Raw genomic sequence first — 70,459 nt, forward strand, 5'->3', positions numbered from 1 at the left:
CCCCCACCCCCCAATCCATCAACCCTGCTTTGGGAAGGCTTCCCTACCTAGTTCAGATGCTCCCATCCACTGCCTTTTCCCACACTTCCAGGCCCACTAGAGGCTTTGTTGTAGAACCTAAGTTTTAGCTGCTTTATGTGTCCCCCTCAGTGAGAGACCAGCCTCCTCCCCTTCCTGTGTGGTGTCCCTCAGCAGATTAGGAACTCCTTGAAGACAGGGAAAGGTCTCTCTTCAAGATTAAGCTACTTGGGGATTGTACATCTTTCTTGTGGCTTCCTTCTGCACAGTGGAGGTATCCCAAACATTGCACCAGAGGGGTAATTAACCCCCACCTCCACACAGGTAGATTCTCAGTTGGAGGTTTGGTCCTGATCTCCCCCCGGGTCCTCCTAGTCCTTTCCTGGTCAGTGACACCAGGTTTTCTTGAGTGAGGTGGCTGGGGGCGAGGGAACTAGGAATGAAGGAGGGAGATTGGAATAGCAGGAGCAGTGTGATACCCCACCAGGACTCCAAGCAGGGTCTTGAAGGCCAGCTCCCCACTCCCCACATTCTACAGCCTTCTTGGGCCTCCTCTTGGGTATGGGGCGGTTCCATGTGAGCTGAGACTAGACGCTGTAGTGAGGCTGGTCACTCAGGCAGGGTGTGTGACATTTGGTCCTGCCTGGGGGAGGGGGGGAATGTAAGGAATATCCTGACTCAGCAGTTGTCCCCTCCTAACTCAGATGGGACGTGTGGGGGAGGCTGACGGCTGAGAAGATGCAGATGGTGATACCACGCCCCCCTCCCCCTCCCCCTCCCCCACCCCATCCATGCCCCTGAGTTGTTTGGAGAGGAGGGCTGGGGCACAGACAGCATTTGAAAACACCGAGGTCTCCCCAAAGATACTGGGGAGGCAGAGAAATGATTGGTAGAGAGAGACACGAGGGAGTCGTTTGTCACGGTCAAACTGAACATCAGTAATACGCAAAGAAGCGTCCAGCAAAGAAAGAAGAGGCTTGCTCCTTTGTGAGAGAGTTGGGGACAGTGAGAGGATCTTCCATTCTGCGGGGGGGAGGGGAGGGGGAGGATGGCAGCATTTTGGGAAGAAGGGTTTTAGAGGGAGATGTGGTACATGCAAAGGTACACGGCAGCCTGCTTGGGCAGAGTCCCGGCACCTTTCCAGAACTCGGTTTCAGGCTTCATTAAGGCAGGGACAGCTCATAACATCTCTTAATTGCCTGACAGCCCCTCCACAGGGCTGGGTACACACAGGCATTCTGCCCGAGCTTAAGTTTGAGTACGGATAAATTATTTTTAAGAGCAGTCTTGTCATGTCGGGTACCCCCAACTTAAGCTCACAGTCATAATCGTAGCTATTTATTGGACAGCATACTTTCCAAGACCTGATAGGTATAGGCTTACGTAAGACTGACTTATGTAAACTCAGCCCTGACTCAGGCTTGCCAGGAGCCTTGGTGACTAGTGAGCGGGCACGCACATGTGTCAGACTTCTATGTTCTAGAGTAACCCTTGTCCACAGGCAGGCAGAGCTGATGACACCCTCGTTAGACAAGCCTTCAAACTTTCCCCCCTTTGACATGGCTGCCAAGCAGATACCTGCTTCTTATCTTCTGATGCAAAAATGAGTCTGATTTATGTAAAAATAGACTTCTGTAAGACTTGCCAGGACTGAATACTCACGAGATTTGGGGACTGTGAGTGTGTATATGCAAGTGTGTGCATGGTCAGATATGCAGCCATTAGTTATGTTCACGGTGAAATCCCCCCCTCTTCTTTTGTGTACAAGTTTGTACACACCCATGAGTGTGGAGGTCTGAGGACTGTGTTTGTTGCTCTTCACTTTAGTTTGAGATAGGATCATTCACTGGATCTGGAGTTCACTGTCTTGGATAGACTGACCTGGCCAGCTAGCTCTCGGACACTTCCTGTCTCTGCATCCTCAGTGCTGGGATTACAGTCACGTGACAGAACAGCCAGCTCTTACATGGGTTCTAGGAATGGGACACAGGTCCTTATGTTTTCGTGGCAAGCACTTTACTGATTAAGCAATCTCCCTGACCCTCTTCTCTTTTGGAGACACTTAGCCAAGGCTAACCAGCCTTGAACCCCTGATCACCTTCCACCTGTAGAGTGCCAGGGTTATAGGCATAGACCACAACACCAGTTTCAAGATTCACGATTGTTTGAAGCTAGAAAGCCCCATTTTAACAGTAAACACCTTCAGAAAAGTCTAAAGAACAGTGGTTACATGACGGGTAATCCATCACTGGGGAAAATATCTGTGATGACAATGTCTGCTGAAGTCAGGCATAATTTGAAATGAAATTGCACATTATTAATCTCCATGGTACCTGCCCAACTTTGCACAAACAACACCAGAAGCACGAAGGCTCGTTGTTCACTCAACTGTGTGAGCCGAGAGTTTATTCCAGCACCATAATTTAGAGGGTTCACTGAGGGGCTCGTCCGTTTTCTAGGTGACATGATTTAACAGGAAGCATGGTGTGTTGGGAGGGCTGTGGAGGGGCCGCGGTAGAACACGGTCGTTTATTGGGAAAACTTGGGGAAAGTGGGGGATACGACAGAGCTATCCTAGTCATTTCCGATGCGTAGGTGCTGCGGGTCCATTTAAACAAAGAGTTAGCGTCTGCCCTAGAGTTCTATCTAAGAGGGGTGAGGAGGCTGGAGAAAGAAGGCAGGGGACGCGTTGATACTGCACTGATCCAAAGCAAGGAGCTATGATTCTTAGAGCAGGGAACCGCAGGGCTGTTGGGAGACTCTTCTCCGGGCTGAAATCTCGTTTGCTTTGATTACTGGCCTATCTCCTAGACGCTTTTCTCTAGTTGCTTGCTGAGCCCAGAGCAGTTGCAGATCAAAGATCTGCAGTCCCAGGAATCTTTCCCCCAAATCCAAAATCCAATGAGCCCCAGAAGAACTGTGGGGCATTACGAGGCAAGATATAGAAAGTCAGGGCCTAGTGGTAGCAGAAGTGGGTGTCTGGGGCCCGTTCCCACTCCCTGACTTCATCTTGGGGTGGGTGGGTGGCGCTGGCTGTATCCATGAGTCTCTGCAGCAGCCTCCGTGGGGCTTCTCTGAGGGAGCATTTGTGAAGCAGTGGGGGCAGGAGCAGGGGGCAGGGGGCAGGGGGCAGGGGGGCAGGATGCTTTTTAATTTCTTGTCAGTGATAACAGCTGGAGGGCTGCAGCAATTAAGGAGGAAGACTCCCCCAGGATGCCAGAGAGCCCCACACCCCCGCCAGAGCTGTATACAGCTTCCTCCCTTCCTCCCTTCCTCTCATCGGCCTCCCCTCCTGGGCCCCAGGAAGCTGCTGTGGAGAGGAAGAAAGGGACGTGAGCAGGTTCTCTCCTGGGACTTTAGTGGGGACCACAGTACAAACCAAGTAGGGGAAACTGGATATGGAGGCAACCTTCCACTTCTCTACCACCCTTCGGGGGGTGCTTCTGGACTTCTCTTTGGCACTGGTATTGAGGATTTATGCTATAAAATTGACAAAAAGCAGCAGGTTATAGAAACTCACACCTGTAATCCCAGCACTAGAGACACTAAAAAACAAGACCATTGTGAGATCTAGGCCAATTAAGACCGCACAGTGAATTCCAGGCTAGTATGGGCTACAGTGTGAGGATCTGTCTCAAAAAACAATGACTACGGGGTTGGGGACACAGTGGCTGAATGAACTTAGTGCTTTGGTGTGTGCATGAGGACCCGAGTTCAGATGCTCGGCATCAGTGGGCAGCAGAGTGTAGAAGCATGCGTTTGTAAATTCAGTCCTGGGCAGTGCGTGCGCATGCGCGGTTGTGGCGCACATGCGCTGTTGTGTTTGCGATGGCGGCTCGCGTATATACATTTGCAAGTGTACCCTGGAAGCCTCCTGACCATTCAGCTGAGCAGGAATAGTAAGCTTCAGGCTGCGGGGAAGTGGCAGAGGAAGACACCCGGCATCAATCTCTTCCCTCTGCATGTTCATGCATGGGGTGCACCACAGATGGGATCTGCTGGCTGATCCCGTGATTTCACCATATGCACTCCTTCATGACCTTCACGCTAGGCAATTTTTTTTCCAAGCAACTTGCTTATCGTCAAAAATGTTTACCTCTTTGTGGGCTACTTGCTGGATGTCTGTCCACGACGGTGGCTCTTACAGACATGTAGATCATTCTGGAAGCTTTTTAGTTATGGGTGAGGATGTTAAAATAAAACTCATTTTTCAAACCTTGTAAATGGGGTTGAAGAGATGGGTCCGGGACTGGAGGAGTGTTAGCTCATTTTCACAGGCTCGGCGTTCAGTTCCTGGCACCCACAGCATGTGACTCACAACAGCCTGTGACTCCAGCTCCAGGAGCCTCCTCCGGGACCTGTATACATGTGATAGTCACACACTACAGACACATAAGTCAAACTAAAAATCCTTTTAAAATTACAGGTGTCTGTGGCTTCTCACATAGGGTCTTTTGGTTTCTGTTTTGAAACAGATGAGTCTAATCTCAGCCATGCAATCGGTCTGTGGGCCAGAAGTCTGGCACCCTGTGACTGGGCTTTCTGATCAGGGATGGTCTCACAAGGTTACATTGAGGTGTGGCCTGGACAGACTTTTTGTCTGGAGATTCTGTGGGAACACCCATTTTTGAGCTTCCCTTCCTGCCTCCTGGTCTGGGGACTGAACCCAGGCCTGGCCAATGGTAGGTGTGTTCCTTACTGCAGGGTGTGCTCCCTACTGCTGGACTACATCTCCAGGTCTTATGCTCTCTCTTCTTGGTGGATGGAGTCCTTTGTGATTGCAGCTGGAACTATTTTCTCTATGGCTCCCACCCAGGGCTGTCTGCTGCTCCTAAAGGCAATCTATACCTTCACCGTGTGCCCTCTCTATCTAGAAGCCAACAGGGCGGTGTCACCCTGTCAGACTCCCTGCTTCTAACATCGTCTTCTTTAAACAGCCAAGACAAAGACTTACCAGGACATCCTTAGAGACAGTCCCTCCCAGGTCTCGCTCACCATGTAGCCCTAGCCAGCTTAGAAAGCCAGTAGTCCTTGAACTCACAGATCTGCCTGCCTCTGCTTCTGGAGTGCTGGGGTTAAAGGCAAGTACTACCATTCCTGGCTCACAGTGGTACTCAATTGTACCATATAAAACAACCTAATCTCAGGAGTGAATCTAACCAAAGTATAGCCCTGAGGTAATAAAAACGGGTGGCGGTAGGGGTATATCGTGGAGGTCTGTCTTAGAGTCTCCCTGCCACACTTAGAACCAAATGTCAAGTTCCACAGTGAGCCCACAAGACTTGTCTGGTTTCAATCCCTCTCTGCTCTCCTTAGTCAGTTAGACATTCTTTGTTTGTTTGTTTGTTTGTTTGTTTGTTTTTATAGAGGCTGGAGAGGTGATTCAGCAGTTAAGAGCACTGACTGCTCTTCCAAAGGTCTCGAGTTCAATTCCCAGTACCCACATGGTAACTTAACAATCATTTGCAATGGGATCCGATGTCCTCTTCTGGCGGGTCTGAAGACAGTGACAGTGTACTTACATAAAACAAACACATATATATTTTTAAAAAAGTTTTTTATTTTTGATTATGTGTTTGTGTATGTGTCTGTGTATGTGCACACACATGACTGCAGTCTTCTGAGGCCAGAGGACTGCTTGAGTTATAGGCATTTTCAAGCTGTCTAATGTAGATGCTGGGAACTGAACTCAGGTCCTCCACAGGAGCAGCACGGGCTCTTAATCCCAGAGCCATCTCTCCAACCATGAAGAAGAAGGAGAAGAGAAGGGAGGAGGGAAGAACGAGGAGGGAGAAGAGGAAGGAGGAAGGAGAAGGAGGAGAAGGAGGAGGAGAAAACATCCTTATGTTTCCTCAAAACACACAGCAAGAAGCTAGGCATGATAGTGTCTTTAATCTCAGCACTCCAGAGGCAGAGACTGATAGATCTTTATGAGTTTGAGGCTAACCTGGTCATGGTTGTGACTTCCCTACCACCAGCTCCATGTACCAAGCATGCCCCTCCCATTCTACAGACAAACCAAAGCCAAACGAAAGAGAAGCTGAGAATGCCTCCAGCTTTGCACTCTCGGGGTTTCAGGATGAAACGGAAGCTGACGCAGGTGTTCAAACTGCCATGTTTTCCTGGAAGTCTTTACTCTATTATTAGAGAATTTGACTATTACCAGTTCAACATAATTGTACTGAAAACCAAACCAGATATGCGGTGAGCTCGCATCAGTGTGCTTTATGGGGATAGCGCCATCTCCAGCACCGGAGCTGGTAAGGACCAGCACACACTCGCTGTGTTTAGGACTTGGCAAAGAGCAAATAGGCAGCCTTCAGAATTTTACTGCACTAGAAAATGGCCTGAGAAGCCGGGTGTGGTGGTGTATGCCTTTACTGCCAGCAGGAGGGAGGCAGAGGCAGGGGGATCTCTGTGAGTTGGAGGCTAATGTAGCCTATATATCGAGCTCCAGGCCAGCAAGGGCTACATAATGAGATCTTGTCTCAGACAAACCACATCTCTAAAATAGTCCTAGGCTGGTGAGATGGCTCAGCAGGCAAGCACACCTGCTGCCAGTTCCTAACAATCCAAGTTCCAGTCCTGGGTCCACATGTAGGAGAGAACTGACTCCCAAAAGTTGTCCTGTGACCTCCATAAGTGTGTAATGGCAGGCACACGCACACGCACACGCACACGCACACACACACCATATTTTCAGGCCAGCCTTGGCTACATGAAACCCTTCTCAAAAAACTCTTAAGGGAACCAGCAACAACAACAAAAAAAATCACTTACTAGTTCTCCATGACGCCAAGGCTTATCAGCCCTGGGAACTAAACAGTATGTGGAAATAACCAAAAGTTATTTAATGCCAAGCCATGTGACGGGAGAGACTGAGCAAACGGGGTAGGTAATAGTAGAACTTTTTTTTTTTTTTTTTTTTTTTTTTTTTTGGTCTTAAACAAGGTGTGGCACCAAATTGTGAGATTGATTTCCTTGTTTGGTGTACACTAAGTCTGAGGTCAAATCACAACCAAAAGTAAAGATGAAAAAAAATGTTTCCAGCCAAGTTGATTCCTCCGGCTTAGGCATATAAGACTCACTGTTGGGAATTTGCCTGTGAGACTGATTGGCTTTGTCGGTGGTTCGAAGTCAGCCACTCAAGTCACAGAGGACGCTGTCTTCACTCTCAGAAAGATGAGGCTGAAGTTGAGTATGGTATACACCCGTGGTCCCAGCACTGGGGTGGGGGTGGGGATGGGGGAACTGAGGTAGGAAGACAGTGAGTTCCATGCCTTGGTCCCAGGAGCAGCAAGGAAAAGGACAGCGTGTGGCATTGCTTACAATCCCTTACTGACGTGACACTGTCCACAGCTCAAGCGTTTATGCTGTCCACACTACGCAGCATGCGCTGTCTGTATATTTATTATTTTTCCGTTACATTTTTTATTTGTGTTAGCATATGTGCGCCCATGTGTGGGAGCATGCTCGCCACAGTGCGTCCATACAGAGGTCATCAGGCAACCTCGAAGTTGACCCTCTCCTTTTAGCACGTGGCTCTCAGGGATTTAGCTCCTGTCCGCACAACCCTGTGCTTTAAACACATCATCTCGTGGAGTATGGATTGTGCTGTGTGGAGCCCTCAGTCTTTTTGAAACGGTCTTGTGTAGCTAGCTAGACTCAATGTAACCAAAGCTGTTCTTGAACTCCTGATCTTCCTGCCTCAGCCTCCCAAGCGCTGATAGTAGTCTTGAGCCACTGAACTCATCACTTTATGAGTTCCACTAACAGCGTTGAGCCACAGAAAGAGGAGCACAGTAAGATTAATTCCCAATTAACTTTGACCTGCAGAGACAAGAAAGAGACAAAGGTGAATGGAGGAGATGGAGAGGAACACAGCTGAATATCAGCCAGCGCGGGGGTGTGGGGGTCAACCTTGGGAAGGGAGAAGTGGGATGGAGAGCAAGGCGCACAGGCTCCTGTGACTCCCGGAGTCCTGGTCTGCCGCACACAGAATTGGATCTAAGATGGCTCCCGGAACACCGGTGAGACAGCAAGAGGGAACCGAGCCCAGGAACATGGCTGCTTCACTGCCTTCACAGAAGTCCTAACAGGTGACAACGCCTTTCCCCTCCTACCCATCCACCTCTTCTGAGTAACCTCATCAGGCAGAATTTTCATTGAAACATGGTGATGATGTGGCGAGATACGATTGGCTGAGGGTTTAGGGGCTTGGGATTGGCTGGAAGTCGGTATCTAAGCTTATGCACTGACCAATGGTCTCCGGAGTCTGATTTCCCAGGATTCATCTTGTACTCCAGTCCCTATTTATCCTCTGTTTAGTATAAGGCCAGTAGCAGCCTAATATGATGTCAGAGTATCGACATCATTCCAGTGTGCTCTTTCTTATCACCTAGGCACCGTGTCTTCACCTCACAACGCCACCGTACAGTTGGAAGGATGAGCACCACACAAGGAGGATGGGGCGGGAGGACATGGTTTTCATCACAGCGTGCTGGCATACAATTGTTCAGTTTATTACCAGCTATTGGTAATTTCTTACTATGATTTCTTTGTGCACGTGCATATGCATATTTTTGTATGTGCAGATGCATCTATGCATGAGTTTGCATGCACACACACACACATGTGTAGAGGTCAGAGGTCAGCTTTGAGTGTTGTCTTTCAGAAGCTGATGACCACTTTGTTTCTTTTTGTGTGTGGTGTGTGTGATGTCTTGTGTGTGTGTGTGCACAATGTGTGTGTGGTGTGTGTAATGTGTATGTGTGGTGTGTGTGATGTGTATGTGTGTTGTGTGTGATGTGTTGTGTATGTGTAATGAGTGTGTGTTGTGTGTGTGTGTTGTGTATGGTGTGTGAAGTGTTGTGTGTGGGTTGTGTATGTGATGTGTTGTATGTGTAATGTGTGTGTTGTATGTGTAATGTGTGTGTGTTGTGTGTGTGGTGTGTTTAGTGTGTGTGTAATGTGTATGTGTTGTGTGTGTTGTGTATATATGTTGTATGTGTAATGTGTGTGTGTGGTGTGTTTAGTGTGTGTGTGGTGTGTATGTGATATGTTGTATGTATATGTGTGTGATATGTATGGTGTGTGAAGTGTTGTGTGTGGGTTGTGTATGTGATGTGTTATATGTGTAATGTGTGTGTTGTATGTGTAATGTATGGGTTGTGTGTGTAATGTGTGGGTTGTGTGTGTAATGTGTGGGTTGTGTGTGTAATGTGTATGTGTTGTGTATGTGATATATTGTACGTGTAATGCATGTGTGTTGTGTGTTTAGTGTGTGTGTGTGTTGTGTATGTGGTGTGTTGTATGTATATGTGTGTGGTCTGTATGGTATGTGAAGTGTTGTGTGTGTGTATGTGTGATGTATTGTGTGCACGTGGTGTACGTGAAGTGTGATATGTGTGTTGTATGTTCAGGTGTGCATGTGTGCGTGTGAAGGTCAGAAGCAGGCGTCAGTAGTCTTCCTTGACTACTTTCCTGTTCTACTTCTGAGCAGAATCTCTCACTGAACCTGTAGCTCATTAGTTCAACTAGGATTTCAGGGGTCTGTTGTTGTCTGCCCCCCCCAATCCTGGGGTTATAAATATCTACCATTGTGCTTGTATTTTTACATGGGTTCTGGGGATCTGAACTCTGAGCCATCTCCCCAGTTCCAACCTAGTTTTTTGAGACAGGGTTTCCTACTGGCCATCCAGCCTCAGGGGTCCTCCTTACCATCGTTGGGATTACAAGCACACGTGATGATGGTCAGCTTTTTATATGTCTTTTGGGGGTTCTAACTCTAGTCTAACTCAGTAACCACTTTGCCAACTGAGCTGTCTCCCCAGCAAACTTAGCCTAGTATCTAAACTAAGCTCTATTATAGGCACGTACAAGTAGCAAGTACCTTGCATCTGTTGGATTTCAGGCACCCAGTAGAGTCTTAGAATTTACCCTTAGGAGCAAGAGTTACTGCTTAAATATTGCTAGCTGACAATGTCCCTTTAGTGACTCTAAAGTTACTAACTTGTCAATCAACCAAGGGACAATTAAGCTATCGATGGTACCAATAGGAACATAATTGATTTTCCTGATCATCAGAAAATGAAATGATGTTTTAAAAGATTTATTTCTATTTTTATGTGTATAGGTGTTCTGCCTACCTGTCTGTCTGTAAAACACATATATGACTAATGCCCAAGGAAGCATGAAAGGGGTGTTAGGTCCCCCGGAACTGGAGTTACAGATGGTTGTGAGTCATCAAGTGGGTAACAGGAACTGAACAAGGGTCCTCTGGTAGAGAAGTTGGTGCTCCTAACCACTGAGCTATCTCTCTAGCCCTTGGAGTCCCCCCTCCCCGCAACCATTTGTTAGAAGAGGATATGAACCCTGGTAAGGGACGACCACTTGAGAGACATTTTCTGGTTCTGGGATGACTGAGGCTTTGGGCACACTGAATAGTGTGTGATGGTGTTTACGAACTCTAACTGAAAACATTCGACTGAAGTTCTGATGTCTGCCTGTTCCTTCCAGCACAGGAAGGATTGACTTTTTCGTTGGTGGCTCAGTTGCTTGAGGTATTGTGGACTGAACCTAGGAGCCCACACCCAACAGATATGTACTGAACTGCAGCCCAGTGGCTTTTTTTTTTTAATCCAAGCTGTAGTGGCTTAAGAATGTCACTTTTGGAGTCAGAAGGATCTGTGTCTGTCTTACCTCTGGTCTTTATTTGACCGGTGTGTGACCTTAGGCAAGTTACTTTCTCTGTTTTGGTTTGGCTTACAACTGTCTCCTGCCTCCCAGAGTTATTATAATGTTATTAAGTAGCTACTTCCTCTTAATTTGATACACCGCCCTGGAGGACAGTTCCCTAGCTAAGCCTCAGGGTGTTCTATAAAGAGGTGAGACTTTCTATCCTGCAGGGCAACTTGTTAAAATTCAGGAAACAAACAACTCAAGAGTCTCCAGAAGTCCCTGAAACTGACCAGTTTCCTCCCTCTGTACATTAGCAGCAGGGACTGCTAAGAAACATAGACAGACAAGCAAATCTGCCTAGAAGAGTCTCTCTGACCAGACCAGCTACCTGAATGACGGGCCAGTTGAGTTGCCTGGAAACAGGCTAGACCAAGCGAGCAACTTGGAAGAGACACTGCCCGGACCTGTTGAGCTGCCTGAAGACTGCATAGTGAGTTCCAGAGTTCCAGCTTTCATGAGCCTCCTTTGCTGGGGTGGGCTTTGGCAATCGCCACAGTCTTCGAATCATTTCTGCTCCTCTAGCCCCTTACCCATAATCCTTCGAGTAACCCCAGTCAATCTCATTGGTTTGCCTAGTTAGGCTTTGCTGGTATCCTTAAATGTTGCTGTTTCCCTACCTGGGGTGAGTAGGCATTTGTTCATGTCTCCCTGTTGGCGTAGCACTCGCTGACTCAAGAGAGACTGCTTCTGCCCGCTAGGGACGCAATTAAAGGCAGTAGTTGTCATGACTATCATGATCATTCATAGAGTGCAAGGCTGGAGTGTGGCTGAGCAGTAGGCCTTAGATTCTCCCCAACCACGAAAACAAGCATAGTAAAAAGCTCCCCTAGAACACTGTGTGGCACATTCCTAGAATTCCAGCCCAGGGGAGGATCATGAGTGAGCCTGGGCTACATGAGACCTTGTTTGTTGCAAGACAAACCAAAAAAAAAAATTGAACAGACAAGACATGATTCTCATTCACTCACTTGCCTTTCCTTGTTCTGCTCTGGGTGACTCTCCATGGGGTTGGAGGTGCCTCTAAGTTATCTTCCAAGATCAGGCAGCAAATCCAACTAATGCTCTCCTTTCTAGGATCAAAGATCCCACAGAGATGGTGCTACACTCACATAATCTTTCCCTAGCAAAAGCCCATCCCTTTTTAGAGTCCCCTACAGTCCAGCCTCTCTCTCATCCATGGATCCTCTAGGCATCTCCTGTCTTAGCCCTGACCCATTCTTCATACTTTTCTGTCCTGAGAGGGCCAGTCTGGACGAACAGCTTCCTGTGTGGTGTGTCTTCCCAGGGGCCAGGGGCCTGTGTATAAAACCATCAGCATATGCCCAGGGGGCAATAAGTCTAGCACTGCTCTCCAGCACCCTCTAGAGGCTTCGGGTGACAGTGGGTGAAACACACAGGATGGGGTTTGCAAAGCCTGCCCCAGAAGGCTCCATGGTTAGGTGCTTGCCACCCTGAAGCACCCAAAAAGACTGTCCTGTGGGCTCAGGTGTAAGGTGATGACTCCACCTCTGTCAGGGTGAGTCAGGCCAGCATAACCCTGCATCATAGTCTTCCTGTTCCTTTCTCCCCTTTGTAGACACCCCACCCAGCCTTTCCAGCCCCATACTGGGGCTCAGGCTGGCTGGATATCATCTATGTCTCTAGGCCTCTGGCTCACACTGGTGTTACTACTGTTGGCTCTGCCCTAAGGAAGCCCTGTGGTATTGAGAGTGCCCAAGATGGGGGGAGGGATGTCATCTTTCCTACCAGGACAGGTCCTCTGCATTTCCCACAAACCCTTGCTAAAACTCTTACTGATGTTTGCATTCTACCCCAAGCCTCCCCTCAAATTGCTACCAGCTTTCTGCTTGCCTGGCCTGAAGCATTCTCCACTCCTTGTGCCCTGTCAGGGAGGCAGGGCCCCTGCCTAACATTTCTCCCAAAGCTGTGCTGGGGAGCTAATGTCTTACTGCGTCTCCTCCTGTGAGTCCCCACTTTCTGTACGCCTTGACATTTCATCTTGGCTCCAAATGGGCCTAGACGTGTCTAGATAAACATCCTCCTGCTCTCGTCCCACAAATCCTTCGGAGAAGATGAATTTGGGAGGTCCCTGCTTATCTAACTACAGTGCTTGCTGCATTTCCTGCTGTTGGTTGGTGGCAACAGACAAACTTAGGCTGCTGTCCAGACAGTTGGCAGAAGGGGCTGTTTTTCTGTCTCCCTGCCCACCTGGATCTGAGTGATCTTTATAGCACCTTTAAAGGGTTGTCCTGGGGTATCATTCCTAGGGGCAGACCCCGTGTACTACAGCCATCCAACCCCGAGTCCCTTAGTGTCTATAGAGTCTCTCCCTGTTTCCTCAGCATTCCCTATAGTCATGGACTGGAACCCTGCTGGAACTAGGGCTGTCAATTAATCTAGTCCCTTCTGCCTAGAGAGAGCATTGAGGGACAGTGGGGTGCCAGACATCCCAGCCCAGGGTGGAAATGGGGCCTGAACTTTGTTTTTGAGTCTCATGTAGCCCAGATGGGCCTCAAACTCACTATGTAGCCAAAGATGATGCTAGACCCCCAATCCTCCTGCCTCTACCTTCCAAGTGAGAGCATTAAATCTACCCCACAAGTGCCGGGATTGCAGGTATCCACCACCATACTTGGTTTTTTTGCTGTGCTGGGAATTGAACCCAGGGCCTCATATTTGCTGAGCAAGCTAACTAACTGAGCTCTGTGCTTAGTCCCAGAGCTTGGTTTTGAGTGCAAGTGACTTCAGGGCAAGACCCAGACTTTGGCTTCCTGGGCAGCAGCACTGTAACACTAGGGCTTTAGAAACCCACTAGTCCACAGAGTTCTTAAGGTTATGCCCAGGGTAGTACCAAGAGGTGATACTGCCCTTTCTCTTAGCAGCCCTACTGCAAGACACAGTGACCCAGGTCATTTTGCCTGGACCAGCTGGGTTTCTAAGAACCCTCCTGTCTTTTCCATTGGGCCATGTTGTGGGTGGTGGCGGTGGTGGTGTGTGTGTGGTTTATTAGTTCTGTGGCCTTTAGTGTGGTCAGCTGAGGGACATGAAGGGACAGATTGATAAGTGGGGGTAAGCTGGGGTGGAGTGGTTCCTTGGGCTTCCATCAGCAGTGGGTGGAAGGAAACATGCTTACCGCTGTCCTCTTAGAGTCTCAGGTTGCACCAGGGCCTTGGTGGAGCAGTTTTGACACCTCACTCTCTACAGGTGCAATGCTGGGTCCCCCAGAGAAGCAGGAGTATGGCCTGTTCCCTAAGAAGCTTCCCACAAGTCTCCTCAGGTTCCAAGGGATTATGAGAATTGGGAGTATGAAGACCATATCTTCTAGATTTCCCCCTACTTCCCAGGGTGTGCCCCCCCAAAATGTGAAACAGAGAGAAGTCAGAGCATCTTAGAGGCTGAAGCTTGTGACAGTCTCAGAAAGGCAGTTAGCCAACAGAATTGTCCCAGGAGGATTCCTGAGACAAATGACCAGGCCAAGAAGAGGGATGGAGATGCTCCAGGAAAGAGAGAGGAAAAAGAGAAAGAAAACTGTCCTGGTTACTATAACTGCCCATAGCACACGCCTGTTGCCACTTGAGCTGGAATTTCCATCCTGACCCAGCTGGTCATGTTTTCAACCTGACCTGGAATCTGACAGTTCACAGCCCCAATCCTCTAGAGGGTGCTGGAGATCAAAGATGGAGTTCCTGCCCCAGGGGCATATGCAAAGTGGTTGTGTGCACACCCCTGGGAAGGCACAGGGTTTGGATGGTAATCTGATGCTTTGCATGTTGGTTACACTTGCTCTGGAAGTTAGGTGGGAGTCCTAGCTTGGTCCTTCTAAGAGCGGATGAGACAAGGAACCATGTAGACCTGAACCCAAGATAGGCCTCAGACAGGTTCTGGGCAGAGACTGCCTATGCATTCTACCTCTGAGCAGAGAGCAATCTGAGGCAGGATGAGCATCCAGCTGACATGCCCCAGCACAGCTACCTGATTGGCAAAAAGCTGCCCGTGAGTCCCCACCCTAGCCACAAGGCTTTCTGGCTACCTTTTTCCTCTTCTAGTTCCCCTGGGCTCTCCTGCAATCTAGATACCAAAGAGTTGTGCTTGGCACAGCCGATGTCCCCAGTGCTCTGTGTACCTTGCCTGAGATGCAGCAGGTGTTAAATGCTTTAGTTCTCTTTTTCAGATGGTGAGGAAGGCGTCCCCGCCCCACTAGGGACTAAGTGTGCCCTGCCTTGCCTCTTCTGATGTTTCTAGCTGTGTTCCGGGAGGGCGTGGGTCCTGGTTGATGTGAAAGGAGCTGTAGATAGGACTGACTGACTAGGGGACCTAAATGGGGTTGGGTGTACATCACCCTCGCTGTGGGGAGGGATGCCTCTGGGAAGAGGAGAGGAGCCCGGCTGCTTAACTGCTCCAGTGCACACCAGCACCCCTGTGCTGGCACTGCCTGGATTCCCAGCTAATCAGAAGTCCCATGTATCCCAAAGTCACCTGGCTTGGTGCTGGGTGCAATGATCTGGTGGCTTTTTCAGAGGCAGGAAGAAAGATCAGAGTTCAGGTTTGCCTTCTGTTTGGCTTCAGCCAGCTCTGGGCCCTACTTGGCCAGAATCGGAATTTTTTTTTTTCAAACTTCTTTAGTAATGAGCCATTTCTTCATGTGACATTCCAAAGAAAGCATCAATAAAGACAAAGAGATAAAACAGGGAGCTGTGTCTGCCCACGGTAATGCCTACCACTACCTCCGAGGACCCCCCCCCCCCAACCAAGGGTCTCAGAGCAAGTCTGATGTTCTCCTGGCTCAGATAGCCTTTGGTTAATTGCTTCACCGGTTATCTAGTAGGAACTAGGCCAGGAAGGTTCTGGAAGCTAAGGGAGGTCTCCCTGTTCCCCCACACCCTATGCTCCTTGTACTTCTGAGTGTGGGAAAGTGGGCAGGATAGTGGGATAGCCCCCTCTGGGAGCACTCATTAACTGGCGCTATCTTTGTTAAGTGTCTCTCGGGGGTAGGCCATGGGCCAGGCTTTCGTCTACATCCTGGTGAGTCCTGGGGAAGGGTGCTTGCTGGCAGGGCCTGACTCTTTTCCTAACTTCCCCGAAGGAAAACATAGCAGCCAGCTCTGTGACCATTGGTAATATAGTTGCTTCATGGAAAGGGTAAAGCAGAAACCAAGCTAACATACCCGCCAGCTCTGCCGTCTACAGTATACATTATGTGATTGAATTCCTCCTGCATTTCTTCCTTCTCTCCCTCTCTGAGCCTTCCTTCCTTCCTTCCTTTCTTCCTTCCTTCCTTCTTCCTTCCCTCCCTCCTTCCCTCCCTCCCTTCCTTCCTTCCTTTTTGTTTTTCTGTGACAGGGCCTTGTGTAACTCACACTGGCCTTGAAAACAAAGCACTATATTGATAGGGTGACCTTGACCTCTATCTAGTTCTTTCTTCCTCTACCTTCCAAACTCTGGGGTTACAGGCATGTGGCCCCTTCCCTTCCCCCTCCCCTCTCCCACCCTTCCCTTCTTTCACCTGGATGTGGAGTGACATCTCTTTCCCCAGCCCTCCGGGACTCTAGCCGGATCATAGTGGCTTGGGCAATGAAACAGCTCTGCACGAGTGTCCGAGAAGGACAGTAAAAAGTGTGTGGGCCCCACGCCAGGCTCAACGCTCGGCACACATCAACTCTCACGTCTCTTTACAACCCTGGCAGGTGGGCAACAACACTTCCATTTCACAGATAAGAAAACTGAGGCTCACAGCTCTGGAAGTAGTGAAATCAGATTTGTGCTCAGCCCACCATGTTTTTCCCAGTCCTCGGTATGGGTGGGTGTGGGGTGCAGCAGGGGTCAAGACTCCTCACGGTGAGGGGTTACCAACCAGTGTCTTCAAGGAAGACAAGGGTCAGTTGGTTGTGTGTATGACTAATTCTAGTAATCTCGCTACTTGAAAAACCGAGGCAGGAGGATTATGAATCCCAAGACAGCCTGGGCTACATAGTGAGACCAAAAGACGAAGATAAAACAGAAACAAGGTGAAACCAAAATGACAGAGGAGGAAACAGAAGAAGGAGTTTCCTGACTTCTGAGGGCTGAAGGTGTGTCTCCCCTCCGTTGACCAGTGCTAGGCCCCAGATGTCACCATGACATTCCTGCTAGATTTCTTTTTGAGCTAAACATTGCTCTCTTCAAGAGCCATGAGGACACAAGCCACCAGAAGACGTGACATTGGTATCAAGGAACAGTCTCAGCTGTCACTGTCTCCAGTGACTCAGAGCTAGGGAATCTTGCCTAGAAGCTGAGGGCCAGCAGCAGGTCTGATGAACTGCTGCTGACCAAGGTCACATAACATGCAGCCTTCTCAGCTCCCGGAGGCAGGGGCAGGACTAGAGAAAGTGTCACCCTGCTCTGTGCTCTGGCCTAGCCAAGAGGCCCTGGGCTTGTCCTAGATTGCTGTTCTTGGGGTAAACCATAACTCCAACACTTGATATATGACTGGGCCTACTTCTACTGTCTGGATTTTTTTTTTAATTCTCTGGGGACATATTGCCTCCTTCCTGGTGGGGGGCTGCCAAGAAAGCAATGTGGAACTCACCCCCGAGAGAACAGTATTGTCCCCTGGGCTCTGTCTGGGGTGTTCCTTAATACAACCCCTTAGCTGGACCTATCCTCTAAGTCCTTATCATCAGACCCAGAGAAGGACCTGGGAGGCAGGCAGCCTTACAGAAATCTCTAGAAATCCCTTGTCTTTTTTTAAATCCCCAGTTAACCATAATGGCTAAACTCCTGAAACTCCTGCTTTTTCATCAAAACCCAACTGAACGTGTCACCTCGTCCAGGATGGCTTCACCTGATCCTAGCAATTATGTACCCCCATTAGTTTAGTGTTCTGCTCACCTATAGACTGGAAGCCTCTTCCACACTGTGGAAAACCAGGGTCCTGCCCAAATCAGAGCTTCCCAGATGAATGGAGCAACTGCTTGAGAGTCTGTGTCCCATGCCACTTCATGCAGGAAGCACTTTGGGTCAGCCAACATGGCTGTTTTGCTGGCTAATACTGAAAGACCTTTCCCTATCTTGCCTTTGGTATATTATTAGTCTGTCCACAGAAATTCTTTAAGGCAGAAACTCCATCTCAGAAAAAAAAAAGATAAGAAATAAAAGAAATGAAGACGAGGAAAAAGAACAGGAGGAAGGAAAGATTGATTTTTTAGCCTTTACTTTTGGAAGGGCTGACACAAGCTGCCCCATGTCATTGGTTTGAGAAAGGGACTCACCATGAAGCCTAGGCTGTCCTTACTTTATGAACCTCCTGACTGTTGGGATTACAGGTGAGCACCCCCATGCCCAACCTGACTTTATTTTAGTTCTGACAATTTCCTCCCTGTCTCTGGACAATATTCTCTGAAGATGTCACTGATTAATCATCTAGTGGATGGTCCCCCATTGTCCCACGATGCTAGGAAAAGGTTCATCTTGGTCAGTCTGATTTGCATTGGCCAGCATGAGGTCAACAGGGGAAATCCCTGTTTAAATAGACCGACAGTTTGAGAGACACAGGTGTCTCCTTAGAATATTTTCATTTCTGCCAGGCCAATTACACTCTGATGTCCCCTGTCCTGCAGTGACCTGGGGGAGAGAAGATGAATGGAGTCTATTCTGGGATGAAGTGCATTATGGGAAATGAGCCCCCAGGAAGGGCAGGAATAGTAGGACACTTGAGTTGTCTCTTCCCCTCTTCCTCCTAGATTCCCCAAGGCTTCATTAGGTGACAGTATGACACTTAGTATGACACTTAGTAGGTCTGTATCAGTGTATGGAAGACATCATTGTGGAATGTGTTAGAGGCAATGTGCAGCTCGTATGGAATCCAGAAGTGACCCTTCCTCTGACTCAGCTTCAGATTGTGTCTCTAAAATGCAGGACGGAGGTAGGAGGCCCATCCCTACCCTGATACGGGTTACTCAAAACCCTTCAGGCCAAGTCGCAATCTTAGCATGGCTTTAGTGCTTTGGAAAGGGAAATCTGCAGCATCATTGCTCTGGGTCCCTGTGTCCAGGCTCCTCAGGGAACCTTATATGGTGGCATCACATCTTATGCATACATAATACATACATAATACATACATACATACACACACATATACGTATATTATACATATACTATATGTATATATACATATACTATACACATATATACCATGGCTGTCCCGGGATAGGAGGGGGAGGAGGAGAAGGGGGCTAAAGCCATGAAGTTATAGGTAGTTAACCCTCCTCAAAGCCTCTTCATTTTCCTCCAAACCTTGGGATCCTTTACTGAGTCCTTCTTCACAAGGCCCATGGTCTTTCCCAAGACCATAGAACAGTGGTTCTCAACCTCCCTAATGAGACCTTTTAATGACCCTCATGTTGTGGTGACCCCCCCAACATAAAAATATATTATTGTTGCTACTTCATAACTATAGTTTTGTTACTGTTTTGGATCCTAATGCAAATATCTGATATGCAGCTCTCAGATCTGTGACCCCTGTGAAAGGGCTGTTTGACTACGCCTCCAAAGGGTTGGGGGTTGAGACCCACTGCTGTAGAAGGAGATTAGAGAGCCGGGAACGCTGAGCATTGGGAGCCTTCAGTGTCCACAGCCTTTGTTATACCATGATGAGGGACAGGGGCTCCCTGACAAGGTGCTACATCTGGTGTTCTTGGGATGTTAGAGGCAGACACGTGAGACATTTGGTGACTTTCCTTTCCAATGCCTCTTAGCTACATAGAGCGGGGATCAGGATCAGGTGAAGAAACCCACAGGAGGGCTCTGGGTCAGCCAACATTTGCTAACTATTATTCTCCCTGCTACAAGAGAGCCATCCAGGGGACAGGTATGATAGGCAGGAGAGGGTGGGGTGAGTAGCAGCTTCTTCCCTCATAAGAGACTCATAATATTGCTCCTTGGAATTGGGGTGCCCGAGAAGTACCAGCATCCCACTGAGCCTCAGTACTGTGTGCAGAGGGATGGAGATGGTGGAGTAACCTTTGTGGGGAGGACCAATAGGAAGATTGTTGACCTTCTTTTCTCAGAAGCCCAGCAGATCTGGGTGAGGGCTGGGACTGGTTGGTCCCTCTCTTCTCACAGGTATCAGAGCCCCCTCTTGTTCCCAGGGGAGCCTAGGAGCAGCTGGGCCAAAGCCCAACCAGGAATTTTTCCAGGCTGGTTCCTATATCCAAGGGTGGGTTGGAGGTGGGGGTTTTGGGGAGCTCTTAAGGAAGACACTAGGAGGTGGAAAATGGGACTCTGTGGAAAGGAAGGAGACAGAGCCACACAGGCTAAGTGTGACAGCATAGAGAAATAGCCAAGGGTCCTAGAGAGAAGGGGGGGTGAGTACATCCCTGCACTCTGTTTAGAAGACTGAGCCTAGGCTAGAACTGAGGGAGCCTCCACTCCCACCCTTCCCAGGGTTGGTGGCAGCACTGGGCAGCTGGCCTACCAGAATGCTAGGGTTGGTTTGAATCACCATGTAGGCCTGGCCTGTTTCTACCCCCATTGGCACCCTGGCCTCAGTTCCCTGGCAACATCTAGGGGTGTGTGTGGGGTGTGATCAGGAGGAACAAGGACCTCTGTCTGCCCAGCTGTCTCTCCCTCAGGGTTCTGCCAGACTCCACAGTGCATACGTGGGCTTCCACAGGTCGTCTCCTTCCTGGCCACTGACTAATTCCAGAACTGCTCGGCTTCCCGTTCTCAGTGCCACAAATTTGGTGCCAAATTCTCTCCAGAGAAGCGTCTCTGGAAATTTCCCAGAAGATTTCATTTACCCCAGGGCCGTAGCTCCTGATGTCTGCCTTTCTGACAAGGGCTCATATAAGCATCCCCCCCCCAACCCCTTTCATACATGAACCTAGAGTTTCTGCTTCTGAGGTCCAACACGCAACTGTTTGGGGTTGTGTGTGTGTGTCAGAAACACGCAACTATTTGGGAGGTCAAACTCTCAAGAGTCAACTCTCACCCCCTTTCCAAGACCCGTGCCATTTGAGCCAGAGTTGGGGTGTGCACAATGTAGTCACTAGGGGGCGCTCGGCCATCACGGGGAGATCGTGAACTTGGGCGAGCCGAGTCAGCGTGAGGGAGGACGCGTGTGTCAATGTGAGTGCGTGCGTGCATGTGTGTATGTGTGTAGTGTGTATGTGAGGTCGGGGAGAAGGCCAGGGGTCACTCCGGGTGTCCCTCTCCCCATACGATCCTGCCAGCTCTCCGCCCCCACCCCCACCCCACTTTCTCTTATATTCCTTGGAAAGGGAATTGTTCTTAGACCCTGTCCGCATATAACCTCACTCTCCTGTCTCCCCTGATTCCCAGCACTCTGGGATCCCCAACGTATTCCTGAGCTCAGTTTGAAGGGGTGCACAGATAATTTTCAGGTTGTGGACCCTGGAAAGGGGTTTAGCTTTCCATTTCGCAGTAGTGGCCTAGGGGCTCCTGAAAGGCGGTGCCTGGCTCGGCCTGGCCTCGCCCCCCGGGGCGGGTCTGGGGCGGGGCTTTTGGGGGCGGGGCCAGATTTCCTTTTTTTTCCACCGCTGTTACCGGTGAGAAGCGCAGAGGCTTGGGGCAGCCGAGCTGCAGCGAGGCCGCGGCGCTGGGGGCGAGCTGAGCGGCGGCAGCGGAGCTCTGTCGCGAGACGCAGCGACAAGGCAGACTATTCAGCGGACTCACCAGCCAGGGAGTCTGTGCTCCGGGATTTGATATTCAAACCTCTTTTTTTTTCTTCAACTGTATTGTTTTACGCTTTAATTTATTTTTGCTTCCTATTCTCCTCTTAAATCGTGCCAACGGTTTGGGGAGGTTGCTCCTTCACTCCCTCAGATCACTTAGGATTTTGGAAATCGGCAGAGGAAAGAGGTAGCAAGAGCTCCATAGAGAAGTCAAGGAAGAGAGAGACCGGTCAGAGAGCGCGCTGGCGAGCGAACAGAGAGAGGGACAGGGGCAAAGTGACTGACCTGCTTTTGGGGGTGACCGCCAGAGCGCGGCGTGAGCCCTCCCCCTTGGGATCTTGCATCGGACCAGTCGCGCTGACGGACAGACAGACAGACACCGCCCCCAGCCCCAGCGCCCACCTCCTCGCCGGCGGGCTGCCGACGGTGGACGCGGCGGCGAGCCGCGAGCAGGAGCCGAAGCCCGCGCCCGGAGGCGGGGTGGAGGGGGTCGGGGCTCGCGGGATTGCACGGAAACTTTTCGTCCAACTTCTGGGCTCTTCTCGCTCCGGAGTAGCCGTGGTCTGCGCCGCAGGAGGCAAAGCGATCGGAGCTGGGAGAAGTGCTAGCTCGGGCCTGGAGAAGCCGGGGCCCGAGAAGAGAGGGGAGGAAGAGAAGGAAAAGGAGAGGGGGCCGCAGTGGGCGCTCGGCTCTCAGGAGCCGGGCTCATGGACGGGTGAGGCGGCCGTGTGCGCAGACAGTGCTCCAGCCGCGCGCGCGCCCCAGGCCCCGGCCCGGGCCTCGGTTCCAGAAGGGAGAGGAGCCCGCCAAGGCGCGCAAGAGAGCGGGCTGCCTCGCAGTCCGAGCCGGAGAGGGAGCGCGAGCCGCGCCGGCCCCGGACGGGCCTCCGAAACCATGAACTTTCTGCTCTCTTGGGTGCACTGGACCCTGGCTTTACTGCTGTACCTCCACCATGCCAAGGTAAGCAGTCGTGCCCGCCTGGTGTCGCCGGGCCGTGGCGAGCGCCTTCTCCCGCTTGGGGACGTGCGTGCGTGCGAGCGCGCGCGTGGGGGGCTTCGTGCCCCACGCGGGTCCTTGGGCACCGGGCGCGAGGCGTCCCCCTCTGTCGTCGTACATGGAGGGGGAGGGGGTGCGCGCTAGGTGGGAGGGCGCCAGGAGAGTCTCGCCGCCCACGCGGGCCCTGCCCACCCACCAGAGTCACCGCACGTACGATCTGGGCCGAGCAGCGGAGGGCGGGAGCCAGAGGAGGAGGCTGAGGGGGCTGGGCTTGCGCCTCGGCTGGCGGCAGAAGTTTGCTCCGGGTCGCGGGTCCCGGGAGAACTGGAAGTCCGGGCAAAGGGGGCGGGAATCCGGAGCCCAGCGGGCATGCCTGGGGGGTGCTCGGACCTTGGACCGGGGGAGGGCAGAGATCGTGGAGGGGGCAGGGCGCGGGCGACCGAGGGGGCTTTGCTGTCACTGCCGTTCGGGTCTCTTCGGCCCTTGCAGTGAGTTTGAGGAAAGTTTTAGGATGGATTGCTGCGGAGACCCTCTCCCACCCCTCTAGCTTGTTGGGCCACCTGCGCCGCGCCACCCCCTCCCGTCCCCGCTCGCGTCCCGCGCGGTGCCCGCCCTCCCCCGCCTGGCCGGGCGCGCGCGGCGCAGAGCCGATTACATCAGCCCGGGCCTGGCCGGCCTCGTGTTCCCGGAGCCGCGGCTGCCGGAGCCCGGAGACCCGGGCGACGAGCGGCGCCCCTCCCCCCCACCGGCCCTCCGCGAGGAAGGTGACCTCTGGAGGTATCCCCAGCTCCGGGACCCGGAGAAACTCCCATACCCCTTTCCTCCGTTCCCAACTTCTACCCGTGCTAGGAAGAATTTCCCGACGCCCCTTTCCCCTTTTCCCCATTTCCTGCCTGGTGTGCAGAGAAGCCCTTCCCACCCTTTTATATTTTCCTTTTCTTTGCGAAGACTCATCGGACCCTTCCTGGCCCCAGGGTTCAGGAAAAGGACGGTGGCTGTCAGACGTGGGGGTGCTGGGGCCCACCCTCGGGTTCTTTGTGGGAACGCTGACCTAAGTTTTGAGTTGGTGAAGGTGTGCTTTCCTCCTCTCCCAGTAGCTCCAGTTAGCTGTGGTTCGGTATTTTTTTTTGCGGGGTGGGGGGGAGCAACGAAGGGTAGACTGACATCACCCCATTTCCCCCTTTTTGGAAACATGACTTGATATTTGCTCTGACAGGGGCAGCCTGGAACCAGCCCTTTCCCACCCCTTTGGCAGGGTCCCTTGTCAGTATCTCACACACACTTTGCCCTGGCAAAGCCCGATGCCCAGAGAGCAGGTGGCTTAACTCTGAACTTGCCCACCCAACTTGCCTACCAAGGGGTCCTTTTATGCTCATTCCACTAACCCTCAGCTATAGAGCCTTCCTGGAAAGGAGGCAGAAGGAAGGAAAAGGGCAGGTGTCCCTGCCACCATCCAGAGTTCCCCAGACCCTGGCACAAAGGCCTTGGTTCTGGGCCTCCATGTGGGGAGGAGGGCAGAAGTGTTCAGCCACAGTGTGACCTTCAGAGGCCCCCAGAGAAGGACACCTGGCCAGTCCCTGCCTAGAACCTCCCCATCTGGGAAGGGGTTCAAAGTTTCTGTTCCCTTTCCCCACTGGGGTCTAGACAGAGGAGTAAGGAGAGTGTCATGGTGCCATTGAGGGGGTAGCTGAGGGCCTGAGGTTCAGAACCCAGGGCTGACCTGTGGCAGCTGCAATGGGAAGTTCTCTCTTGAGAAGGGCTACCTCTGACTTTGGCCCTGGTGGAAAGGCTGAGGTCCCTGGATGGACTGCTCTTAGGAGAAAGAGACAGACCAAAGGTGGGAGTTGGTCCTTCTGGGGCAGTTGGAGGTCCAGGGTGGTGTGAAGCAGGTGATTGGGGAGTCCTGGCATCAGGAGACCCTCAGAAAGGCCTGGAAGCCTCCGCTTACTCGCCACTGTCAGGCCCACAGGGCCTTCTTGGTGACCTTCAGAGCTTCTGGGGAGGGGAGAAAGGAACTGGTGGGGATGAGGAGGGTTGGAGGACCCGGGCTCAGGGTGGAGCAAGGGACCCCCTGGGAGCTGGGCAGTACTGAGGAGAAAGCTTCCTAGGTTACATTGGAGCAAAGTGCCCTGCCCAGGTGAGAGGCTTGGGATGTGGGAGTGGGAGGCTAGCCAGGCTTTGGAGCTGCAGTCAGGCCCTGGGCAGACTGGGCTGGGAGGGAAATGGAACTCTCCCTTCCTTAGGAGGTTCCTCCCGGCTCTTCACCCCTTGAGCAACCTGTGGGTATGCCGAATATTCCGGAGGCCTGGGAAGAGTTTGGGTGGGGGAGGGTAGTTGGTGCCCTTCGGTCCTCTACACCCCTCCCTCTTCAACACGAGCTCACCCTGGTATTTGTCATGTCAGCAGGAGAAGGTCACCACGTTGTTTTTCTCGCCCCCAGTCCTTCCTTCCTGCCCCAGTCCAAATTTGTCCTCCTGTTTGACCTTAATACTTACCCATGGCTTTGGACCAGGGAATTGAGGGCAGTGGGAAAAGGGACAGGGCAAGACCGGAGTGGGCTGGGGCCCTGGAGGCCTGGGTAAAGCAGAATTCTGGTATTTTCCTCCTACATTGGGAGCTCCCCAGCACCTGGTTAGTCTTTAACTTCCTTAGGTTCAGAATTGAAGCCATCCAGAGTGGTGGGTATACTCTGGACCTGCAGGGACCTCTTACTGTCCCCCCATCCCCCGTGTGACTCAGAAGCTGTGGGGAGGCTGGGAGCTGGGGGTTGGAAGACAGGCAAGAAGAGATCAAGGGATTCAGTGGTCAGGCCTTGGACTCCTGTGGCTGCCTCTGTCCCTGCCCCTGTCAACGCTCTTTACTCTTTGTTTTGTCCTTAGTGGTCCCAGGCTGCACCCACCACAGAAGGAGAGCAGAAGGCCCATGAAGGTGAGTCTCAGGCTCTTTAATGGATCCCCGTTGTCTCAGTGGGTTGTATGGATAAGCCCCATTCCTCATTTTTTTCAGACCTGGGGGGTGGGGCGCAGGAATATGAGGCTCAAGATTACACGGGTGCTGTTGAGCTTAACCCTTGTGTCTCCCAAGGTGTCTCCTGTTCAGCTTCCTGCTAGAAACAGGACTTGTTGCTTTTTCTAATAGCTTTTCCAGTGAAATTTTATCTGGAAAGCTTGCCTTGAGCACAGACGGGGAAGATAGTGTGTTCAGAGTTTCCAGATGTTCTGGGAGGTGTCTCTTGTACCCCCTTCTCCCAGGGAATCAGTGCCACTTCCTACCCACCCATGGCCCACCCATGGGGGCTGCGACCCTTCCTGTGTGAGGTGGAAGTATGAGGCCGGGGCAGGAGAGAAGGACATCCTAATAGGACTCACAAGTCCTGGCTTTGCATTTCTCTGAGTGTGGCAGCTTCCATAGACTGCGTTTGGGTGCTGTGAACTTCCCTGCAGGACCAGCAGAGGGCCGGCTATAGCTCTTAGCCGCCCCGCCCCCCTGCCCAACCCTGAGTCCGCCTGCCTTTTGTTCCAGTGTGGTTTGGAGTACCGGGATCCTCCCATTTCTCTGGGGACGCCCTGGCTCTCCCCAGCACTGAGTGTGGCCTCTGCTCCAGCCGGATGCCACTCCCCCAGTGTCCTTCCTCAGAGTAGGGAAGGCCCTGGGGTCTTCCTCCAGGCTACTTTCCCTGACCCAAATCCACTGTGGCTGCAGGAGCCAGCAGCCAAGGAAGGCTGGTGATGTCCAGCCGGTTTTGCCTCCTCCCCCAGGAGCCCTTTCTCTGGCCCTGGGCCTGGCTTTCTGCCACTCCCTGGCCCCAGCCACTGACAGGCCCCTACTTCCAAAGTGCTACCCACTCCCTTCTGCTTCCTAGTGGGCTCTGTGGTCTGGGAGAAGCAAGACAAATGGTCTTTGTTTGATGGAGAAGAACTCGTCTGCCATAAATAAGGAAAACCACGAAAGCCCGATGCTGAAGTGTATGTGTGCACACGCCCGAGCAGCGGGACAGCCTTCCTTGGGGGCAGGGGCCAGGCTCCCATGGGTACTGGCCAAGTCACTTCCTCCTCCTGTGGACCTTGGGGACTCTAAGAAGGTTTTGGAATGGATTCTCATCTTAGGTCTTTTTGCACAGAGCTCCCACTTCCATTCATTGCTCTGTCTTACCTGCTGCCTGCTCCTGTGTGGAACCTCTAACTAGTCTGGACTACCTCAGTCCCAGCCAAGATGAAGGGTTAGTTAAAAAAAAAAAATCTGGGTTAGTCATCTTCAGTGTAGACTTTCCTTGAAAAGAATTTTTCAGATCTGATCTCATGGACTTTTTTTTTTTGGGTAGGGGCTGTATTTTATGTTAACTCTTTGGGGGTAGACAAGAATCCTTTGCTTGTTTGTCCAGATAGAAAAGTGAGCCCTTGAGCAAAGCACAGGAGTGGCAGCTTAGGTTACCCGCACCCCTTTCCCTGTTTGACATCTGTGGCCATCGCTCCACTGTTTCCTCCATGCCCCTGTTTCTTGCCAGCCAACCTGGCATACACCTGGGTTCCATCTTCTTTACCTTTCTGGGGGAAAAAAAAACTTTGAAGAGTAAAGGGAGGTTTGGCTGTGGCCCCAGGTTGGGAGGGTGGGGGTGTGTAGTCTCTGGAGCGTGCACTTAAAATGCCTTTGGTGACATTCCAAATGTTGCCACCCGGAATGAGAAAAGAAGAGTTGTTTTCAGGGCTAGCAAAGAGTCAGAGCACCTCCACCTTACCGCTCCAAACTGCTTAAGTGTCTTTAGAGGTCAGGCCAACCTGCTTCCACAGATAGAGGCTCAGAGACTGGAGGGACAGGCCCAAGGTCATACTAACTGCTAGCAGAACTTGGGCCCCTGTGTGGGCTTCTATTCCTTTTCTCACTTCACGGACAGGCTTCTGTGGGGTAGCCTTAGGGGTGTGACCAGAAGTGGCAGGCTGAGCCACCATTTGGTGTCCCAGTGAAGTCCTGGACTCTCTAGTGCCTGCCCCTTGGCCCTCAAGTACCCCTTCCTGCTTTCCTGTACCTCAGACACTGCCTGAGAAATGGCCTCTCCCCTGTCTTCTTCCAGGTCAGCTTTTGGAAATGCGTCCTATGGAGGCGGCTTCTGTTCTTTCCATGATGCAAACAGTTTGCCCTCTTGGGCGGGGTTCTTAGTGCTGGCAGGACCTGCATGGTGTGCCTGCCCTCTGCCACCTGCTGATTTGTGTTAGGTAGAAGTCTGGGGAGGGGGGAACTCTTGAAACTCTTGAAGTTTCTGTGTCTGCGGATGATGTAGGTGCTGTGATAGCTTTGCCATGACAGTTTGGCCACGCTAGCTCAATCTAACTCCTTACCAGCAGCATGGCCTTTGAGACAAATTGTGGTGTTTCTCTGAGCCTCTCGATCCCCATTGATAAAATGCGGTCCTGGTAGAGCTTAGTGGCAACATGGGGAAGAGTATGTATGTGCATAACTGTGTCTGCCGTCCAGTATGTGTTTGGTGAGTGGCTGTCGGCCTGCTGGGTGGTATGGCCATAGCTCTGAGAGGAAAGCAGAAAGCAGCCATATCCATACTCAGGTTGTCTTTCTGGTGCCATAGTTGGTAGGAACTTGCCGTTACAATGAGGAATGGAATCAGATGCAGCAGGGCCACCTCCCCTGGACCTGGACCTGGAAATGGGGGAGGGGCTTCGGTTTAGAAGCATTTGCTTGTTGCGGAGGCTGTGAGGAGTGGGTCTCACAAAGCCGGGTGGAGAGAGAGGCTGATCATCCTGGGTCGCTAACTGGCTCACTTGTCCCTCCCACACAGTGGTGAAGTTCATGGACGTCTTCCAGCGAAGCTACTGTCGTCCAATTGAGACCCTGGTGGACATCTTCCAGGAGTACCCCGATGAGATAGAGTATATCTTCAAGCCGTCCTGCGTGCCCCTGATGCGGTGTGCGGGCTGTTGCAATGACGAGGCCCTGGAGTGTGTGCCCACGTCCGAGAGCAACATCACCATGCAGGTGGGCGCCTGTGGCACAGGGGACGGGGTCCAGGAGGACAGGGGGTGCAAGGAGGGGCGTTAGAAGGTTGTCTGGGCCTCTGCCTGCGAAACTTTTGGTAGGAGGAGTTAAATTGGGGTTGTGGGTGAGGAGATGAGGTCGGGGGTTCTTTCCTACCTTGGGGAAGAAGATGTCTGCCTGCACTTCTATACTTCCCTGCCGAAGCGCTCCATGATTTGACCATCTGCTTCCATGACCATTGCTCCTTGGGCTCAACAGGGGACTGCTGCCTGCAACAAGTGCTCTTCTCTTTCTCTGGGAGAGCCCAAAGGCTCCCTCCGACCCCCCCACTTGAGGGTTCTATTTGGGAAGCTGGACGGGACTGGGCTATGCAGTGTTAAAAGCCAGTCTTGAGGTGCTACCTAGTGGGTGGATCTGGGCCCAGACGGGGTGGAGAGTGGGAGGGGTTCAGCAACAGGGGGTAGGTAGCTCTTAGGTAGCTTTTAGGGGTCAGGGTAAAACTTGGGAGGGGGTGTAGGAGGGGAAGGGATGGGATGGTGAGAATCCAGGACCTGAATTCCCAGCCTGGCCAACCCTTGCAGCTGTCTGCTCTCAAGAAGAGCAAGTGCTCCTTAAGGCCAGCAGGGCTGGGGGAGTTGGAGTGACCTGAGGTTCTTTTCGGTTAGAGCCCTGGTCCCCCTACCTCCACCACCCAGCCCTGCTCAATAGAACCCCTGGGTGCTAAATGGCAGGAGCCCCGGGGTATCCCATAGGGGTCTGGCTGGCTGGGTCACTAACCTCTGTGATCTGTTCCTTCCCTCTACAGATCATGAGGATCAAACCTCACCAAAGCCAGCACATAGGGGAGATGAGCTTCCTACAGCACAGCAGGTGTGAATGCAGGTGAGAGCAGAGCTTCACACTCAGTGGGATTCACACTAAAGCGGGACGCAGCTGATGCCCAATCCAGAGCGGAGCGTGTGTTACACACGTCAGCGCAGGTCCACCTTCTAGCTAGCTGTGTGAGCTCGGGTGTTTGACCCCAGCATGCTGCTGTTCCCCACCTCTGGAAAACAGGCATGACAATTCAGTGTGCCCCTTCGCAGCATTATAGGGCCCCATGTTGTTATTCTGCAAAAAGATTAAGATAGCTAAATCAGAAACATCGTGCAAAATTATTACCGAATTGTTATCGTCATTTTAACATCTCTGTGTCTTGTTTTCTCCCCCTTTCTCTACCCACTGCAGACCAAAGAAAGATAGAACAAAGCCAGAAAAGTAAGTGGCCACGTGTTAGCATTTCTTTCCAATTGTCTTGATTCGGGGCTTTCGGCTTCCTCTCTTGGGTGCTCTGATGGCCTCAGTGGCATTGGATGGGTGGGTAGTACAGTGACCGAAGTGGGCTGGAGTCAGCTTTAGGCTTATGGCTCTAGAGTGATGAAGAAACCTCGCCTGGAGAAGATGCTGCCCTCCAGAGCTCAGGTCCCTCCTGGCCAGCACACAGTGTTTCAGTGTGGGTGGCAGAGGGTGCTGTGGACACTTGCACCCACAGCAGAGTGAGGGAGAGTGAGTGGGCGCCACAAGGTAGTTTCTGTGTATCAGGGGATGTGGCCTGGGCCTTGTTCGGCGCTGTCTGTGGCCATCCAGGTTTCTTAGGTCCCAGGAGATTTCTTGGTGTATGTGTATGCCTTCCCATAAGAGTGTGGCACGCAGCAGACATAGCTCTCTTGGTGGGGGAGGAAAAGTGGTGTGGTGGCCATTTCTGAGGCTTTCCGTTGATGGCTGGGAAGGTTAGCTCAGGATGGGAGGGTGGCTGGCATTGCTGGGGTATGAACTTACTTACAGTGAAGGAGCGACTGAGAGAGAGTACCCCACCCTCCTCCCCACCCCCCCGCCTCATATCCCTTTCTGTCTGCCCTACCACTTGGTGGGTGTGAAGTTCTCATGCACCTCCCTAAGTCCCCAGGTTTCACGACTACTGTATCCACCAGAGCAATGGGCCGGGAATCTATCAGTGAGAGAGAGCAGGGCATAGCTCCAGGCGAGTAGCCCTGTGTGAGCTTTCTCCTTCTATGCTTCCAGTGCTTTCTCCCAAGCAGGACAGATCTGCCTTCTCCCCTGGTCCCTTCTTCCTGTCTCTCTTTCCCTGTGATAGACAGGCTGCCATATCTTTTCTGGAATTTGGCAGGCCTAGAGAGTGCTGGTTCCCTGGAGGGTGACAGGCTGTAGCTTGTCCCTCTCAGCTGTTCCCTAGATGTCTGCTTTGCCAATAGGGAGAGTGGTAGGGCTCGCCTGAGCTCGGAAGAGAGTCTGGTAGGCTTTGACCTCTGGAGAGAAGAGCCTCTGACAAGTCCCGTAATCACATACCCACACTACACAGTTCCTCTTCCCCTGGCCCCACCATCAGTGCTGGGCTCTGACAACAGCCAGCCCCACCACCCATCCCAGGTGACTGCTGGGTAGCTGCTGCCCCATCTCCTGCCCTGGCTTATATGCCATCTCTCAAGTAACTGCCTCCTCTCACCAAGGCTGCTGTGAGGCAGGGCCCCCAGAGGGACTTCTGTCACACTTGGAAGTCAAGGCAGACATTCTGAAGTGCAGCCTACTTCTAATCCCTTCTCATTAAAGTCTGGCTTAGACCGGTCTCTTGCCTCCTGACCTTCAGGGTCTAACTGTTGTGGCTGGCTTGGCTAGGATTGCCGCCCTACTGTGGGCAAAACGAGGAGGAAGGTGTGTGCTGTCCCTGCCACCGTGACTAAGGGCTGACCTGGAGGCCGCTCCAGGGAGTGACTAGGGTGGCCCTGGGTCTCCTGCTCTCTGTCTTCTTCATTGCTCCCCTCTTCTCTTCCCTCTCGTTCTCTTCCTGTCTGTTTCTGTTTTTGTATTTTCCAGAAAATCAGTTCGAGGAAAGGGAAAGGGTCAAAAACGAAAGCGCAAGAAATCCCGGTTTAAATCCTGGAGCGTGTACGTTGGTGCCGCTGCTGTCTAATTCCCTGGAGCCTTCCTGGCCTCCAGACAATCGCCTGCAGCTCCTCTAATCCTGCCCTCCCCCTCCCCCATCCCACCCCGCCCCCAGCTCCTCTCTGGCTCTTGCCCTGCCTCAGTCTCTCTCTCTCTCACTCACCCCACTAATGGCACCGATGGGTAGACTTGGTGGTGGCGTTGCTGGACCAGGGTTGGGTTGGGGTGGGTGGAAGGTGAGTAGATCTGGAGTACTCAACTCAGGGGGACTCTGGCTTGGCTGGGCACCGACTTTCTCTCACCCACTGGGCATTGGTGGCGGGGCCATTGTTGGCATGGGCGCTGGGCATCGGGGCCCTCTCATCCCAACTGGTTTCCACTGCTCCAGGCTCCTGCACGTGTCTGGGGGGGGAGGGGTGGTGTGGAGGGCAGAATGGAATGAGTTAAGGGGTATGTTGGTGGGAAGTGGAGTGTGGTGGGCTGAAGACAGAGCCTGAGTGGGGTCTGTGGCGGCCCGTCCTTGTCTGTTGGAAATGCTTTGACACCTGGGCTTGAGGCTCCTAGAAGGGAAAGCCCTCTATCCAGTCCAACCGAGGTCACCCACAGAGGTCTTCTATGGTGGCCTCTTCCTCTGCTTGTAGGCTGTGATGGGCTCTGGAGGCCTGGCTGGTGGACAGTGCCACTGGATTTGGCTTGCCTTCTGCTGGCCGGCTCCCTTGGTGGAGGGTCTGGGCAGGGGACCTTTTGAAGGGAGAAGGTACCCTGGTGGTCTCCTAGGCCACTTTTCACTGTCCCCAGTAGGTGAAGAGTCAAGATGTGTTGTGGGCACAGCAGTAGTGGGGGCCCTGTGGCCCAAGACAGGCCCATGTCTTCGTGGGGCACAGCACCATCCCTCACGGCAGCCTTTCCCCCTCTCCCGCACTCTGCCCGCCTATGCCCTCTTCTTCCTGCAGGCACATGTCCTGCCAGCGCTGCGTCTCTCTGCCACTCTCTCTGTCTTTTGCTAGAGCGCTCGGATCTTTCCAGAATGTGGAAAGGGCCTAGGAGCCGCCGAGCTGGGTGGGGAAGCCGTCGCAGACATGTTAGGGGGTGTTGCATGGGATTTTCTCTCTCTCTCTGCTGACGCTGTAGCTTAGATGTCTTTCCTTTTGCCTTTTTGCAGTCACTGTGAGCCTTGTTCAGAGCGGAGAAAGCATTTGTTTGTCCAAGATCCGCAGACGTGTAAATGTTCCTGCAAAAACACAGACTCGCGTTGCAAGGCGAGGCAGCTTGAGTTAAACGAACGTACTTGCAGGTTGGTTTCCAGAGGGCAAGCAAGAGTCAGAGAGGGGCATCACAGACACGGGAGAGAGAGAGAAAGAGAGACAGAGAGAGTACGCTTGTGAGGGGCCAGCTGCTTGCTCAGCTTCTAGCTGCCTGCGTGGTGACTGCTACCTTCTCTCCTGCTGGGGCTCTGTGCGGCCTCAGGCTCCAGTGTGGCCCAGCAGGCCTGCTCTGGAATGGCCCTGGTTGCCTGAGTGGGTAGGCTGCTGTGACTTAATGTGATGGTGTGGACGCAAGCTGTGTGTTGTGTCCTGTGGTCCTGCTGCTTCTGGAGGCTGTTAGTGCTGATGTTGTCAGTTCTCTTTGGTGCAAGTGCTAAAGCATCAAATCCCTTCCAGGTATGGAGTGATGTCTAACAGTGTTCCCTGGCTGCACCTTTGCCCCGGAGAGCCTGTATAGCTGGGCCTCACACTACTCAGTGTGTTCTTCCTGGGCTTGGAGGCTTAGCTCCTGTTGTCTATCCCCTTTAGACTATGGCTTCTTGAAGACAGGCTGTCTCCCTCAGACTGGAGCTCCATGAGGACAGGCCATGTCCACCTCAGACTGGGGTCCACCTTAGACTGGACTTCCTGAAAGAGGTGGTGGGGGGATTCTGCTGTTGATTTGGGATGGAAATTTTTTTCTACATACATCTGAGGACACTAACATCAGTCAGGGCAAGGGTGGCAATCCTGAACAGCCCACACATTTCAAAATGCTTCCAGTGTGGTTTCAGGAAAGAGCCAGAGCCATTCTTCCTGATGGGACTCTGTGAGCACCTGAAGCCTGGACCTGGTTCATAAACTGTTGGGATGCCCAGGTGTCTGTACTCCTGTCGTTTGTCCATGTGGACTTAGGAAGTGCCAAACTCACAAGGAAAGGTTCACTGAGGAGCTCGAGAGCACAGGGCTGTTGACCAGCAGTCAAGGTTGTTTATATCAGCATGGCCTGTCCTGAGGAAGAGCATCACCTAGGGAGGGAAAGCTTTTAAGGGATGGCCAACATAGGGCCAGCCTTCCAGGTAGTGCAAGGACTCTTTGGCACGTGCCTCCTTCCCTGCCCACCAACTGCTCAAAGACACCAGAGGCCTGGCGGGTCTCTCTCTCTGGTCGTTGATATGACGCTGTTCCTGGAGACTGAGAACAACCTGTTAGTGCGGTGGTGGGCGTCTCTTCCCAACAGCAGGGCTGGGTGTGGGGCTCAGCTCACCGGAGGGTTTTAAGGAAGATAAAGACCATGGTATTGTAGTGTTTCTGGAGTGAGCTGGGAGCTAATTGAAGTCACCTGACTTCCAGAGACCCAACTCAGTCCACTAGTGCTTGTGTCTGGGAATCGAGTTTCCAAGACTAGGTTAGGACCTATGTTTCCAGGCTGTCCTCAGAGCAGCCAGCCAGGGGCAGAAGCAAGAGGAGACAGTCCTTGGAGACCCATTCTGCTTCAACAGGAGGAACAAAGCCGCTGAGTTGTCTGTCCTCCGCCTAAGTTAGACATCATGTGGTAAAAGGCAGGTGTAGCCACCAGGCAGTTCAGGGTAGAAGGTGAGGCGGAGAGAGGTCTGGGGAGCATAAATGTTCTCCTTCCTTTCAGGAGCTCCTGGGTCTGCCCCAAAGCAGTCCTCTGTCATTGGCTTAGCTCAAGGTACTTTTTCCATCCCCCTAAACCTAACCCGAGAGCCAGAACTGAAGATCCTTCTGCAGGGACCCTCTCCCAGCTAGTTACATCTAACCCTGTCACCCACGTGCTATGGAATGTCACGTGGGTCTGTCCTTCGGTAATCGCTCCTTTGTTGCTTTTGTGAGTGTTTCCATGTCTGTCTTGTCTCCCACAGTTTGCCATCTTTAGAAGGCAGGGCTTGGTCTCTCTCTCTCTCTCCACTGGGATTCTGTCTCACCTGCGCCTCTGGGAACTCTGATCCTGTGGCGCCAGCCTACAGGGACCCATGAGCTCCCAGGCCTGGGGAAGCTGCTTGCCTCATTGCCGGGCTTCTGTGGCCCTAACCCCCTGTCTCTTTTTGCCATTTCCCACAGATGTGACAAGCCAAGGCGGTGAGCCAGGCTGCAGGAAGGAGCCTCCCTCAGGGTTTTGGGAATCAGACCTCTCACCGGAAAGACCGATTAACCATGTCACCACCACACCATCATCGTCACCGTCGACAGAACAGTCCTTAATCCAGAAAGCCTGACATGAAGGAAGAGGAGACTCTTCGAGGAGCACTTTGGGTCCGGAGGGTGAGACTCCGGCAGACGCATTCCCGGGCAGGTGACCAAGCACGGTCCCTCATGGAACTGGATTCGCCATTTCCTTATACTTGCTGCTAAATCGCCAAGCCCGGAAGATTAGGGAGCTTTGTCTCTGGGATTCCTGTAGACACACCCACCCACATACACACATATATATATATTATATATATAAATAAATATATATGTTTTATATATAAAATATATATATATTCTTTTTTTTAAATTAACTCTGCTAATGTTATTGGTGTCTTCACTGGATATGTTTGACTGCTGTGGACTTGAGTTAGGAGGAAAATGTCCTCACTCGGATCCCGACAGGGGAGACAATGGGATGAAAGACTCTGGTGTGGTCTTTTGTCCTTCTTAGAGAGGCCGAAGTCCTTTTGCCTGCCAGGGAGCATGCAAGGCCAGGGCACGGGGGCACATTGGCTCACTTCCAGAAACACGACAAACCCATCCCTGGCCATGAGTCAAGAGGACAGAAAGACAGATGACAGATAAAGAGGTAAAGATGCTGGTGTCAACCAGAAGTTTGGGGAGCCTCAGGACATGGCTTGCTTTGTGGATCCCCACTATATTCTGCAAGAGCACCCTGCCCCTCTGGGCGTGGCCTGGAAGAATCAGGAGCCTGGCCAGCCTTCTGCTCTCTCCACCTCTGAGGTGCCTAGGAGGCCTCCCACAGGTGTCCTGGCAAAGAGAAGACACCTTAGTGGAAGAAGAGGCCTGGTGATGGCTCCTCCTCGGATCCCCTCGTCCTGTCCCTACCCCACTTCCTGGGTACAGCCCAGGAGGACTGTGTGTGATCAGACCATTGAAACCACTAATTCTGCCCCCAGGAGACTTGGCTGTGTGTGTGAGTGGCTTACCCTTCCCCATCTTCCCTTCCTGAGGCGTAGAGCAGTGGGGCAGGACCCACAAGCCCCTCACGGAGGCAGAGAAAAGAGAAAGTGTTTTATATACGGTACTTATTTAATAGCCCTTTTTAATTAGAAATTAAAACAGTTAATTTAATTAAAGAGTAGGGTTTTTTTTCAGTATTCTTGGTTAATATTTAATTTCAACTATTTATGAGATATATCTCTCGCTCTCTCTTATTTGTACTTTTTTTTTTTTTGTGTGTGTGTGTGTGTATGTATGAAATCTGTGTTTCCAATCTCTCTCTCCCAGATCGGTGACAGTCACTAGCTTGTCCTGAGAAGATATTTAATTTTGCTAACACTTGGCTCTGCCCTCCCCTGTCCCCACCACACATTCCTTTGAAATAAGGTTTCAATATGCATTTACATACTATATATATATTTGGCAACTTGTGTTTGTATATAAATATATATATATATATATATGTTTATGTATATATGTGATTCTGATAAAATAGACATCGCTATTCTGTTTTTTATATGTAAAAACGAAACAAGAAAAATAGAGAATTCTACATACTAAATCTCTCTCCTTTTTTAATTTTAATATTTGTTATCATTTATTTATTGGTGCTACTGTTTATCCGTAATAATTGTGGGGGGAAAAAGATATTAACATCACGTCTTTGTCTCTAGAGCAGTTTTCCGAGATATTCCGTAGTACATATTTATTTTTAAACAGCGACAAAGAAATACAGATATATCTTAAAAAAAAAAAGCATTTTGTATTAAAGAATTGAATTCTGATCTCAAAGCTCTCCCTGGTCTCTCCTTCTCTATTGGTCCTCTGTCCCACTTTCCCTCTTTTGGGGTACATGGTATTTGTATTAGGTTTGAGAAGCAGTCCTTGGTGTAGGATATGGGGGGTAACCCATCCATTCCTGGCTCACTGTGAAGAGTTGGTTGTCTGGGGATGGGCAGAGGGGACATGGCTCCTTAGCCAAGGGTACTCACACTATATAGTACTCATCTAGGTCCCTGTTCCTTGTCAGACAAGGATGGGGCCATGTCTCCGGGTGATAACTGGAGATTGAAGAGAGCTGTTGACTGGAGCTGGTACTGTCGGGGGCGGGGTGGGGCGGAGGGGAGCTGTGAGCCCAGAGTGCAGTTTACTTCTGGGTGCTAAGTGGAAGAGTTTAGTAACAAGAGTCTTGTTTGCTGCCGGTGGAATTCCGTTTTCCTTTGTGCAAGCCTTTCTGTCCTGTTCTTGTCCCGGGCCACACAGATCCTGCTTGGATCTTTGACACGATAGCATCGTGTCCAAATCTGCTTCTGGAATCTTGCTCCTCCTGATTACAAAGGGCCGGGGAAACACGGGGCTGGCTAGTGTGGTACATCCTAGGTTTCTGGTAGCGATAGGATATGCCACCCGAAAGAACAGGGGACGGAGACAAAGCTTTAGTCCCATATATAGGAAAATGTCTCAGCCTTGCCAAGGCCTTCTAGCTTGGGCTGGAGGATCATGGTACAGATGATTTCTCATGATGTGGCCTGCAGACCACCTTTTTGGAGATGGGAATTGTGAATATCGAATCCTAGGCAGAAGGGTTGAACAAGGGCCTGAAAGTGGTACTCTGGCAGGGAGTGGGGGTTGGGACAAAACAGGTGCCTGGCAACTGTGGGGGGGAGATGTCTGAGCATGATAAGGTGACGTGGGAAAGTGTCAGTGTGGCCACAGGGCATGCACGTACGCAAGGAGGATTGGAGACAAAATCCTGCCTTCTGGAAACTTCGGCATAGTGCCCGCCCTTTCCCAATCACATGGGTCAATGTCTGCAGAAGGCCCAGTGAGGTAGGCGCTGTTATCCCCCCGGAACTTAGCCTCTCGGATTTTTTCTGGCCTCCCTTTGGCTGATGCTCACAGAGCAGCCAGAGTGAGCTGGTGGAGGCAGAGATGAGTCCTATCCTTTTTGGCTTAAAACCCTGTAGAGACTCCATTTAACCCAGGGTAAAGCCCCTGCACTGTCCAGCTGCCCATGCCTGCAATAGCTCACCAGATTCTCATTCATCTTGGGCATATGGTTTCCACCATACTGTCCCTCAGATTCTTCTCTTGGAGCCTTTGCACTAGTGGTCCCCCTGTTTGGCACACCCATGTTTGGCTTTCAAACCTTGAAGTCTTGTTCCCTTTCCAGTGTGGTTTCTCTTGACCACAACACATAAAACAAACCTTTTTCCTGTTGTGTGCAGTATATGAGCACAGGCATGCATGCACATGCACAGGGACTCTTAGACATCTTCCTCCAATTGCTCTGCACCATGTTTCTCACTGAAGCTGGGGCTCCCTGGTTTGGCTAGACTGGCGAGCCCGCGAGCCCCAGGGGTTCCACCTGTGTCTACCTTTCCAGCAGTGGGGTTGCAGATACATGCTGCTATGCCTGGCTTTTTATGTGCTGGGAACCTAAGCTTAGGTTCTTGAACTTGTATGGTAAACATTTTATTTATTGATTTTATTTATTTATTTATTTATTTATTTATTTATTTATTTATTTTATTTATCTCCCCCTCTTCTTCCTCTTTTTGATCCAAGATCTCACTATGTGGCTATCCTGGAACTCACTCTGTAGACCAGGCTGGCCTTGAACTCACAGAAATCTGCCTGCCTCTGCCTCCTGAGTGCTGGGATTAAAGGCATGTACCACCAAGCTCACCTCTCTACCTCCTTTCCAGGACCTGTTTTTCTGCTATCCTCTTGTTTAGTCAACCACAGTGTCAGCCAGTAGAAATAGCACATGGGCTATTTATCTATTTGTTGGTTTGATCTGGTGCTGGGAAATCAAACCCAGAACTTTACGAATGCTAAGAATAAGCCATATTCCCAGGCCATAAACCTTAAATTTCTCTAGAAGCCAGATTTTAAAAGAAACAGGTAAAATTCACATGAAATTCATATTATGCTTCATTTAGCTTCACATATGTGAAATATCATCTAAACCTTTAGTTAAAATGGAAATTATTAGTGAGAAATTATTAGAACTATCAATTTATTTTTGAAACAAGGTACTGCCCCAGTTAGCCTAGAACTCACTCTGTAGACCAGGCTGGATTTGAACTCACAGAGCTCTGCCTGCCTCTGCCTTCTGAGTGCTGGGATCAAAAGCTTGTGGTCCCACACTTGGCCCTGGTACATATTTTGTTGTTGATGTGTTTTTGGTTTGGTTTTGTTTGTTGATCGTTGCTGTGTTTTGAGACAGGGTCTCATATGTTGCTTTGACTGTCCTGGAACTCACTATGTAGACCAGGCTGTCCTTGAACTCCTAAAGATCCATCAACCTCTATCTCCCAAGCATTGGATTAAAGACGTGGGCCACCATGCCTGGCTGCCCCAGTACATATTTCATACTTATCACATGTCAAAATTAGTAGTGACCACATCTTAAGAGCCCAAGACTATGGCAGTAGAGTGTCTGCAGAATGCCAGGAGAGGTCCGTGCGGACTGGTTGGATATGTGGGGGTCTGGGCAAGGCAGTAGGGGCTGGAAGCGATGGCCTCTTCCCTGATGCCACATTGTTTCCTTTAACTGCTCTAGCGATAGAACTTGTTACTGTTGCTTAGCAAAGGAGAGGCTGGGGGCCCAGAGAAGGTAAACAGTTTGTCTGAATTTCTACGCAGCCTGTAAACAGCCTGGTGAGAATTTAAGCCAGCTTTCTCGACTCCAAGTCCAGTGCTCTTCCCACCCCACCACAGCTGCCCCGGGCTAGGGCAGGACACCAACAAATAAAAGTGCATCGTCGTCTAGACTGAATACAAACAGGCGGGAGAAAAGTGGGACACAGGGAGGATGTAGAGGTGGCCAAACCCAGGGCCGACATCCAACTTCCCTATGCACGGTAAGGCTGGGCGAGCAACGTCTCCAGGGGCTGGGGCTCGTCAGTTGAGGATCGGAAACCTAAGCACGCAAGAGGTTGCAACACGCAGCCTTGGACAAGAGGAACAGTCTTGAAATAGACAATGGAGAAAAAATAAAATGTTGTCTCTCGACTGTGTGCGCACAATCCTGTGGGGCCCACGGAAACCTGACCAAGACTAAGACCTGCCCTACCCTGAACTCTGTCTCTATGCTTTCTTCTTGTGTCCAAAAAATTGTTATTCAGTCACAGCTCTCTCTCTCTCTCTCTCTCTCTCTCTCTCTCTCTCTCTCTCTCTCTCACACACACACACACACGCACACACGCACACACGCACACACGCACACACTTGTCTTCAGACTCTAAAGTTTATGCTCAGTGTTTCTCAACCTTCCTAATGCCATGACTGTTTACTGTAGTTCCTCATGTTGTGGTGACCCCCAACCATGAAACTATTTCATTGCTACTTCATATCTTCATATCTCCTTCAATATCTTCATATTTTGCTATGGCTATGAATCATAATATAATACAAACATCTGATGTACAGGATATCTGATATACGATCCCAAAGGGGTCATGACCCACTGGTTGAGAGCCACTGGTTTAGGGTCTCTCCTTCTTCAAGGAGCCAATGGGTCATTTTCCTCCCACATCTTTCCCTGTAAGATGGGTGGCTGATCCCAGCAGAAACAGGTGACCATGGGCACACATTATCTATTAGGACTCTCATGGTGACATATCTAGAATTCTTCCTTTCCCTTCATGTTGTGTTTCCCAACACCGGCCAGTCAACCTGACCCTTTCTGTCCATGCTGGCTTTCAGGCCTTGCTTTAATGAAGAATATTAACATCAGAAGAAAAAGCTTAGCACTTCCGGGACTAGGTTTCAGCAGGCTGGATCATGCTGTTTGGTTTTACTCTCTTGCTGTAAGGGAGTTCAACTACCCTGTCAGGAGATGGGAGAGGGAGAAGAAAGGGGAAAAGGAGTTACAAGCCTCCAGTGCTCCTACCTCCCCATGCAGAGGGGCCCAGACACCCAAGTAAGCTCACTGGGATTCTTTAGTCCCAGGAAACCACTCTAGTAAAGCTACTGTCTGCCCCAAAATACAGTGGTGAGCTGGGTATGCAGACTTTGGGGAGCATGGAGTGTTGTCTACGTTTCTTGAATGGGGAGTATAAAGGTTCTAGTGACGTCTATCCAAGAGAACATGGGTCTTACCTACAGGCAGAGGATGAGAACAGCCAGGAAGAGAGGACCAAACAAGCTGCAGGAGGAGGCTGTGGGATCTTTCCTATCCATGCTCCATCAGACAGTGAGTACAAGTGTGCTGTGCCTTGGTACTGAGAGACAGCCACTCATGGGCTTTAGTGGCTTTTGCTTAGGCTAGCTTAGAGATGAAGGCTGGGCGAAGTAACCCTTGGAAGGCCCCACCAGGCTGGTTTCAGTCACGGAGAGGTCGTTTGTCTGCGTCCATAGGACATTATCTGTCAGGATGGAGATTAGGGGGGGCAAGGAGAGGAAACAGTAAATATTTATAATCTGCCTCAACTTGGGAAATGCAAGACAAAGAGAGCTCGAGGGAGAGGGACAGGGGGAGGGGCAGAAGTGATTCTGAAGGGAAAAAATTTCGACCAAGCAAGAACATCTTGGGAGCAAAGCTGGGTTTGGGTCTCCCTCCCCAGTATGAAAGGGCTGGATCCACAGGTGTTTTCTTCCTTCCTTCCTTCTTTCCTTCCTTCCTTCTTTCCTTCCTTCCTTCCTTCCTTCCTTCCTTCCTTCCTTCCTCCTTCCCTCCCTCCCTCCTTCCCTCCCTCCCTCCCTCCCTCCTTCTTTTTCTTCTTCTTCCTCCTCCTCCTCCTCCTCCTCCTCCTCCTCTTCCTCCTCTTCCTCCTCCTCCTCCTCCTTCTCCTTCTTTTATATATTATGTCATGACTGCAGTTTTCCCTCCATCCTCTCCTCCCAGTCCCTCCCACTTCCCACTTCCCCTCTCCCCAGATCCACTCCTCCTCCATTTCCCTTCAGAATAGAGCAGGCTTCCCAGGGACCTCCACCAAATATGGCTTAGCAAGTGACAACACGACTAGGCACAAACCCTCATATCAAGGTTGGAAGAGGCAACCCAGTAGGAGGAAGAGGGTCCCCAAAGCAGACAAGAGTCAAAGACACCCCACTCCCACTGTTAGGAGTTCCACAAGAACACCAAGTTCCATAAGCATAAGTTATATGCAGAGGGTCTAGCTCAGGCCCATACAGGCTCCTCCGATTGTTGCTTTGGGTGTGAAGATTTTCAAAGACTTTGGAGAGTTGGTCTGTTTGTGAGGGGAGGTTCCCTGACAAAAGTGGGGGAGGCTCCGTGTCTGCCAAATGTTCCTGGTCTCTCAGAACTGCTTGTCTGAGAGAGGAAAACCAGCCACCATCGGATACTTCTTTGACGGTTAAGATGAAAAATCAAAGGTTTGGAGGTGTGGCTCTGTGATAGACCACTTACATAGCCTGTGCTCAGTCCAGGATTTGATCCCCAGGGTGGCAAAAAGGGATACATAAAAAAGATACAAATTGTTTGTGGGAGGCAGAAGCAGGCAGGTCTATGTGAGTTCAAGGCCAGCCTGGTCTGCATATTGAGTTCCAGGACAGTCAGAACTTCTTAGAGAGACCTTGTCTCAAAATAGATAGATAGATAGATAGATAGATAGATAGATAGATAGATAAGAAAAAGGAGAGAGGAAAGAAGAGATACAAGTTAGTTTAGAGGAAGTACCACCTGGCCTTCGTGTGGCCTCTATGGAAGGCCTTGGGCATCAATTCATGTCCGAGTGCCAAAGGTGTCTTTTCACAGCCTTCAGCCCCACCCATCTCGCACACGTTCACAGTCCCCACAGGGTGCTCTGCATTTGCCACAAGCCATGCATGGCTCTGCTATTTCCCCACACTTCCCCTGAACGTTCTCCATCTGGCTTCCAAGCAGGGCAGATGCCAGCACGTGCCCACTTCCTGGCACTTCACCTGTTCCTTCTAAGGTCTGAGGACTTCTTTTGTCATCGCTTCCGGCTTACGGTAGGAAGGCCACACACCTACAACCCACCTCACCTGAATCTGCTGTAGCGATCCTGGCCCAGACGTCCCCCAAGTGATGGCCTGAGAAGATTGGTCCACAGGGACCTTTCCTCAGATGCTCTTCTTAGTGTCACCCAGAGTCCAACTCAGGTCACTCTGAGTCCCACCGAGACTTCTGACTCAGGCAGGACTCTTGAGTCTGCCACTGAGTAATTTCTTTCCCTGAGCCGTGGTTACAGGGGATACATCTAGAAAGTGGACGCAATAGCACTTACCCGGTGGAGCCTGAGGGGATGAAGTGATGGGCATGTGACTGCTGTGGACACTGTCATTACAGTGTCCTCGTTCCCATGGCGATGCTTTTCTTCTTCTGAGTACCACTTTATTACATCTGGGTTGTTTGTTTTTCTCACTTTCGTTCCCAATTGGAATAGTCTCACTGGGTTTGACAGCCGTCTTTGCAAGTCCACAGTCTTCCTCTTGCTGGGAAGAAAGCCAAGTCAGGGTGGGTTGGACCCTGGAACCCAGGATGGCAGAAGAGGGGATTGCACAGAGGGGAGGGAAGAGATGGAGCAAGTCCTCCTTACAGGGAGGGGAGGCTGGGCATGAGCTGGGCTGGTGTGAGTGTACCTGGAATTAACGAACAAAGCCCCGTGGCATTCAGGAGTGTCCACCCTGACAGGAGACACCCTGTGTCCACCAGGCCCGGGAAGAATCCTTTGTGGCCTGGGTTAACAGACATCCCAGGGGTCGACAGTGGAGGCCGACAGGGTGACTGTTCTAAAGCTTCTCCTATATCTTTCAGGGGCTGCGAGCTGGGGAACAAGCTTGTGGCAGAGATATAGGGGAGACCCCGAGTATGAAGTATGTGCCTCCTTTCATCCCCCTCTCTTGCGGGGTTCCTTCCCAGGTCTGCCCTGTCTCCTGGCTGCCTGTATGCCAGGCCTTCTGAGCCCCTGAGGCTGGGCCTGTTGGGAAGGCCTGCCTCCAGCAGACACCCTCCAGAGCTATCCTCCCTCTCACAAGACTTCTGGTCATGGTTCTTCCACATGAGCACCGTTCGCACGAGCTCGCAAGCACACAAGTGTGACAGGGGTCATTCTTCCTAGTCACGGGTTGGCTGCCTGGTTGAGTAAGGGCTCCCAGGGGCAGGATGGGGCCCAGCTGGGAGCCAACTTCTTGGACAAGCCTCCATAGGGCTGGGGGTGGGGTGGGGGCTGACCTGGCTGAGGTCCCATGACCCCATGCTGCCCTCTGGGAGTTGCTGACTGCTTGCTAACAAACACCTCGTGGCTATTAATAACCCTCTATCAGGAAGGGACTGAACTGATAAGGTGAGGGGCACTCTGGCCCCGCTCACCTGACTTCCCAAGTTCAAATCCTGGCTGCTATTTTTGGATTATGAGGTCTCAAATCCCCAACCATAGCCCCAAGTTTGTCTTTAGGCAAAATTGCCTTTCCAAAAACAGGGTCCATGGCGCCTATTTCTTAGTGTTTGTTGTGCTCAGGATCACATACTCCTCCTAACACTAGATTTAGACCGTAGTGTTCCCGTTCTAGAGATGACAACACAGACACATGTGGCCCAAGAGGGTGGCTGACCTGCGGAACATGCGGTTGAACGTAGAGTGAGGAAAGAGAATTTGAAAGCTGAGTGGTGGTGGCTCACGCCTTTAATCCAGCGCACAGGTGGAAGATGCAGGCGAATGAGACAGCCTGGTCTACAAAAGGAGATCCAGGACAGCCAAGGCTACACAGAGAAACTCTGTCTCAAAAAAACAAAACACACAGACACAGACACAGACACACACACACACACACACACACACAGAGAGAGAGAGAGAGAGAGAGAGAGAGAGAGAGAGAGAGACAGAGACAGAGAGAGAGAGAGAGAGACAGAGAGGGAAGGAGGGAGAGGGGGAGGAAGAGGGAGACAAATTTAAGTTACACAGAATTTTTTTGACTGTGACCTTGGGAAATTGGTAGACCTCTCTGGGTCTCATTGTGTCACTGTGTATAACTGACAGGACGCTAACTACCTCCTAAATGTGGGTGTGGATTAAATTAGATAGCAAACATGGAGAACTTCAGAGCCAGGAATGTCAGAGCTCGTCTGTAATATCAGCACTCAGGAAGCTGAGACAAGGGGAATTTGAGAGTTTCAGGCCAATCTAGGTTACACAAAGCGTTTGAGGCTAGCCTGGGCTATATAGCAAGACTCTATCTCAAAATCGCACCCCTCAGGAAAGAAACCCAAAACAAAACAAAAACCCCAAATAGATGAAAACGAAATGAAGGGGGGTTTAACAGTGTTGGCTGGAGAGCTCAGTGGTCGAGTGCTTGTCTAGCATGCATGAAGCCTTGGGCTCTATCCTTGGTGCTGCACAAGAGGGGGCTCAGTTAATACTGCTTCTGTTGAATAGATAGATGGGTAGATAAATGGATGGGTGGGTGAACGAATGAGTGAATAGATGCACCTTGGCTGGCTCCTTCCTTCTGGGTCTACAGAGCAGCCTGGTTATGCTGAGTCAGTATACTCTTGCTCCCTGAGGTGAGGGTGCAGCTTTGCCCTTGCCTCCTGAAGGCTGACCTACAGAACCTGAAAAGGTTCAACGGTCTAGATGCTTTGGTCCCGTGGTGTGACAGATGCCAGTGCAGAAACAACACAAAGAGAAATGGGGCTCATTAGTCAGTAACGAGAGGCCATCAGGGCCTGGTACAGGGGGATCCCTGCTCTGCAGCTGAGTCTCTTCCGTGATGGAATCCCAAGCAGGCTCCTGGCTATACCCAGAATCTGGCTTTATACAATACCTTCCTGGGCTGTGGAAGGGGTTTACTGCCTATATGTTGTTGGGCTTTCCCCCTGGCTGTGGAAAGCAACCACTCATCTCATACAGCAACCACTTTAAAACTCCAACTGAAAGGTGCCTGAAGAACAGGGAGAGTCATGGGGGAGGGGAAGGTAAGCTTCCCACTGCCAAGCCTTCCAGAACCATGACTGAGGAGAAACTGGTGCCCGTATCCCACCACGGGCCCTAGATGCCAGGGGAGCATTGGCCTTTGACAGTTGCCTTCAGGAGAATCCCAGGAAGACTGGCCTATCTTGAATGGCCAGCTATGACTGATGGGAAGGGGGGAAGTGGCCATTTGCACCCTCCATCACACAGCTGTTCAAATCCCCCTGTGGCTTCCCCAGTGCTAGGCCTTGTTTCTTCCCCTTTAGACTAGAGGGGATGGCTACTTGACCAGGCACCGTCTATGATTTTACTGTTATTCCATGGAGGTTTGGACCTGTGGGTTAGTCCCAGAGACCTTAATTCGGTCCCGCCATACCCTGGATCAATACTGAGTATCTAGAAAGTTCTTCCTCATACGTGACCTGAGTTCCTAGTAGGTCTCTTGGTTCTTCCTGGGCCTCAGGGCTCTGTAAGCAGCTGATCCTTCTTGGTCTAAAGAGCGAAGATCCTGGAGGTGGCTTGCCAGATACAGCAAATAAAAACAAAGAGTATCCAGTAAACGTTCGTTGTTTGTCTGAAATTCAAGCTTAACCTTGTATCCTGAGCTTTGTCTAGAAATGCTCCTGGCTCCTGGTGGGAGTGCCTGGGCTGTCTTCTGAGGTAAATTTCTCAGACAGTTTGATGTTCCCCCCTCACCACCCACCATGTGATGAAGTTCCCAGTACAGACACTAGGCAGCCCCTGTTCTAGGTATGGCTTCAACTTTTGCCTGCACCAACCGAGACCAACCGAGAGCTCTGAGGGCAGTAGAAGGGCCTCTTCAGATCTGGAGTCTCTTACCCCTCAGACTAGCACATTCTCTGCCTGACACACCTTCCTGGTGTACCCTGAGGTACTTCAGGGAACACATGGACAAGTGTGCCCCTGACTACACAGTCTTCCATCTTGTGAAGTTCTTAGGCTCTGGAAACTTACAGTGAACTACTTCGCTGGGAAGCACGCCTCCTGAGCTCTGGCAGAGCCTGTCAGCCACTGGCCCTTGCTATCTTTGAGAACACTTATCTGCTTTCTGGGCCACAGTGCCTCTGTTGTATAATGGCAGTCTGTCTAGCCTGCTGATCTTGGGGGTAGCGATTTCCAAATTGCAAACAGTGATCTGTTGGTGGGTCAGGAAGTTAAGTTAGAAGTTTGTAACTACCACGGTCCCCTCCATCCTCTCTTCCTTTTGTGAGACTGTAGCTTGCTATGTAGCCCAGGCTGGTTTTCTTTTTTTGAGACAGGGTTTCTCTGTGTAGCCCTGGATGTCTTGGAACACACTCTGTAGACCAGGCTGGTCTCGAACTCAGAAATCCACCTGCCTCTCCCTCCCAAGTGCTGGGATTAAAGGTGTGCACCACCACTGCCCTGCCGATGCCTCAGCTTCTTGAATGTGGAGATTATAGGCAGGTACTTGGTGCACTTTTTCTCTAGCCCTGACTGTCCTGTAACTCACTGTGTAAATCAGGCTGGCCTTGAACTCAGAGCGTCAGCTGCCCCTGCCTCCCCAGTCCTGGGATTAAAGGCACGTGTCACTATTATTGGCTTATGGTATAGTTTTTCTTAAAGGTGAAAGCAAACTGGATAGAAGATTCTCTGAGAACCTCGAAAGAGTAAGGCTTAGTATTGTTTCTCGAAACCGTTGGGGCAGGAGTCTGTCTGGGTTGCATATGAAATGTGTTTCTCACAAGGGTTATTGTCAGATAAAATATCTGGAGGACAGTATCTTGGTGACAGAGGCAATGTAAACCCTAACACGTGACTCCTATAGTTCTCTGTGTTAAGGATGCAGACCCCTGGGTACCATCCTCTCTGGAACCTTTCTAAGATGAGACCTGTCTTTCTGCTCTGCTCTGTGGGAATCTGTGCCTTTACTCTTCTTGGGCTGGACCCTCATGGGTGAGGGCCTCCAGGCGCCAGTCTGGGCTGCTGCAACAGGAGGAGAAGGTTCTAGGCTCCAGGAGCCTGCCTGGCTGCGCCAGTCTGGCTTCACCAGTAATCACACTGGATTGAGAAACCAGCACTGAGGCCAAGTGGAGAAACACACTCCCTCCCTAGCTTTCTCAACTGCCCTGCACCCTGGGAGGGCCTTAACCCCTTCCTGAGAAACAGAGGAGACAGTGCAGAACCTGAGCTTTAGGGCTGGCTCAGTGGACCAGGACCGAGAGAAAGTGGGAGGTCAAGGGCCTGCAGCTACCAGGCTCCTACTAAACCTTTGAAATTTAAGGCCCCTGTGGCCAGTCTTCTTCTGGGGAGTCACATCAGGTGTGACCGACATCACCTCAGAGGATTTGAAGATGAAAAAGGATGAAAATGGCGCTGGTAAACAACTCCTCAGATAAAGACAGCTCTGCCTCCTTCCTTGTGGGGCTCGTTACTGTGAGAGTCTGAAGTGGGGGCATAGCCTAGCTTAGGGAACCCTGATCTGAGGAGACACAACCTATCCTCAGAGATTCCCCAGTCTGAGGGAAACATAGCCCCGTCTTTAGGGAGTCCAGATCAAAAGGTCCTGTCCTCAAAACAGCCCAGTCAGATGGCACCCATGGAACTCCATCTTCTCGGTCCTTCCCAAGAGGTGGTTGCTCTAGTGCGACCCTGCCTTGGTGGAACATCTTCCAGGGCCCTGATCTCTTTGCTTTGTGCTTCCTGACTGCAGTTAGATGTGTGGTGATGTTCCTGGGGGTGGGGAGGTGGAGGATGGGAGGTGGGAGATAGGGGGGATATGCCCCAAGACTCCTGATTGGTTTTGGAGGAGTGGTGACATCTGGGGATGAAGGGCGGATGCTTCGATTCTTCGTTTACTACTTTCGTTCTGCCATCATGCCCCTGGGTTTATTGTCCCTGACGGATTACAGGTGTGTAAACACCTTATTAAAATCCCTGCTTAGGGGTGGAGAGATGGCTTAGTGGGCAAAGGTACCATTTGTCACTAAGCCTGATGACCTGAGTTTGATCCCACAACCCACATAGTAGAAGGAGAGAACTGCACGAGCGTGTGTGTGTGTGTGTGTGTGTGTGTGTGTGTGTGTGCTCATTCTCACTCGAGTGGACGCAAGCATACACGAAAGCACGTGCGCACACGCACAGAGTAAATAAATAAACGTAATTTATTTTTTAAAAAGCCTTGGCTTAGATTAAGGACTAGAAAGGATTTTAGCATTTTGAGTTGCAGATCAGGGAGGAGATAGAGGTTCAGAGAGGGCTTGTGTGTGTATGTGTGTGGTCACATGGCCGGTGACAGAGTTCAGCCCTGCCCTGGTAGACAGGACTTATAAAGACTTGAGATGTGGGGTCATCTAACACAGGTGTGGGTGGCAGGCATCCAGGGCATGCTGTGATGGGTTGTGGGTAGGTACATCTGTACTAGGTCCTTGGTGGGAGGTTGTGCGTTCACGTGAGTGTTACCTTGAGAGAGCTGCTATTCTCGTATCTGACTGTGAGGGAAGGGAAGGCCAGGCTTGTACAGGGACATCAGACTGGTCTTATCCCATTCAGGGCTGAGTCCACTTGGCCCATCCCTCTTGAGCCAAGGGTAGAGGGCAATGAGTCACACATGACTCAGGTGCTGGAGGCCACAGCCACGCGTGGCACGTGACAGCTGAAGGCAGCCAGATCTGTTCCCGGACAGACAGGTGACCCAGGAAGGTGACATGGAGCTTTTGTTCTTAGAGAATGGGAGGACTTATTTGTAGGCTGGAGTGGTGTGACCAACAGCAGAGGCTTGCCTGTCTGCTGGAGCTCTGATGAGTGGCCTAGCCGGACTGTTCCTCCTGAGAGTGGGAAAATATTGTCCTGACCAAATGTTCCCCTCAGACCATCCAGGGCTGGGGTCACCACAGTAGAGAAGAATTTTTTGTTACATGGCTTCAGGTAGAGACTGCGAAGTCTTGCCCTGCTGATTGAGTCCAAGGCCTGACCTGGAAGAAGCAGCGTTTTGCATATGGTCAACATCCTGGGTTCAAATCTCCTGTGTGTCCTGGACAGCACCGTTTCCTGTTGGGGAGTTTCAACACCTTGGGGGAATCTCTTTCAGCTTCTCTCAAAGGCTGGGCCCAGATCCTCCACAATGTTCTCTGCCTCCTCTTTGCTTGAGGTGAGGCATCAGAATGGGGCTGGGAGCATAGCAAGCGCTGGCCCTGCAGGGGTGTGGCCTAGGCTCCTGTCCACCTGCACCCAGGATGATTACAGGGTGAGCTGCTAGGACCAGACACTGTAATCTGCGACTTTCCTTCTGCCGGGCCCGCTGTGACTTCTTTCTGTCCAGTTCACTTTTTTTTTTTTTTTCTGAAAGTACTCGGAAGGCAGGGCCATCAGACTCTGTGGGGTGAAGCTGAAGGCGGATAGAGAGCTGGGACAAGCAGGAATGTGGGGATGGGGAGGGGGCCTGGGAATGAAGGGGCGGTGGGAGAGAGCGTTAGGTCTTAGAAGGCTCTGCCCTGCCTGGCAGAGAAAAGAGAAGCATGCCCCGTCCCTGTGCCCCCAGCTCAGCCTAGACCTTGCTGATACCCCTCCCTAGATAGCTACCTCCTGTCTTGTCATATCCTATCATGAGGAATGAGCGAGTTACATTGGGTCACCTCTTGTCTCAAATCCTGGTGATTTCTCTTGTTTGTTTTTGTTGTTGTTTTTGTTTTTTGTTTTGTTTTCCCCCTGAGAGTAAAAGTTAAATCCTTATAATGAAGACCTCAAGACCCCTTCATGAAGCCTTCCAAGAGCATCAAGTACAGTCTACAGATAGCTGCCATGTTCCTGCCCCAGGACCTTTGTACAATCTTTCCCTTGGCCCAGGATGTTCTGTGTGTAAATATCTGCAGGACCTATTTCCTCATCTTCAAGTGTTTGCTCACACGTCACCTTATAGTGAGGCTGACCCTGGGAACCGTCTATGCTCGTGCTTGAGTGTGCATGCACATGTGACTGCGTGTGTGCATGTGTGTATATGTGTGTAAGCCATGGCTTTCATGTGTCAGCTACATCTGAACTCCACAGTAGGCACTCAGTGTGCCCTGTGAGTAAACACTCTTTGTCCTCAATGGTCACTCTTCTGGACCTGATAAGGGCAGGCCTGTAATCCCAGTAACTCAGGAGGCTGAAGCAGGATTGTACAGTCGGGGCTGGCCTGTTTTAAGACTGAGTTCCACATCAGTTTTGGCAACTTAGTGATACTCTGTTTCCAAGTGAGAAGACGGTTATGGTAGAGAGTTGTCCGCCCTCATTCAGCATGTGCAAGGACCTCGTCCTAAACCCAACACTGGAGTAATGTGAGGTAGAGAAGGCTCAGATGGAGGGAGGGCCTGGCTGGAAGGATCAGAGGAAGGATTTGTTTGTGGTCAGAGAGGCCCAGGAGAGCAGCAGACATGGGGCCAGGACTAGTGGAAGCTCAAAGAAGGCTAGGGCTGGAGACAGCTGTGTGGAGGCTAGGGCTGGAGGCTCCTGTGTGATGTCCTTGTCTGCTTCCTACTGTTGTGACAAACTCTACGATCAAAGGCAGTTTAGGGAAGGAACAGGTTTATTTCATCTCACACTTCTAGGTCGCAGCCCATCACCTTGAGCAAAGTCAGGGTAGGGACCGCAGAGGGAATGCTGCTTGCATACTGGATCTCTGGCTGCCCCCTGGCTCCTGCTTTCTTATACAGCTCTGGATCACTTGCTGAGGAATGACACTGCCCACAGTAGGCTGTGTTCTCCTACATCAATTAACAATCAAGATGAGGCCCCCTAGACACACCCGCAGGCCAATAAGGTCTAGGTGATTCCCCAATGAGCTCCCCTCTTCCTGGTGGCTGTAGGCTGTGTCAGGTTGATGAGAAAAACCAATCCCACAGGTAGGACTTTCGCAGGAGATTGAGCTGGGAGAAGAGGCTGGCTTTGCCCAGTACAGTCCCTCTGTGGCTGTCGACCGACAAACAGATGCTCTGTGTTATCCTGAGCTGCAGGTGCCCAGCAGAAGCTTGCCTGCAGGGTCTAATGCCTAGGACCATGCAGAATACAGTGCTCAGAAGCAGTTTTGCACATTATCCCAGCTGTGACTTTTCTTTCAAGAAGAAGAAGAAGAAGAAGAAGAAGAAGAAGAAGAAGAAGAAGAAATTCTTCCTTGAGTTTAAAAAAAAAAAAACCATACCAGAATTCAATTGTGAGGATCCTTTGCTGTTCAGAAGACATGCAGGCGGGAGTCTATGGGAGTCCAGCAATGCCTCTGAGGCCTTCTCCCTGGCCACGCCTTCTCTGTGCGAAGGAGAGGCGTGGCCAGCTGTGCATAGGCTGCAGAACCCAATGTGAAAACACTGTAGCCATTTTACCCTGAGCTGCTTGCCTCTGGTACATTCTCTGCCTCATTTCAGTGGTGCACATGTGTACATGTATGAGTGCAGGTACACATGTGTGTACATGTATGTGGAGGGTAAAGGTCAAGATTAGATGTCTTCCATCATCACTCTCTCTATTTTTTTGTTTGCAATTTTTATTTTATGTGTCTTGCTGTTTTGTCTGCATGTATATCTGCGTGAGGGTGAGGGTGATGGATGCCCCGAAATTGGAGTTACAGACAGCTGTGAGCTGCCATGTGGATGCTGGGAATTGAACCCAGGTTCTCTGAAAGAGCAGCCAGTGCTCTCTTAACCCCTGGTTAAGCCACCTCTCTAGCTCCTGTCTCTCTCTCCCATCCCTCTTTAAAGACAGCAGCTCACTATGTAGCTCTGGCTGGACTGGAACTCACTCTGTAAACCAAGCTGATCATCAAAACCTCAGCGCTCTCCTGCCTCTGCCTCCATAGTCCTGGGATTACAGGCAAGCGCTGCCAGATCCAAGCACTGATTTTATCTCACGCTGAACTCAGCACCCTGATTGGCTAGACTCGCTGGGCAATGTGCTCCCGGGACTCAGTTTGTCTCTCCCCCTTCCCCCAAGCGGTATGCTTACAGTCACGTGACCATGCCCAGCTTTCATGCAGTGCTGGGGCTCCAAACTCAGGTTCTCATGCTTTCAAGGCCGGTAGTTTGCTCATTGAGCCATCTCTTTAGCCCCGCTGTTTAAAAAAATAAAAAGTGTGTGTGTGCGTGTGTACACGTGCACGTGCTTCCGCGTGCATGTAGAGCTTTCCAATCAAGGGCAGCTGGTGTCCCTCCAACACCTGTGGCTTTCTGTCAACGGCACCATCGTCTGCATGATAGTACAGGGTGCAGTTTTCACAGGGAGCATTCCATTCACAGGGAGGACTCCTTTCATGGGGACTGCTCCTCTGGTTCTTTCCTCTATAAGCAAAGCCATCTGCAGTCCCTGGGTCTGCAGTACTTCAAAAATAATTCCAAAGCTGGTTCCTGTCATTCCAATAATCAGGAGGTGGAAGCAGGAGGATCAGAAGTTCAAGGCCGTCCTCAGCTACATAGCAAGTTTGAGGCAGGCTTTGGCTACATGAAGCATGGTCTCAAATACTCTCCTCCGATAGATATGAATAGATGAGATATACATATACATATACATATACATATACATATACATATACATATACATATACATATACATATACATATACATATACATATACATATACATATATATATATGTATATATTAGTCATTAGTCAGATAGATAGATAGATAGACAGATAGATTGATAGATAGACAGACAGATGTATGTATAGAAATGATAGTTAGATTGCTGATGATGGATAGACAGATGATCCATAGATAGATAGATAGATAGATAGATAGATAGGCAGATAGATGGATAGATACTTGATGCCCTGTCCTTCCCTTGCTACCATCTGACTATCTGGCCTGGGCTCTGTGGCTTTCATGATTCCCTCTGGTTTGACTGGGTTTTGCTCCTCCCAGAAGTCAGGACAGACTGACAGCACTGGGCTTCTTTTAACTTCAGGACAGACTGTCCTTCTCCAAAGACGCCAAGAGAGCCTAGATGTTGGGTGATTCCCTTTGGAGCTTTGTGTTGTTGTGTGAGACGGTCTCTTTACACAGTCTAGGCTAGCTTTCAGTTTATGATCCCCAAATCACGCACTGGTGCCACCGAACCTGGTTGGGACGATCGTCAGAAGGTCAGTAAATATTTGTTAAACACACGAGTAAGTGAATGAATACTCCAAAGCTGCCTTTGCCAAACTACCAGAGATCTGGTTCCTCTCTCCCTCAGCACAGAGCCAGCCTTCACCTGCCACACGGCCAGGCTAGCCTGCCCTCACCCTCGCCTTACCCTGCTTGAGGGCCCCCTCACTCCCTTGCTCATGCATAGCTCCCGCTTCCTGGAGCCAGTCGGTTTCACATCTGTCTACCTTAGGGACTTTGAACTTGTTATTCTTCTCTTCTGGAACATTCTGCCTCCACACTGTCACATGAGTACCTTCTCTATACTATTTATTTATTTATTTATTTATTTATTTATTTATTTGGTTTCTTGAGACAGGATTTCTTTGTATAGTCCCGGCTGTCCTGGAACTAGCTCTGTAGACCAGGCTGGCCTTGAACTCACAGAGATCTGCCTGCCCCTTTAATATGTGTGCTGGTATTGGCACCGTCAGCACCGTCAGCTTTTCTTTGTTTTGTTTTTGCTTTGTTTACTATGTTCTGTTCTTTTTGGGAGTAAACAGAGGCTTTCCTTGAGCATCTTTGTCCCCACAGTACAGCACACCAGGGACGGCAGAGAGCCCTTGCTGCTTTCCCAGAAGTCCTGAGCTCTGTTCCCAGCACCCACATCAGGCAGCTTAGAACTGCCTGTAACTCCATCTCCAGGAGAACCACTTCTGTGGACACTTGCATACCTCTCTCTCTCTCTCTCTCTCTCTCTCTCTCTCTCTCTCTCTCTCTCACACACACACACACACACACACACAGGTGTGGCGGGAAAAGAATAAATCTTCTTTAAGTTCTTAGGTCACCTCCCAACAGTATTTACCACTAGCAAGACTTGATTTGTCTTTCTTCCTTTGGGGTTTCTGGGAAGCAGGAAGCTTGTCAGGGTGATTGTCTTGACTGTTTGTCTTCATGGGGGTGGGGCTCAGTAATCATTGATTGAATGAATGAATGAATGAATGCTCCAACTCTGCATCAGCTGAGCTTCCGGAGATTTTGCAGCGTCTTACATAATCAGGACCTTGGTGACCCTGTTTGCACTTTCATTCCAAGGATATTCAAAGTGCTTGACCAGTGCAATTAAAGCTCACTTATTCCTGGTGGCCCCTTCTTTCCCTAGTGAGGCACTGCAGGGACTCACAAAAGGCCAACTGCACACTCACTGGGATGGACTCAGGACAGGCCACCTGGCTGCTGTTCTGATTATCTCAGGGACTTTAATCGAGTCAGCATACCTTGGGTCATTTACAGTTCTTGTCAGAAAAGATAAAGAGATTTGTACAGATGGTCTCTAAGATTCTGTTTGACTTTCAAAGACCAGCTCTGGACCCAGCTGTGGGCAGCGGTTGAGAAGGAGGAGAAAGGCTAGGTGGGGGAAGGGAAGGGACAAGTAGCAAAAAGGACTTTTCCAGGAAGGGTCAGGTCACCTGCTTCTTTCTTCTAGAGCCTCGGGGGAGAGAGCTCTGGAAGACTCTGGGTAAGGTTAGGTTTGGAAGTTCAGGCTATAATACCCTAAGCACTGTGACGCTAAAGAAGCATAACCTGACGATTGTGACAAGTCCTCTGTTTCAGCCATCTGGCTGGGGACACACAGAGCCCTGAGACAGTCTGTGGTCTTGTCTGCATGCGAATAAGCATATTTTGGGGGAAGATGTCTTCAGTTTTCATGGGGTCCCTAAGGGACATGTATCCCCCACTACTGAAGAGCTCATATATAGAAGGCTAGGCAGACCTCGTAATCATAAGAAGGGATGGGGGAAAGCAGACAGAGCCCCCAGTTCTCTGTTTTCATGCCTCCGTGGTTCATCCTCTCTTACGAGAAGTTGGGTGAGCTGCAGGATCTGGCTGCCTTTATGCCATGAATGTTGCGGTCTTTTGGTAGGCCAATGCAGGTATGCCTCCATTTCACAGTGACTCTGCAGGCCATGATGCCAGAGAGTAGCAGGGAGAGCAGAGGCAGACTGTTGGCTGAGGAATTCCAGGCTTTCCCTTTGAAGCAGGATGACAATCCAGCAAGGCTGGCTGCCTCCTCCACTCTTCCTCCAGCATGAGAGGTGCCAAGGGGAGAGCGGCTCCTGTCAGTAGGTTGTGTTGACTCTAAAGCAGGTTGCAGAAGCTAAGAGAAAAGATGGTACCCAGGTCTGACTCCTTCGCTGCTCACAGGGGCACTTGAGGGTGCTGGAGTGAGAACTGGAGTGGGGTGGGGAGGGAGAGGCATTCTCCAAGGGGAAGGCATCCTTTGGGTGGGTAATCCCTGAACAATGGAGTATTTATAGCACTGTCTACAACTGCAATGCAGGTGTGTGTTCCCTACTGGACTTTGGGCTTTACTGCAGGCCTCAGGCCTGGGAGACTTTTTGGAATGTGCCCCTTGCCTTCTAGGGCCACCTTTGGCCTCACCTGCTGTTTGCCTTCCTCTTGGAGTCTCTTTGCCGCCGCCCCCTTCCCCTTTGGCAGACTGAGCTAGTGCCAGGAAATTGTTGGTCAAAGGTGAGGTCAACTAAGAGCCTAGAAAAACAACAGGTCACCACCAACCTTGTCTGCCTTCCAGGTGTCTTCTGCTTCACACAAGCTCCTCCCTCCCTCTCTCCTTCATCCCCAGCACTTGTCATTCCCAGAGAAGAGATCCTGGTGGATTTGGAGCTGTGTTTGGGGTGGGGTAGATGTTGTAATACTGACCTTCTCGAGGCATACCTCATTACCTTTTCTGACTCGTGAGGCACACAGTTTTCAGGTATTACCTCCGGTTGCTCAGCCACCTGAGCTTAGAGATGCTGGCTACCCAGTCAGGCCCAAGGGAAGCTGAGAGAAAGAGGATGTTCGTTTGCCAACATATTCTCAGGGCCTGTCTTTCAATGTTTGTTTCACTGGATGGATGAATGGATGGATCATAGGTGGGTGAGTTGGGTGGATGCACAAGTAGATAAGTAGAGGGATGGGTGTGTGTTTGTGCATACATACACGAATGGCTCTCTGGGTTAGTGGTATGGGATTGGATGAGTGGGTAGATATGGACAGATGGGTGTTTGGATTGATGAGTGACTAGATAGGAAGGTGAAGGTTGGTTGGTTGGTTGGTTGGTTGGTTGGTTGAAGGGTAAATGAGTTGTGTGAGTGGGTAGATGGGTGGATGTATGGATAACTGGGTGGGTTGGTGGACATGGAAAAGTGAGTCTGTTGGATGGTGGATTGGGTGGGTGGTAGGTGAATGGATGGACAGATAGATGGATGGCTGGACTGATGGTTGGATAGGTCGGTAGATGAGTAAATGTATGAATGGCTGGGCATTTGGAAGGATAATTGAATGGTTGGGTAAGTGGTTATGATGGGTGGATTTGTGGATAGGTTGATGGGCATTTGGATTGTTGAACCGGTAGATGAGTGTGCATAGGTGGGTTGATGGCTGGTGGGCCAGTAGATGAATAGATTGATGAATGGATGATGGGTAGTTGGAATGATGGAAGGATGGATGGATGGGTGTAGGTGGGTGGTTGGATGGTTTGGTAGATGTGTAGGTGGGAAGTTGGGCAGGAAGAAGGAATGCTGGGAGGATGAGAAGTTGGGTAGATAGCGTGGTAGAGATCTGGATGGGTTGACAATGATGGATGGATGGTTAAATAAATATTTGAGTGGATAAACGGATAGGTGGGACTGATGTCCTGGGTTCTGTGGTTAAAAGCTTGCCTCCTCTGGGAATCCCCTTGAGAAAACTTCTGCCCTATTGTCTACATAGTTCCATCATTTTGTTGATATGATCTTGATTTCTTTACTGATCTTCTCAGATGATCTCAAATGGCTGTGTTCAATCAGAGACAGAGCTTTCTAACATTCCGTGTTACCCCCTGACACTCACCCTGGTACCTGCACACTGTTGGATGCTAACAAGACTATGGGATCTAGACAGAGGAGGCAGGGGTGGGATGGGTGGGTTGTTTTTACAAGATGGTTCACTTTTTTGGTGAAAGAGCTTAGCTCCTACCTCTTTGGTAAACCCCACACACCATGCCTCAGGCCTAAGATTTCTTTCTGTAGAGACCTAGTCTTCAAAAATAGTTGACACTCATTTGTTTCTTCTCTCCAAAGCTGTTCGCTGTGTGCCTCCAAGGTGTCGGACTCCGTGCCTGGTAGAGCTCTAAGGTAGAGGTGGCATCAAGAATGTCACATCTAAGCTCTGGAGCCTGAGGTCAGGGCATTGCAGAAGACTTCCCAGAGAGACAGTGGCCCCTGAAACCCTTGCTAAATCCTCATTTGAACTTTTGTTTGAAGAACTTAAGTCCATGTCAGTTAGTCAAGACCTTCCTGGTGATCCCCCCACGCCCGTTCTCCATCCCTGCTCCGTGGTGATATCAGAACCACAAATGCCGGCTGACAGTGAGAGGCCCTTCCCCTGTAGACAGATGTGCGGGGCTCAGAGCTGGAGCAATGCACAGCCAAGGCTCTGTCACGACCCTGGGGATTGGTGCCTACCTTGCACTCTGTCATAGATTGCACCCTGTCGTTTGTCTCCACTAGCCCAGAGCTTTTTGTGCTGACCCAGTATCTGGGGCTCTGAAATGGGCACCTAGGCACAGCTAGGATGTCCCTCCTTGCCAAGGTTCCCCTTCTTAACGGTGACAGGTGGGTACCGGAAATATGAGACTGTAATCTTGTTAGAGGAGGGTCAGGTGTGAGTACGGCCCAACCATCATGCAGAGAGGATGTCTATCGAGAGAGCACGGTTCTGGAACTCCGGGCTGCTGTGTTACAAACCCCATCCCCCTTCACAGGGCAGCTGTGCAGAGGCTGTGCGGCAGCTGCCCTTGCCCTCGGGGCGGGCCTCCAGCAGGGCTCCCAGGCCTTGTTGCTCCACCAGCCTAAAGGCACAAATAAAGGCACAAAGTCCAATGGGGTGATTTTGTCATCTCTTCCCATGGCAGCCTTAAAGGGCCAGTGCCTCTTGAGAGTTAATAATTAATAATTACCCGTTGGGTCACCACCAGATCCAGATAGTGGCATGTATGAAGATGAGTGGGTGGAGGGTTATAAGGAGGTGACAGAACTGTCGCCTGCTCCTAAGGAGAGGCTGGAGGCCTCGTGCTTGGAACTCATCCCCTCAAAGCTGTCCCTACCCTGCAGCTCTGGCCTGGAGCCATGAAGAAGATTCTGTGTCTTTAATGGCAAAGAACCCAGAGAACTTGTGAGCTCAGAGGGAGAGTAAAGTCTCGGATGCTGCCCCAGGTATGACAGGAGAGCATTGTGGAGAAAAATCATGCCAGGCTTAGGATACCCATCATGGAGGCAGGTGACTCCCAGACAAATTGGAAGCGGGGTTATATGTTAGGGCCCGAGGAAGGCAGGCCTTGCCACTTACGGCTTTTGTACACATATCTCTAAACTCGGAAGGGCCACCCTCCCCATCTCACTACACAGCAGCTCTCCAGCCCCTTCTTTCTTCTGTTCTCTGTCTCTATTCCCCTAGTTTTGGGAAGCAGGGTGACAAAGACTAATAGTGACACCAAGAAACTCCTTCATGGGTGCTGGGCATATTATGTAGCCCATATAGTATCCTTGTGAGAAAGATGTTTCTTGCCGGGCAGTGGTGGCACACACCTTTAATCCCAGAACTTGGGAGGCAGAGGCAGGCAGATTTCTGAGTTCGAGGCCAGCCTGGTCTACAGAGTGAGTTCCAGGACAGCCAGGGCTATACAGAGAAACCCTGTCTCGAAAAACAAAAACAAACAAAAACAAACAAAAAACAGCCTCTCTGTAGTCAGAGCCAGGGGCTCTGACAGGCCTGGAGGAAGTGAAGGGATAGACAAAATGACCTAAACAAGAAAGTGGACCATGGCAAGGATGAGTTACCTCCTGGGGATGGCTGGGCCTCTGCTTTTGACCTAAAGTGTTCATCACAACTCTGTTTGGGGGTTCAAGTCAAAATGTTGCTAGAAGTTGGATATGGTGGTACCCCCTTAATCCCAGCACTAAGTAGACAGAGGTAGGCAGATCTCTGTGAGCTCAAGGCCAGCCTGGTCTATGTAGTGAGTTCCAGGACAGCCAAGGTTACATATTGAGAGATTCTGTCTCAAAAGCAAACAAACAGTTTTCTTGAGCTAGGTGTGCTGTCTGGTGCACACTTGGAATCCTGCACTCAGGCTGGGGCAGAAGAATTGCCAACAAGTTCAAGGCCAGTCTGGGTGACATAGCAAGATACAATCTCAAAACCAAAACAACAGAATAAAGAAAAGAAATTAAACCTTTCTACCTCAATTCTGAGAGTGGCTTCTACCTAGCACAAGGAACCACGCCAAGGGGGCGCAGGATGAAGCTCAAGGCGTCAGGCTGACATGTCACGCACTAAACTATCTCCCGAACTTCTGATGCATTTATGTGCCTGCGGGTACATGAGCCCATGTGTGCATGTGGGGGGTGAGGCAGGGTGGGATAGGGCTATCCCATGATCATTCTCGACTCTACCACACCCGTGTGTGTGTGCAGATGTGCTATCACATGCTCAAGTGCAGATTAAAGATTGCCATTGGGTGTTTTTTCCTCGATCACTATATTTTTCTTTTAAAACATTAACTAATGGATGGATGGATGAATGAATGAATGAATGAATGAATGAATGAATGATTGTGAGTGTGCATGTATGTCTCCAGGATCTAACTGAGGTTGTCAGACTTAGCAGCAAGTGCCCCATGTCAGCTGAGCTGTCACACCAGCCCTTCATCTTTATTTATTTAGATACAGGGTCTCATTGTATAACCCTGACTGGCCCAGAACTCTCTTTGTAGACCAGGTTGGCTTTGAACTCATAGAAATCTGCCTGCCTCTGTCTCCCAAGTGCTGAGATTAAAGGCATGCATCACCATCAGGTCTGACTTCAATTTCATTTTTTTCGTTGGTGTCTTTCATCAAACTGAAGCTCTTCCATCTGACAAAATTGTCTGGCCAATGATCTTCAAAGACCTGTCTGTGTGTCTGTCTCCTCCTGTGACCCATGCCAGCACAGGCTTAGGTGCTGGGGATATGAATCAGGTCCTCATGCATCCAAATGGTAGATATTTTCTGGGCCATCTCCGCGGCCTCCAGCTTTTTAATGGTGTTTACTTCTTGTCTGTCTTCCAGCTGTAAACACAGTTTTGATGGGCTTGGAAGGGCAGGTTTTATGGTCCCACTAGATAGATGAGGTATGGATTCCCCAAGTGGGGAAGTTATACCCACAGCCAGCCATGATGGCTGAAGCCAGCACTTTCTCAGGGTTTTTTCCCTTGCCTCTGTCTTGTCCCTGCCTCAGGGAGTTGTCTCCTTTGAGCCTGTCTGGTTTTTAGAGTTACAGTTTGCCCTTCACTTAAAAACAGTCTTTTTATTGTGGTTAAGTACACATAGCAAAATTTGCCAGCATAACCATTTTCAAGTGCATGGTACCAGTGGTAATAAGCAAGTCCGTACTGTGTTAACCCTCATTGTCCTCCGTTTCCAGAACTTTCCATCTTCTAAAACTGCAACTGTACCCATCCAACACCAACTGTCTTTCCACAGCCCTCTGTCCTTCTGTCTGACCAGTCCAGCTTCACTTGTGGAAGGTTCAACATTGACTGTTTATAAGCGGCTTGTGTCTGTCAGCGTACCAGCCTCAGGGTTGCCCTGACTCATAGCCTGTGTTGGAAGGCCTTTGCTCTTTAAGGCAGAGGAGCATCTCCTTGTATAGACATAGCACAGTATGCCTATCCACGATTCTTCTGCAGGTGCTTTAGAGTTTTTCTACTTTTCCATAATTGTGGATAATATTGATTGAATGCAGGGGAACATATAAATCTCTTTTTGAGACCTTGCTGCTAATTCTTTTCCAGACGTATAGGCCAGGGAATGGGCTTTCTAAATTACATGGCAGTTCTGTTTTTAATGACTTAAGGAACCATCATATTGATTTGTGTGGTGTGCCATCTTGCTTTCTTGCCATCTGTCCATACACAGGGACTGATTTTACACACTCATGCCTGAGCTTATTCACTTTGGTTTGGGGTTAGCAGTTACTCTCTTACCTTATGAAGACTTTCAATATGCTTTTTCCTAATGTTTAGAATAGGCAGGACATTTACATCTCCTTTGGAGAAATGTCTTTCGAGTCTTTTACTTGTTTTTGAATCATTTTATTCCCTTTCTACCCCTCTCCTTCTTCCCTCTCCTGATCCCCCTCCCCTTCCTCTTCTCCTTTCCCTTCTTGAGATTTAGTTTTTTCTATGGAAACACTAAGATGGTTTGCAGTGACAGTTTTGGCATTTAAAAAAAAACCACAGAAATATAAGAATATATTTTCATCTTAATCCCAGGTGTGGGATTTGGAGTTGCTTCTGATTGTCCACAGCAGCTGACTATGATTTGCCTCATGCTCTAACAAGGGCATGATTTTTCCATGAGCAGATAGTTCCTGTGAGTCTGTGACATTTGGAATTCTGGGGACTTTTCAGAGAGTTCATAACGGCTAGAGCCCTAAGAGGCAGGGCAGGTTGTTGGTTGTTTGCTGTTAGTTATTGGTTGTGGTTTGTTAAGTAGTCATGCACAAAGAAAAAACAACAAGAAGAAATGAAACATCCTGATGGCAAAGATCAAACTTGCCCCCCAAAACTTGATGCCCCTGTGTCTCCCTTTCACCTCTATCCTTTTTTTTCTCCTATCTAGTGTTAGGAGGTTGAAAGTGTGGGAAAAGGGCGCAAAAGAGTAGAAGAAAAAAGAAACCACAATGTAGCAAAAGACAGCCACAATGGTTCAATGGGTAGAAAACATTTGTTACCAATGCAAGTTTGAAGACCCAAGTTTGATCCTTGGAACCTCGGTAACAGTGAGAGGGAGCACCAGCTCTCCCAGGTTAGTGAGAGGGAGCACCAGCTCTCCCAGGTTAGTGAGAGGGAGCACCAGCTCTCCCGGGTTAGTGAGAGGGAGCACCAGCTCTACAGGGTTAGTGAGAGGGAGCACCAGCTCTACAGGGTTAGTGAGAGGGAGCACCAGCTCTACAGGGTTAGTGAGAGGGAGCACCAGCTCTACAGGGTTAGTAAGGGGGAGCACCAGTTCTACAGGGTTAGTAAGGGGAAGCACCAGGGTTGTCTTCTGACTTCTACTTTCACACTATGACATGTGCTCCTTGTCACAGAATTCAAAAATCAATCCTTTCTCAGATGTGTGATTTGTAAATTTCCTTCCTTTCTTTCTTCTTTCCTTCCTTTCTCTTCTTTCTTTCTCTCTCTCTCTTTCTTTCTCTCTTTCCTTCTTTCTTTCTTTCTTTCTTTCTTTTCTCCCTTCCTTCTTTTCTCTCTTTCTCTTTATTCCTTCCTTCCTTCCTTCCTTCCTTCCTTCCTTCCTTCCTTTCTTCCTTCTTTGCTTTCTTCCTTCAACAAGGTCTCATGTGGCCTAGCCCGGCCCCAAAATCAACATGTTCAATATGACCTTGAACTTCTGATCTGTCTGCCTCCAACTCCCAAGGCCTGTGGTCACGGGCTTGCATCACCACACCCAGCTTGCCCATTTTCTCTTGCTCTCTGGGTTGCCTTTGCACTCTACTGTGACAAACACCAGCCTTTTTATGAATGGCACCTTTAGTGACTCATTTCTTCTTCCTTTATGGGTATGATTGTTTACATGCATGTGTGTATGTGCATACCTGATGACGTCAGTGGCCAGAAAAGGATGTCAGATCTCCTGGAACTGAAGTTACAGACAATTATGAGCCTCCATGTGGGTGCTGGGAATTGAACCTGTGTCCTCTGCAGGAACAGCCAGCGCTGTTAAGAGCTGAGCCTTCCCTCCAGCTCTCTATTGATATCACTATGGCTCCTTTCCCCAGAAGTTCAAATTATCTTGGGTCTACGTGGTCTCTAGGTATGTCTCTTGTATGTGACATCTATGTCCCTGGATGAAGTCACCCACCAGGAAGAGAGCTTCTTGGGCCAAGGACCCAGCCTCATTGATATTTTTATTCCCAGGCCCAGCAAGATGCTCAATGTATTTGGTGAACCATGAATTCAAACTAAGTTTGAAGATGGTCACCTGGGGGCTTCCGTTGCCATGGGGAATGGGCATTCAGTGTCCCACTACCACTAGACAGGAGCCTTATTCCCTGGCCGTGTGGCCTTAGGCAGTCTACTCACTCTATGTTTCCAGACCTGCCATCTCTGAAACAGGATGATAATAGTATCTAGCTTCGAATGCTGAGTTCAAGAGCAAATGCCTCGTAAAGTTCTGAGAACAGGGCTCAGCACATCATAAACACGATGTTGATGCTGGCTGTTACTGTTATAACTCCTTTGTAGCGTCAGCTCTTTGGAGACAGAGAACACGTTGCTTGTGTCTCTGTCACCCTGGCACCCAGCACAGCACAGACGCAGGGTCAGCCCTCAACTGGGACTTGTTGCTTGAATTAGATTGTCTTTGGTGGGGTGGGCCACCCTCCTCACTCCACCCAGGACACCTCTCCCACTGCAATCCTACCCACTTAAGCCCTTATTCTGCACACTGGACAGCTGGGACTGACTCCCCAGGCCTACCCTTTGTCACTGCAAACAGGCCTCCAGGAAGCCAAACTACTGTTGTCCGCTCTCCACAAGGGATCCTCTGGGAAGGCTGGCCTGGGGACTGTGCTGGCTGTGGTAGTAGGTCTGTAACCTCAGGTCTGACCACACCCCCTCCCTGTGAATAGTCAGCTCTCAAGGGATGGCCCTGGGTGGAGATGACAGGTCACGAGGTGGGGACAGATACTCTCGCTTTTTTTCTCTTCCATGCCCCTGCCTCACCCCAGGGCTTCAGGTTGATGCCCTCAGGACTGTGTTGCTCCTCCTCACAATCACAGCTCAGCTGTCTGCCCTGGCAGTGGTATGCTGCTTCATTCCCTTAGTTTCTGGGGTTCAGAGAGAAATGAAGATACCAAGGTCCTCAGAGATGATGGTGCTGGATTTGCCTTTCTGCAGAGACTAAGACCCTTGGTTGGTTTAGTTTGGTTTTTGGAGAACAATTTTATTTGTCCGCCTTTGTCCTCCAAGAGTTGGATTCAACCTAAGGCTTGGCGTCTGTTAGCTGAGCACTCTACAAACTGAGCTGTATCCCCGCCCCTCTGATGTGGTTCTCAATCGGTTCTTTGGCTTTGCCACTGGAGAGGCACCGGAGATCAAGCTCTAGATCCAGGGCAGAGGAAATCCTTGCTCTCTCCTTGTGTACAATGGGAGACTCTTCTCCTGCCCTCCAGCCACCGTCACTGTGGGTCAGCTGTGCCTCAGGGGTGCCAGACCTACACAGACCCAAGAAGTCAACTATGCACTCTGTCCAGCCTCAGCACTCCTTGAGTTCCTGATGTTCCCCAGTCTCCTGACGTCACCTTAAGTCCCATGACTTGCCCAGCCTGCTCAGGAAGGACATTGTCCTTGGAGACTTTGGACTTGCTTTGGAGGTTTCTGTCAATGTAGCAGGTGGTGACAGGTAGCCATGGACCATGGGGAGGCTTGGAGGCCAGTCTGAGCCAGGGGTGAGGGACATCTGTCTGCACGGTTGGCCTGGGTGTAGGTAGTGGTGAGTCAGTCCTTTAGTGGTGGGGAGAGAAGGCGGACACAGACCCAGACCTGTGTGGGAGTGGAGGAGGCTGGGACTTATGTCTCGAATCTCAGATGCTACCGTCTTCCCATAAGTTAGTGTCTGACCTGTGTCAGCATACACTGGGAAATGAGCTTGTGTGGCAGCCTGTGGTTTGGGGGTGTGAGTGGAGGAGTGTGGTTTGGGGTGTAAGAGGATTGTGCATGATGTAGGAAGAGTGGATAAATGTGTGTGTGTGTGTTCACGCGCATGTGCATGTGATACTTTCTCATGCATATGTCTGTTTTAAACATGAGGAAGATGTCTATGGGAGACGGTATGGGTGCTTCCCAGGGCTGGGGACAGTGTGGGCCTTTGTGAGAATGTGAGTGAGTGGCTTGCCTGGAGCTGTGAGGGTTGGGTGTTGAGTATGAGCTTGGACTTGGGGATCGAGTAGAGGTCAGAGTAGAGGGTGACCACAAAATTACAACGTCCCTTCATCTCTCTATTTTAATTTAACCTCAGCCTCTGCTTGGGCTCACGTTGCTGGGTAACTGGGGGAAGGAGGCAGAATTTGGGATCTCTGTTGCCACCCCAGCTGCTGATTATTATCTGAGTGATGACGTCTAGGGGGTTGGAAGGCTGGCTGCCCTCAGCGATTGCATCTCCAGTGGGCCAGGGCAGGCTATAGGGGCTAGAGGAGGTGTGGGTGTTACATGTTGGACTCCTGTCTCTGTATTTATGATTCTGTGTGTGTGTGTGTATGAGAGAGAGAGAGAGAGAGAGAGAGAGAGAGAGAGAGAGAGAGAGAGAGAGAGAAGAGGGAGGTGTATATGTGAAAGTATAGGTGTGAGAACCCGTGACCAATTCTTTCCTTTCCCCCCATTATTTATTTATTTATTTATTTATTTATTTATTTATTTATTTATTTATTTATTTATCTATTTATCTATCTATTTATTTATTTATCTATCTATTTATTTATTTATTTAATATACTGTCACTGTCTTGAGACACACCAGAAGAGGGCATCAGATCCCATTAGAGATGGTTGCGAGCCACCGTGTGGTTGCTGGGAATTGAACTCAAGACCTCTGGAAGAGCAGACAATGCTCTTAACCACTTCTTTATCAGTTTTGAGACACATGCGTGGCAATGTCATTACACTCTCTCTTATTCTTTAATTTGGGAGAACTGGCTAGAGTCACATTATCAAAACCGAACAAGACAAAATATTCTAGAATTGAGTTTGAATAGCTACACAGATAAGCGTATGCCTAAATTCTTCCGTCTGCCTCTATCTCCCAAGTGCTGGGGTTCCCAAGTGCTTTTTGGCTGCTGCTATCATTTTGTTTTTATCTTTTATGTGGTGTTATGGACTGAACCCAGGACCTTGTGGGTGCTAAATAACCAACTGTACCAACTGGGCTACACTCCCAGACCTCTTTTTTGTTTTATTTTTCTTTGTTGTTTTGGAGACACAGTCTCACTATGTAGTCCAGGTTGTTCTGGGACTTAAAGAGACCCTCTTGTATCTGCCTTCTGAGACTGGGATTACAAGGCTAGCATATCACACCAATTAAAATATGTTATTTTTTATAATAAGAGTCATTTTGATAATAAGTCAAATGATAATTTATTATCTTTCTTCCCAAGTAGAAATATAATCTATCTCTTGCTCCCTCCCTCCCTCCCTCCCTTCTTCCCTCCCTCCCTCCCTCCCTCTGTCTCTACTAGCTCTGTTTCTCTGTCTCTGTCTCCCTCTTTTTGTCTCTGTCTGTCTCTGTCTGTCTCTCTCTGTCTCTGTCTGTCTCTGTGTCTGTCTGTCTCTGTGTCTGTCTGTCTGTCTGTCTGTCTCTCTCTCTCTCTCTCTCTGTGTCTGTGTGTGTGTGTGTGTGTCTGTGTGTGCGCGCCTGCGCGTGTTTTGTTGACAGAGGCAGGCCTTGTGCAGGCTGAGCAAGCATTCTGCCATTGAGCTACCTCTCCAGGCATAGGATCTAATCTTTATGAGGGCCAGGATTCTTCTCTTTGTTGCATCCTCAATGTGGGAACAATGTTTGGTATGTAGAAGGGGCTCGATGTGTTTTAAAAATCTAAGTGAAAGAGAAGGAGGCATTCCTGAGAGAATAGCTCTACGGATAAGCAAGGATTAACCAGGTCAGGATGGGTGAGGACTAACTGAGGGCAGGGAATGTATGTACAAAGGTCCTGAGGCAGGAAGGGACAGACTTCATCCTGACAGGCAGCTGGTGCAGCTGGATTTCTCTCTGTGTGTAATGTCTGAAGAATGATGAAAGAGTTTCAATGAAAAAGAGTGACAGAATTAGATTCATGTCTTTCAAACATGTCCATTGCTGCTGGAGGAGAAGAGATATTAGGGTCGGGGTTAGAACACAGCAGGATAGCGTCTGAGGAATGTCTCAGGCATGGCTCCGGAGAATCCTATGGGGACGGAGATCTCAGGTTTTAGTGACAAACTGGGTAGATGTTAAGAGAGGGAGCTACGCAGGGTGGCTCTGAGATTTCTGACTGGCTTAGTTGGTTGAGTGGTGACACCATGGGCCATTTTGTTACTATCATGCAGACCTAATAAAAGCTTATACTGGTGCTGGGCACTTAGCTAACGAGTGGCATATCCTTGTCAAAGCCCTCTAAGGTCCACAGTCCACAAAAAAATGGAGGCTCCAGGTGGTACTTGATTGGTGTCCCCCCTCCATAATCCCATTAAAGCTTGTCATTAGCTGGTTAGAAAGGTGTTCATTAGTTAATGGATTCTAAGTCATCGTATAAGAAAGAGGCTTGCACACACATGCTCACTCTGTCACTACTCACCACAGCCAAGTAATGGTACGAGGCCAGCCGCCCATCAGTGGATTGGAGGATACAGAGAACACTATATGTCTTATGCACACAGTATGGAGTTTTACTCAGCCGTAGTGAGGGCTGAAATCATGTCATTTTCAGGGAAAGGGACAGAACTGGAAATCATTGTGCTAAGTGAAATAAGCTATCTCCACATAGACAGATCTGTCTCATATGAAGAATCTAGATGAAAACAACATCCAGGGGACTGGAAGAGGCTGATTTGGGGAGGTGAAGAGGGTGCGAGGCTGGGGTAAGAAAGGATAATGAGGAGGTGTGAATACAACCAGAGCATAGTATAAATGTTTATAAGTGTCTCATGTCAGGAGGTAGTGATGCACACCATTATCCAAGCATTTAGGAGGCAGAGGCAGGCAGGTCTTTGAATTTGAGGCTAGCCTGGTCTACAGAGTGAGTTCCAGAACAGCCAGGGTTACACAGAGAAACCCTGTCTTGAAAAAACAAATAGGTAGACAGATAGACAAGCAGGCAGGCAGGCAGGCAGGCAGGCAGGCAGGCAGGCAGGCAGACAGACAGATGCCATCAAGGCTAGTGAGATTGTTGAGTGGGCACAAAAACATTTTCCACCAAGCCTGAAGACCCGGGTTTGATTCTCAGGTCCTACGTGTGGAAGGAGAACGAACTGCTCTCTGCAGACTCCCACACACAACCCACCCCCCCACCTCCCAATAACATGTGATGAAAATCTTGCAATGTGTTCCAAGGTTTTGTGTAATCCTTGTGCACTAACAAAGCCCTCTAGGGAAAGAACAGGAAAAGATGCCACCATAGCACGAGTGTACCTCAGTGGTAGACTTTGTGCTTGGCTTGTGCAAGGTCCTGGATTGGATCTCTGGTACAGCAAAGTGGGGAGGGTCTGGCTCATTAAGAAGCAAAAACAAACTCTCAACACAATGTAGACTTTCTGTTTTCATTGTCTGCCATTGGTTACACTGGCATGTAAAAGCTTTTGATGGGCTGCAGCCCAAGCCTTCTCTGGGGCCCAGGCCCTTCTGAGCCCCTGAACTGTTTATTGTTTTGTTTTGCATAAGCTGACCTGAGACTTTCTGGCTTCCCTGAGCTCCAGCTTTGGCTCACTGGAGAAGCAGTCAGAGGAGGTTTCCACAGGCCAGCCAGCTCACCCCCTCCAATCCACCAATTCCAGGCCTAACTCAATTATTTCAGTGGTCTGCCATTGTTAAACCCTTCACGGAATGCAAGTCAGACTTTCTTTTCTTTAGAAAGAGGAAAACTCTTTTCTGTACCCATGACTATTTCATTTTCATAGTTAAATTATACAATGACAGTCACAAGCAGGTTGCAGGATAGAAGCAAAGGCTTTGGGACACACTTGGAGCAGAAGGGGACAGGGACGTTAGAGAAGAGCTGGGTGGCCCTGGTTCAGGTTCCCATGAAGGTGGGCCTCCATCCATAGACTCCAGGAGGGTCCAAGTTTATCCTGAGAGGCCCTAGGCAAAGTCGCCTAACGAATAACAAAGCAGGCAACTGTGAATAGTGGTTCCTGAGTGACGCTTTGTAGTCCTTCCTTCGGTATTTGGTAATCAATGCAAAATGCTATCATTGGTCTGAGGGTTCTGCATTGATTAAATGTAAAAAGTACACTTGGTGGCTTAGGTAGCTAGATGTATTATTTCATGAGTAAGACTCAGTCCAGTTCATTCTAGACCATCTATCTTTCAAACTGAGCCCTGGAAAGAGAACAGGCAGGGTTGTTGAAAGAGTCCACCAGATGGCTTTTCTGTTCACTGGGAATCTGCCCTTGGCTGCCTAGTGTGTAAGTGGGAAAGCCTGCACACACATGTATAGACCCTCACACATGCGCACAGACGTAGATATACACATGGGTGGAAAAGATTTTGCCTTTGATTGACTTCTGTTGTTTGCTTATTTGTTTTTGGTGTGTGTGTGTATGTGTTTGTGTGCATGTGCATGCAGTCATGTGCATGCATGTATATGCATGTGTATGCTTATATGTGTGCATGTACATGTGTGTATGTTTGTGTATGTGTGTATGCATGAGAACCTCCCATGATGCTTGGGAACATATTTGCTCTCAAGTGACAGAGGGCTCAGCAGACAGTGGCTTGAGTTATAAAGACGTGCGTCACACAGTTCACACAGACGTCTGGAGGCGTGTGAGTCAAGATACCGTGGAATGATAGCATTGATGACGTTATCCAAACTCAGGCTTTTTGGATTGGTAAGCTCTTGGCAAACAAGACTATAACTGCTCTCCAAGAGTTCTGAGTTCAA

At 50.2% G+C, this 70,459-nt stretch overlaps 1 protein-coding gene across 3 annotated transcripts; it reads left to right on the forward strand.

Moving 5' to 3' along the window:
- Positions 1–21,308: 21,308 nt before the first annotated feature.
- On the forward strand, positions 21,309–36,562 carry Vegfa (vascular endothelial growth factor A). Of its 3 annotated transcripts, XM_028766744.1 has the most exons (8): positions 21,309–22,388; positions 25,304–25,352; positions 28,213–28,409; positions 29,215–29,291; positions 29,637–29,666; positions 31,281–31,352; positions 32,512–32,643; positions 34,679–36,562. In XM_028766744.1, exons 1-8 carry the CDS (start codon positions 22,323–22,325, stop codon positions 34,698–34,700), a joined length of 645 nt encoding a protein of 214 aa, XP_028622577.1. In that variant the 5' UTR covers positions 21,309–22,322; the 3' UTR covers positions 34,701–36,562. The 3 variants fall into 3 exon arrangements, with proteins under 3 accessions (XP_028622577.1, XP_028622578.1, XP_028622580.1); XM_028766745.1 differs by lacking the exon at positions 31,281–31,352; XM_028766747.1 differs by lacking the exons at positions 31,281–31,352; positions 32,512–32,643.
- Positions 36,563–70,459: the final 33,897 nt, after the last annotated feature.

This window comes from Grammomys surdaster, unplaced genomic scaffold (assembly GCF_004785775.1).
Source record: "Grammomys surdaster isolate TR1022 unplaced genomic scaffold, NIH_TR_1.0 169, whole genome shotgun sequence".
NCBI classification, from domain to species: domain Eukaryota; kingdom Metazoa; phylum Chordata; class Mammalia; order Rodentia; family Muridae; genus Grammomys; species Grammomys surdaster.

What these genes read in the sequence shown, in the direction of transcription:
- Vegfa (XM_028766744.1), top strand. Translation starts at nt 22,323, where the DNA reads ATGAACTTTCTGCTCTCTTGGGTGCACTGGACCCTGGCTTTACTGCTG. An exon ending in TGTACCTCCACCATGCCAAG is followed by an intron (nt 22,389 to 25,303) that starts GTAAGCAGTCGT and finishes TTTTGTCCTTAG; the next exon opens with TGGTCCCAGGCTGCACCCAC. An exon ending in CGGTTTAAATCCTGGAGCGT is followed by an intron (nt 31,353 to 32,511) that starts GTACGTTGGTGC and finishes GCCTTTTTGCAG; the next exon opens with TCACTGTGAGCCTTGTTCAG.